At 39.3% G+C, this 72,089-nt stretch overlaps 1 protein-coding gene across 1 annotated transcript; it reads left to right on the forward strand.

Annotated features, from left to right (window-relative positions):
- The first annotated feature begins 5,769 nt into the window (after positions 1–5,769).
- On the forward strand, positions 5,770–53,294 carry RFK (riboflavin kinase). The gene is made up of 4 exons (XM_053702489.1): positions 5,770–6,276; positions 31,158–31,309; positions 42,594–42,696; positions 52,652–53,294. The coding sequence occupies exons 1-4, from the start codon at positions 5,982–5,984 to the stop codon at positions 52,774–52,776; spliced, it is 675 nt and encodes a 224-aa protein (XP_053558464.1). The 5' UTR covers positions 5,770–5,981; the 3' UTR covers positions 52,777–53,294.
- The last annotated feature ends 18,795 nt before the right edge of the window (positions 53,295–72,089 follow it).

Consider the following 72,089-nt stretch of genomic DNA (forward strand, 5'->3'; position numbering starts at 1 on the left):
ACTAAAACATAAGGTGAACTCTAAACCATTGACCTCCATGTTCAATAGGAATGCCCTGTTAAAATATGACAGTTTCCATCATCCTGCCCTTAAGAAGTCCCTACCCAGTAGTCAACTTATTAGAGTTGACAGAATTGTCAATGAGGACCCTTTGAAACAAGTAAGATTTCATGATATGGGTAATACATTCCTGGAAAGGGGATATCCCAAGCAACTTATTTCTAATGAAATTAAAGGGACATGAAACTCAATTTTTTTCTTTCATGATTCAGATAGAGAATACAATTTTAAACAACTTTCCAATTTACTTCTATTATTTAATTTGTTTTCTTCTATTGTTATCCTTTGCTGAAAGGTGTATCTAGGAAAGCTCAGGAGCAGCAAAGAACCTAGGTTATAGCTGCTGATTGGTGTCTACATATATATATACTGATGTCATTGGCTCACCAATGTGTTCAGTCAGCAACCAGTAGTGCATTGCTGCTCATTCAATAAAGCATACCAAGAGAATAAGGAAAACATGATAATAGGAATAAATTAGAAAATTAATTAAAATTGCATGCTCTATCTGAATCATCAAATAAAATAATTGGGTTTCATATCCCTTTAATAAAGTATTCCGAAAAGAGAATAGTGACACTAAACCTATAAAGGATAAAAAAAGAGAAATTAGTGTTTATGTCACACTGCAGCTTATATAGCAATAGAGTATCAAATATTATTAAAAAATATTGGCATATTTGAAAACAATGTAATAAGGAATTTGATATTTTCCAGGAAATTCCAATGGTGGCCTATAAGAGAGTAAGGAACTTAAAGGACATGATAGTTAGGACTAACTTAGGTTCTAATCTGAGGGATAGAACTAGATATATCACTAAGAAAAATATAGGCAGTTTCCCTTGTTTATGATGCACAAACTGTAATTCAGCCATTAAAGGGGATTATTTTGTGTTGTTTATTTGATTAAATGTCCATGTGCCAAAATGTATATAGGTGAAACGACATGTAAAATGAGGGAACGCCTCATTCAGCATAAGTCTAACATCAGAAAAGGTGACAGACAAGCGCCTGTAGCTTATCATTTCCTTGAATTTGGTCATCATATTAGCTAGTTGAGGTGGCAAATAATTGATCATGTAAATGTCTCTAGAGCAGGAGGTGACAGAGAAATTAGTGCTACGGAATCTGTTAGCGCTCTACAAATAACCGATAATAATAATATCTTAAGCAAAAGGAGGCGTTCTGGATACATCGATTAGATGCACCCTAGAGGCCTCAATAGAGAATTTGACTTATCTGTATTTTTCTGAAAAGGTTCAAGTCTAGTGGTTCCCATTTTTATCTCTTTGGCCAGAGTAGTTTATTATTATTACATATATATTTTTATATACATATGTACAACATTTCTATAGGCTGCCTTACATGCATATAATGAACAAAGAAAAGAAAAGATTTTAACTTATTTTATGAGTAATTCAATGTATGTCCACTAGGTTGTGGTATATTATGTTAAAGGGACAGTCTAGTCAAAATTAAACTTTCATGATTCAGATAGGGCATGCAATTGTAAACAACTTTTAAATTTACTTTTATCATCAAAATTGCTTTGTTCCCTTGGTGGTATTTTTGAAAAGCTAAACCTAGGTAGGCTCAAACTAATTTCTAAACTGTTGAAAACCGCCTCCTAGCTCAGACCATTTTGAAAGTTTTTCACAGTTAGGCAGTACTAGTTCATGTGTGTCATATAGATAAACATTGTGCTCACTCCCATGGAGTTATATAGGAGTCTGCACTAGTTGGCTAAACTGCATGTCTGGCAAAAGCACTGAGATAAGGGGCAGTCTGTAAAGGCTTAGATACAAGGTAATCACAGAGGTAAAAAGTATATTAATATAAACGTGTTGGTTCTGCAAAACTGGGGAATGGGTAATAAAGGGATTATCTATCTTTTTAAACAATAAACATTGTGGTGTAGAATGTCCCTTTAATTAAATATATGTTTTGTAAATGGTTAATTATTAGTGTATACTGATTGGTTATTGTATCCTTTAAAGGTAACACAGGTGTATCATTAAGTCTTGCATGATTAAGGGCGTGAGTGCCTGAAACGTTGCACATGTATCTGTCTGTATGCTTGAATAAATATTTGCACATGCTATAGTGCTGTGGACTTAAACCGTGGCTCCTGTCCAACGTGCACTACCCAGGAGGGAGTACCAGGTGGTGAGCTTTATTTGCATCACTTTGTAAAATGGTAGCAGCCAAGAAACCACTTTTTCTGAAGGGGAACAGGGTGAAAAGGCTAAGATATGCTAAAGCTCACAAAGAATGGAATGAAGATCAGTGGAAAAGAGTATTATGCACATATCTACACAAAATTAATAAAGGGAATGGACAGTTGAGGTTATGAGGAGAGGTTATCCAAGCCAGGTCTGTTTTCTCTTGAAAAAAGGTGCTTAAGAGGTGATTTAATTACTTTAAACAAATATATTCAAGGCCCATATACAGAGCTTCAGGGCCGTCTTTAACGCAGGGCAAAAGGTACAGTTGCCCCGGACCTAGTCACTATTGTTGGGCCCAAAGCAGCTGCCCCTTGAGCCCACATAAAACAGCCGATTGCGGAAGGGTCCCTGGTGATTGCCAGCATGCCTAATCCCTTGTCTATCCCCAGAAACCTGATTGCAAGCGCGGCGACGGAGCTGGCAGCTGAGGGGGCGCGGTTATCCCAGCTTCCCTCACTGGCTGTCAGTTTGGGAAGCGTGGATAACGCCGCGCCCTCAGCAGCCAGCTCCGCCGACTCGCGTCTGCAATCAGGTTTCTGGGGCAGTGGGAAAGCAGGGGAGTGCCTTTTTGTGTAAAAACTGCATATACATTTTTAAGTAAATAGCTTTCAAACTTACATAGTTCTTCAGCCTCTGACCAAAACCTTCCACAAATCCTCATATTGATTGATTTATTTATTTTTAAGCAGAAGACTGTACCCACCCAAGTCATTATATCAAAATATAGCAAATGTTCCCTAAAACTTCATAGTAGCTCACTTTTTCATTATAACTTTTTCCCTAATGTAAATGCTCACATTTTCTTTAATTTGACTTGTTACTTTAGCCAAAAATTCCTCAAGGCTCGCTAGTAAATGAGGCTCATCATGACCAAGTTTAGTCCAGAGTTTCCAAATTTCAGTATCACTGGAAAAGTAAAGATAAGAAATGACAGAAGATTTTACAAAGTTTATTGCTAACAGGGTTATTAACTAGCTTTGAAGATTGCACATTAAGTATTTCATTAACTATTTCACGCTAGGTATATTCCTCTACACTGGGGCTGTCCAGTTGGTGGCCCAACAGGATGTTTCTGTAAACCTCTAGTCACAGTAAAATAAATCCTTTATAATTAATTAATTATACATGTTGCAGAAAAAAAACATATAGAGATTAGCTGAATAGCTTATTAATGTGTTGTGAATACAGGGTATAGCTTTCTATAATGACCATTAAACTATTAATATATGTAATTATATCTCTAGACAAAACAGACCTAATGAATTCTCCTTCCCTTAGAATGTCATAATTATGTGTTATAATTTCTAAGAATATAACTGTACTTCAAATTTAAGATGAGGACCTACAAGATACACACACACACACATTATAACTGCATAATGATGGACACATCTATCCCATTGAATGGTAAGGGGGAAGATGGGGATCTGACATGGGGAGGGGATGGGGGACACTGGGGATCTGACATGGGGAGGCAATGGGGGAAGCCCCTGGAATAAGGTGACTGAGGAAAAAATAAGAAGAAACAACACAAAGCTTGCAAACTGCTTAGGTCCTATAATATCTATTTTTTGTTAGACCGTTTTAAGACAAGTCTACGATCAGGATCTGTATAGGTTGAACTTGATGGACTTTTGTCTTCTTTCAACCTCATCTACTATGTTACTATAATAACCATGGGGTCTAATCTAAATCTGGTCAGGACCCCACCTACAGCTTTTTTTTTGGTTATCCAGTGGCAGGCTACTCTTCTGTATGCCTTTATTGCACTTTATTGTGCACTAGTGCTTAGTACAGCAGCGAATGAATAGCAATCATCCAGTATGTGCTGCAGAACCACTGTGCATAGTGGCAGTGCTCCAAGTGAGGACTTTTTTTTTTTTTAACCTGATTAATATGGCATTGCACTTATTTTTTTGGAGTGGGGTGACACAGACTGGATTTTGATTTGCCACAGGACATATTTTGGTATTAACTCCTCCACCTGGTGGGTGTTGGTGATGTCCCGTTTGCCTTCTGGCCATCCTTATAGCCTATGAGGTGCTAGTGGCAACTGCCCCTCATAGTGATTAAAAGCCTGGAGGATGGTTTTTAGCATCTCCAGGGCACAGATTCTGATTATTCATCCAGTGCTTCAATAAAAGATGAGGGAAAGACTTCTGCACCTGAAGAAATTTTTACAGGGGGACCAGACAAGCAATGGGATCCTCAGACTATCGAGGCTAAGGGGACCTGAAGTTTGACATGCTCTTCCCATAGCACAGACGTGATGGAGCACAGGCCATGTTTATATATATATATATATATATATATATATATATATATATATATATATATTGAATATATATATATATATATATATGCACACACACACCGATAGCACATTTTTAAGGTTCAGAACAATGTAGTAAATATAGAATACATTTATATATATATATATATATATATATATATATAATGACCCGTTATGGTAAAACGTCTATGTGTGTTGGAATCTTATTTTAAATGGTAATTTATAATCAGTCTTACCCAATACTGAGAGACGCTGTATAATTATTCATTCAAATTAAAGAAAAATCTGAGTCCAATCAATAATTGATAAAAAAAAAAAAAACTATTAACATTTCTATTTTTGAAAGTATTCTGAAAGCATGAGATTAAAATCCTCCAAATCAATCAATAGAAATTATTGGCACATCTAGGCAAGTATCTCCATCATAATTTTAATTAATTTTTATTTTGTCCTGGAATGAGCTTTGTCTAGCAGCAATCAAAAATCTACTACTTCTAATAAGAACGAAACGGCTGTATAGTAGTGATTTATGTATTTGTTGCATTTACCCCATTAGGGGACTACTGTGTATTTGAAGCAAAAAGCTGAGCCGTTGCATATCTAATTTGCATATATTACCCAGAATCCTCTGGTGCATTGGTAACAATGTATATGGAGGTTTTTTTTTGGGTGAAGGCAAGCAACGATACCTAGATCTGCTAATTGCCTGTACAGTGTGACATCACTGACCCCCTAGTTAGATAACACAAATACAGTATAACCTTTTCGCATTTTTCTCAGTCTGGGTCATCAAACATAAAGAGAGCTTGTCATTTTATGGTGACTTCGCTAATTCCTAGAGTGGACATGAAACAGTGTGTCACATCATCTGGCAGTGTGACTTGTTAGCTCTGCTGTCTTCCCTGCATAATAAGGGAATCCCCCCATTACTGTTTGACAGAGAGTAATTATTATATAGAGATTGGTGGGCTGGTGCATGCCCCTGAGATATAAATTATAACACTTTTAAAAGGTAAAAGCTTTTAATGTTCATACATTGAAGCCTTGCGGTTTTATTTCCTAAGGTTCACTACACCTTTAAGAGGCGGGGTCACAAGTAGGAAATTTGCTATTTCGTAACTGTTCTATTGGCAAAAAGCCCCATGACGTTAATAGATCACGTGATTAAACATAGTAAGGACTCTGGTCCGAAGTCAGTGTCACACACAATATTCATGATCGTGTAGTGACGTTAGGCTCCTCCCTATCTCTTTGCTGAGTCGCGCTTGTCATAAGTCTAGGACGGGATCACATCACTGTTACTAAGGAGCAGAGGGGGATCGAGAAACTTCTTACGTTCTAGCATCTCTTGGTTGTAGAATCCTTACTTCGTATTCACCCCTACGGCTTCCACAGCTGTTGAGATGTCCCAGCCTCTTGCTTGCAGCAGCCGGGTAGGCTCTGGGTCAGTTGCAGGTGGTGTAGCGGCCACAGCTGTAATAGTTCCAGCAGTTGGTGACTGTTTGCGTGCGCTCCAGTTGTCTTCTAGCCCTAAGATTTGTGAGTCGGTGGCTGGGGAGCTGCCTCGTTCCGCAGTTGCGGAACCGGCGATCAAGATACGGGGAGACTCCAGTACCATGAAGAGTTTACCGTTCTTTTGCAAGGGCGAGGTGGTCAAGGGCTTCGGTAGGGGTTCCAAAGATTTAGGCATCCCCACAGGTGAGTGGCTGAAGAGCAGGTCAATAAACTCTGCTTGTTGTATTGTGTAACCGTTTTATGAGAAAAAATGTGTTGCTTCATTGGGTGGAAATCTTGAGCATCCAAGTGGTTTAGATTTATAAAAAATAATCAGAGGGCATTCCTGTGAGACAAATGTGTAATCTCTATATCATGAGAATTGGCCTAATCACTATGTTGGTGCTCTACGGAAAGTGTATCTGTACCATTGAATCATTTATGAATTTTTTTTGTCCTCACCACAGGGTATTTTAACACTTCCGGGGGCAAATGAGGTGGATAAAGTTGTGTCCTGAGTGTATATACTTATGTGTCAAACAAAGCATGGTATCATTTTAGCGTCATTAAAGCTAATTTAATAATATTCTTAGAATTTGCCACAGATAAATCCGAAGTACTATAATTACAGTATATTGTATATGCTACTTGTGTTAATATTTCATCATTACTTATATAAAAGCCATTCTAAGTAGTGTAATATATATATATATATATATATATATATATATATATATTTATCATTTCAGGCAGCAGTGATTTCTAATATTACCAAAGTAGTAACATACTAAAGATACAGGCGTAGTTATGCAATATAAATGTTGAAGCTGTTGAGAAACGCAGGTGTTAACAGCTTATCAATGCAAATGAGATGGAGGAAATGACGTTTACTTCCAGAGAAGCTAGTGTTCCTGGCTATTGCATATGTAAGGAGTATTAATTAGCAAGGTAGAAAAACTGGGTTAAGATATATATATTCCCCCCCCCCTACACCAATAATGTATTATTTAAACAGCATAGATCAGTAGGAATTCTACTATAATTTACATTTCTAACTGAATCAGATCATGCAATTTTAAACAACTTTTTTATTTACTTCTATTATATTTTCCTTCATTTTCTATGTATCTTTTGTTTAAAAGCAGTGGCGTAAGCTCAGAAATGTGCATGTCGGGAGCACTAAGCGCTTGATATTTGCCCCTGTCCACCCCAGCTTGCTTCTGGCGGGCAGCAATCCGCTGGCAGAATTGAAGATTGTATGCGAGCGCTATTTTGCGCTTGCGTGCAATCCCGCTAACAACCAATCACGCGCAGGCAGTACCTGTCAATCTCCCTGTTCGGACAGGACTGGGGAGATAGAAATTCTTCACTTGAGAAGAGTCTAGGAAGAAGCTGTCTGATGACCGCTGCTTGATAAATACTGCAGTGGTGGGCAGGCGAAGGGCTTGATTAATCAAGCCCTAAGTGGCAGCAGTTTTGGAAGAAGAAATCGATTTGCAAGATAACTAGATGGCAGCATATTCCCTGCCATGTAGTGCTCCAGTCACTTTAATTTATGCCAATATTATCTTTAGGTAGGATTTTGCAAAGAGACACCAAGAGGTCTTATGATTGTCCTCTTTGCATATGCATGACATTGTTTTTGTTAATTTGTGACTATATATATATATATATATATATATATATATATATATATATATATATATATATATATATATATATATATATATATATATATATATATTCCAGAGCTCTGCACTCACTATTCCAGTAAAGAGTTGGTGTGCCCTGGGTGCATCAGAGATGAGCATACATAGTAAGGAAGGACGCACTCACCGGGACTTAAAGGGTCATAATACTCATGTGCTAAATCACTTGAAACTGATGCAGTATAACTGTAAAAAGCTGACAGGAAAATATCACCTGAGCATCTCTATGTAAAAAAGGAAGATATTTTACCTCACAATTTCCTCAGCTCAGCAGAGTAAGTTCTGTGTAAAAAGTTATACTCAACTGCTCCCAGCTGCAGGTAAACAAATTTAAAAAAATGAAGAAATGAACAGCAGCCAATCAGCATCAGCAGTGCTGAGGTCATGAACTCTTACTGTGATCTCATGAGATTTGACTTAACTCTCATGAGATTTCATAGTAAGCTTCCTTTACCTGATTGGTGAAATAATATGAGAGTGCACGATGCTAGTCCCTTCAGATGTCCCAGGACAAACACACTAATATGCTGCTTATAAATCCTTTACAATGGGAGGTGGCTACTGAGGAAATTTTGAGGTAAAATATCTTTCTTTTTTACATAGAGATGTTCAGGTGATATTTTCTAGTCAGCTTTTTACAGCTATGCTGCATCACTTTCAAGTGTTTAAACATTTGGGTATTATGGCCCTTTAACAAAATATTGTAATTTAATACAAATCTATACAGTAATGTACTGTATAGATTTGTATTCAATTACAATATTTTGTTAAGTCCCGGTGAGTGCGTCCTTCCTTACTAGTCTCAAAGAACATTTATGTTCCCATCTTTATACCATGGATAGTGTATGCTGGTCTCACAAGAAGCTGATGTTCCGCAATGCTTCATTTTATGGCTCATGTCACATGAACTAATGCTAATTAGTCTTGTAACAAAGTTGGATGCTCACTCATTTTATGAATCTCACAGATTAAATAAAAAAAATGTTTTTACTTTCCAGTGACATTTATTAGTTTCTAGGGCTGCAACTAACTATTATTTTCATAATCGATTAATCGGCCGATTATTTTTTCGATTAATCGGATAAAAAGAGAATCAATAATAGTTAATGTTTTAAATAAAATCCACATAATGAGTGTTACAAATATAAACTTCAGACTAAAACTTTACATTAACACAACTGTTTCTTCAATTTTTAAGCAGCAGAGCACAGTTTTATAATTAAACAAAACAAAACCACAAACTGTTTGAAAAGAGGTAGAACTAGAAAGAGTTAGAATATCACTGTTAATAACATTCTGTTATTCACTCTTTCAGAAACTTTGCATTGAAATGCAAAAATCTCAACATGTCCACATGCTTCTGGCTAAGGCTGGTTCTCTGTTTGCAGCTATATTTCCTGCAGCAGAGAAAAGGCTGTTGAGATGTATAAGTAGGGTTTTGCCAATTTCACCAAAGTGGGATATTTATCTTTGTTAGCTCTTCACCAATGCTAAGTGTTTTCTACCTTGGCAAGGGGCCTCTCAATAAAGTAACCCTTGACTTCATTCTAACATAAAAATATCTTGAATATCTATATGCAATGGTAAATAACCAGCTATAAGGTTAGGGGAAATATCTAGTCCGCTCTAAAAATAACGGATATATACTTATAAAGGTTGAATCTGGTACATATCACAATTTATTAAAAAAAAAAAAAAAAAAAAAAAAAAACAAGATCAAAAGCGCTAAGGACTGTATATCAATAACAGGACAAAGCCTTACACATTTATTTATACAGTACATATAATGAGCAATAGCAAGCAATACGCTAATAATTGTGCAAACAGATAATAGTGCACATCAATTTAAATAACTCCCATCAATCTAGGGGCAAGGTGTAAATAACAAGCTTGGCACTATATCATGAAAAGCATAGTTCCAAATCACCAGATTTAATATAAACAATCCAAATGATGACTATTATATCTGGGTTGCACATAAGCCAGGGGTAGTTGTAAACGTATACTGTCCTGAAAAAGTGAAAAGTAGACGTCCTTTAGGCTAAGGACATTACCATAAAACACAATACCATATGCAGGAGTTCATTGGAGTGAAGTAGCTGGTGTTGTGCACAGACCAACTAATTGCAAACCAACTAATCGATTAATCGATTATGAGATTCGTTGACAACTATTTTCATAATCGATTATGCCGATTAGTTGTTGCAGCTCTATTAGTTTCCCTTCAGTCCCCCCCCCCCCCCAGTCTTATTAATATTATGCTCTTATCTTGAGAGTGGGAAAAGACTTATTTTAGATGCATACGGGTTATAAACTGTTACATGATTCAAGAATGTAAGCATTTTGGTTCCGACTCACATTCTACCATTTTCTCTTTTTGTAAACTAGTCTGGTTCTAGGGTACGTGGATTGGTAAAATATATTGGACAACTATGCATTCTAAGAAGAATCGCCTCTTCTATATCACTCAGAAAGAAAGGTTTACTATTTGCAGACAAACTACTTTAGCCAGATCCACCTCTTGTAAGTAAAATAAGCGCTTACCCCCTTATGACCCTTTCAGCAATGTAGGGCATACCTCATTCTTTATAGCTCCGTGACCGGACCACTATGCGGTGGGAAACCAGACTCCAGCAGCTTTTTTTTAGTGGCTGCGATTCTTTTGCTCCATTCCCGGTGCATACCACAAGGCTTTCCAACTGTCCTGGGGTTTGCTGCACTGTCTCCAGCCTCCTGGCACAGCATCACATAATCAAGTGACCTAGTTACTTCCAGTCTCATGGAGGGAGTCCTGGTTCAATCCAGAGTAATCTCAAGAGGGGAGGTTTGATTACTGCTATTCTGGTCTATATAAATAGAATCAAAGCATAGATTGCAGCAACCAAATAATAAAGCAAATTATTTTTATTGTAAATCCTTTAAAAATGTCCAAAGAATACAGTTTACAGATCAATATGCCAGACCCATCAGCACAATGTCAGCTTACATGTTTCAGCTCATGCTGTGATAACCACTATATCACCACCTAAAGATGGAGGATATTTGTGTGCATTACCATCTTCTGATTGAAGCAAGAATGATGTGACCAAATTTTGCTAATGCTTGTTTAACCAATTAGTTTGTCCATATTATTGTCAGCTGAAAATTAGAGCAGAGCCTGGCTATGGCCATACATATGCCTTTCTTTCTTGATCTCTGGTGTTTCCCCAAGGTACTTAAACCAGTGGCAGATGTTCTTAGAGCCTGGGGGAATCTCTCATTAATTTGCATGCCTTCAATCAATCACTATACTTTTAATTTTTGTGTTTTAAACATCATCTTTTACTTCAGCAAACATTGACTTAACAGCCACTCAACTTTTATTCTTGCTTTTTGATCCAGACTAAATAAATCATGTGGTACATCTCTAAGCAAATGCAATTGCTGGACTTTGAAAAAGATTCTATCTCAATCAGATCTTGATTTTATGATTAATGCTTCAGAGTTTCACAAATACAGTAACATATATTAAGGTACAGTTTTTCAGGACTTGGCAAATCAAGAAACCAGGGACCCAAGGGTCCTACATTTTTAATAAGTTTGCAACGGGCATTTAGAGCTGATAGGTTGGCAACTTAGGTTGCATTAGGACTCTTCAGTGCTTGGACCAATCTGGCTCCCTGTTTGGCTAGTATTTACATAATACTGAACCAGCTTATGTTACTCTAGAAGTTTTGACATTAGGCTATATATCCCTTCCTGTAGAGACCAGAGTTTCCTTGTAGGGCTGTGACAGGAAGTAATAGACACTGCACAAATGCAGTTAAAAATAAAAGGTAAATTATAATACTTAATGCAATGTTTTCTGGTCAGTATAAGCCACAGCTTAGTGAAATAGACTGTTTTATATTCATTTAAGACTAGAGGAAAGGAGCTTTTAAATGACTAGTAAATACAATAGATATGCATGATAAAAAGACAATGCAATAGCAGTTAGCCTGAACTTCAAATGAGTAGTAGACTTTTTATTTTTTCTGACAAACTTCATTTTGTCTATGCAAATGCATATACGTGAATTCTGTGAATTCTTGCACAGGCGTAGTAGGAACTGTTGACTTAAAAAGTGTAAATATCAAGATTTTGTGTGCCCCCCTCCCCCCACAGTAAGAGCAATCAAATTGTGAAACTCCTTGCCTAATAAGGTCATTATTGCCAAAACTTGAGATACATTTTAAAAATGGCCTAGATACATTTCTGGCTAAAATCAGAATTCGGTGATATTTATTGCTTGTTTTTTAAATGGGATTGCTTCTAATTGTTTAATGCAAATCAAATTGGCAGCTTCTTTAATGTAAATCTGGTAGTGTCTGTATAGATTGAACTTAATGGACTTCTGTCTTCTTTCAACCTCATTCACTATTTTAATAGATCTGGTTGCGTTAAAGGGACAGTCAACACCAGAATTTTTGTTGTTTAAAAAGATAGATAATCCCTTTATTACCCATTCCCCAGTTTTGCAAAACCAACACTGTTATATTAATACACTTTTTACTTCTGTGACTAACTTGTATCTAAGCATCTTCTGACCGCCCCTAATCACATGACTTTTAGTTATTATCTATTGACTTGCATTTTAGCCAATTAGTGCAGTGTCTGCCACTAGCCACGTGCATGATCACAATGCTATCTATATGGCCTACATGAGCTTGCTCTCCCCTGCTGTGGAAAGTAAATAAAATAGAGGCGGCCTTCAAGGGCTTAGAAATTATCATATGCACCTTCCTAGGTTTGCTTTCAACTAAGAATACCAAAAGAACAAAGCAAAATTGTTGATAAAAGTAAATTGGAAAGTTGTTTAAAATTACATGCCCTATTTGAAAAATGAGTTTTTTTGTTTGTTATTTTTTGGACTTGACTGTCCCTTTTAATAATGGTTATAATGTGGATTTTTTTTTTTCTTTAGGGAAAGTGGCAAATATTAACTTAAATTTACCACTCAGGCAGCAAGTAGAAGGTAAAGGTCAGTTCAAACACTTGGTATATGATTAAATTGAAGAGGCTCGGCTTTTGCTTATTTTGAAGAGAATTGCACTTGGAAAAACTGTAATTTCTATATTTTATATGTTTAAATACAGTATCACTGCTTTAAACATATAAAATACAATATATATGTAAAGGGACAACCAGACACAGATTCCTTGCTCAGTGTGCGTAGAGGAAAATGGCTGCACCTCACTGACGAGGCCCAATGAAGCCTGACATGTCTGGGGTTGCTTTGTTCAGAGAGGAATTGCCTGGTATTTTGGTGCTGGACTGACCTTAAAGGGACATGAAACTTCCCCCCCCCCCCCCCAATTCAGATAGAGCATGCAATTTTAAACAACTTTCCAATTTGCTTCTATTATCAAATTTGTCAAAGCCTAATAAGGACATGGGTGCCAGTCAGGGATATTTAAAGGCATACTAAACCCAGTTTTTTTTTTTTTCTTTAATGATTCAGATAGAACCGTATTTTTCACTCTATAAGACGCAATTTCCCCCCCCCCCCTCAAAAGTAAGGGGAAATGTCTGTGCCTCTTATGGAGCGAATGTGTGGACTGCCGGTTACCTTTGGCCCCGCCCACTGACTCTGACTTCGGAGGTTCCCTTAGCCCCACCCACAGTGATTCATTTTATTTCTATGTACAGTGGTTACATTTTTTTTTTTTTTATACACAGCATATTTTTTTAGAAGTGCAGCTGCTCATTTTATTCTGAAGAGCGCACAGCTTGGTGAGTGAAAGCACTGCTGGAGCTAAAAGACCATTTATAGTAAAAAGTGGCACATGCAGCAGCAGCTTGCTCATCAGTGGGTATTTGAATTTGCCTATGAGAAGTTGTAGAGGAAGTGTCTCCCCGACCCCTTTACTTTCCTTTGACGTTATTTTGGTCGTGTGATCCATCATGTGCTGCTTGTGAAAACGGCTCCTTTTCTCTTTGCTTTTCAAATATGTGAGCGGGAACGACGTTGTGCAGGGTGAGTATAATGTTGTTCTCTGGTTGTGGATATTACAGACTTTAAATGACAATAAAGGCTGCTTACTTAAAGGGACACCACTGTACCCAAAATTTTTCTTTTGTGATTCAGATAGAGCATGAATTTTTTTTTTTTTTTTTTAACAATTCTTTTTTAACCAACAAAAAAAGTGATATTATACAATAGTCTGATCTTGACTTATTTCAAAAGAGAAGGTAAAAAAACAACAAAAAACAATAAGAACAAATGAAGAAACATAATCATCCTCATCTAAAAATTTAGACAGTTTCACCCCGAAAAAAAAAACAAAAAAAAAAAAGAGGGGAGAGAGAAAGAAGAGAAAAAAAGAGAAAAAACAAAAAAAGCAAATGACCTCTGACCCTCCCTCTACTCCGGGGAGAATTTGCTTATCATCAAGAAGAAAAAAAGGGTAAACATTATTACCTTATATCACCTTATTGTTGGGATTTTCTAATTTTATGTAAAACAGCAAAACACAAGAAGAAACAAAACAACAAAAAAAAAAATAATAATAAAAAAAAAATAACCACCTCTCTCTCATCCCCCTCTGTCCCCAACTACCAGATGCCTAGTAAGATTAATTCAGAGTTTTGGAAAGGAAAAATCATATTCTTTTTCATTTTCAGAGAGTGATTTAATATATACTGCCCATTTGTTAAAGAAATTCCTTATGTCCTCTTCGTTATCTATGTCTGTATCTTTTTGTTCTAGTAGGCATTTTTTTTTTTAGACAGTTCTGGATTTCGGATACACTAGGCACTGAGCGCATTTTCCATTTTTTTACATATTTGGTATCTAGTAGCTAATATCGAGATAGAGATCAGGTTGTCATTAGGGTGACATTCACTTAGATTATCCTTACATAGTATAATTTGATATAGAGTAAAAGTTACGGGGGGAATTTTCAGCACCTTATTCAGCCAATATTCTAACTTACACCAAGTATTTCTTTTGGGCAAAACCAAAACATGTGTTCTAAATTGGCTGCTGGGAGTGAGCACTTGGGGCATTTATCAAAGCCTGAATTATGAACCCTGCGACCCGTTTCCGGAGTAAAATATGCCCTGTGGAGAATTTTGATATGTGCTTCCCGCCAAGTAGCTGAAAGAGTTATTTTTTTCACTTTGCTTATAGAGTGTTGCACTGTTTTTGGATCTACCCTATTTTGTTCTGACAATGAAGTCCATGTTAAAGAAAGTCTTGCTAAATTCTGGTTACCCCTGCTAATACCCAGAAGATGATAACACACAGAAATAGACATCCGATCCACAGTCATGAGTGTGAGCCAATTTTCAAGTTAACCTAATTTCCAAGACCATCCTACGTCTCTAGTTGTTTCTAAGAAGAAATGCCTTATCTGCAAGTACGCAAAGAAATCTTTGTTGAGTAACTTATATTCCCCTTTTAATTTTTCAAATGTTTTAATGGTTTTTCCATCACCATCTATCAATAAAATCAGTTTATTTAGTCCATTATTGTGCCATCTATTGAAAACCTCAGATTGCAGGCCAGGTTGAAACTTTGGGTTCCCTATCAAGGTGAGAAATTTTAGGATTATGAGATAAAAGCTTGGATATTTTCCACCAAGCCTTGATAGGGTTGGATATAGATTTAAGTCTTTTAATTTCTGGAGGTAGCTCTTTAGGAGAGGAGTGTAGAAGTGCTAAGGGAAGGTAAGGATCACAGATATTACTTTCAAGATGGTTATTTAAGATATAATCCTTAGATAAGATCCAACTACTCGCTATTCGTGCCAAGGAGCTGAGGTTGTACGCTCTAATATCTGGCAGTGCCATACCTCCGGAGTCGCATGGGTGAGAGAGTTTCTTGAGGGAAATTCGTGCTTTTTTCCCTTGCCAAAGAAATTGGCTGACTAAGCTATTGATTAATCTTACATCCTTTTCGTAAAGAATTACTGGGACATTAAGAAGTGTATATATAGCAGTTTCGGGAGAAGAACCATCTTAAACACTGCCACTCGACCCGAAACTGAGAGAGGAAGTGTATGCCAGATTCTCAGTTTCTCTTTGATTTGCCTAATAATAGGAGGTATGTTAAGTTCATATAATTTATCGGCAATCACCGGAATGTTTATTCCCAAATATTTAAATGAATCTGTTATTCTCTTGAAAGGGTTTTCTATACAAGAATCTTTATCCCTACGGATCCAAAGAATTTCTGACTTAGATGTGTTTATTTTGTATCCTGAAAAGGTACAAAAATGGTCTATTATCTGCAAAAGTTTTGGAATATTAATTTTAGTGTTAGATATGTACAATAATACATTGTCTGCATATAGACCAATTTTCATTTCATGGTTTGAGATCTTAATACCTTGCAGGTTTTGTCGTACCATGATTGCCAAAGGCTCAATAGCCACATCGAACAAGAGAGGGGAGAGCGGGCACCCCTGGCGAGTTCCCCTTTCCAGGGTTATTGATGGGGATACCATACCATTAATAATCAGGCGTGTAGCTGAGCATTTATAAAGATTCTCCACAAATTCAGAGAATTTGCCCTTGATTCCAAATTTTATCAGGGATGTATTAAGATGCTTGAAAGTAACAGAGTCAAATGCTTTTTCTGCGTCGATGGACAGGATAGCCATGTCCTGTGCTCCGAACATTTCCTCTCTTCCCCCCCCCCTGTCCGACGGGCCTTTTCAAAATATTCCAGTGTAATTAATAGTTCCCTTATTTTTGCCGAGGAGTTCCGTCCATTCATGGTCCGGATGGATTACCTGTGGTAGTATTTGCTGTAGTCTAGCTGCTAAGATGGAGGTGAGAATCTTATAATCTGAATTGAGTAAGGCTATTGGCCTATAAGATTCTTTAAGCCTTGGGTCCTTGCCTTCCTTAAGGATCAAAGTCGTGTGACATGCCGAGAATGAGGCAGTAACTGGTTTACCATTCATGTAAAAATCATTATATAAGTTTATTAAATATGGAGAAATTTCTAGAGAGAGTATTTTGTAAAATTCACTAGGTAAGCCATCCGGACCTGCTGCCTTATTAGTGGGAAGACCAGAGATTGCCTCAGTTAGTTCTTGCACTGATATAGGGGAGTTAAGGCTACTGATGTCGTCATCCGTTAGTGAGGGGCTTTCGATCATATTCCAGAACTCCATAGCCTTATCATAATCATAACCTTTGCAAGAATATAGATCTTGATAATATTTCACCAGTGTGTATGTGATTTTATCAGAGTTTAGGATTTGCTCACCCTTCTCTAGGAGTTCTTTGATAAGAGATTGCTTTTTTTCATTGTTGACCATTCTAGCGAGCATCTTTCCGGATTCGTTCCCAAATCTATATTGTTTAGCCTGGGTTTTTAATTCCTTTTGTGTTTGTCGAGTCAAAATAAATGTGTCCCGGGCTTCCTTAGCCTGTACATACTTAGACCAATTTAAAGCATTCTTGTGTAACATGAATTTATTAAATGCGTTAGTTAGTGCTTTTTGTATCTCTCTCTCCCTTACCTTCAATTTCTTGGTCAAGGCTATGTTGTAAGCTAAGATTTCACCTCTGAGGACCGCTTTAGCGGCTTCCCAGAACAGTTCTGGACGTTCAATATATTCTGAGTTAAACCGGAGATATTCCTCAAATTTAGATCTAATGTGGGTTTTAAATTTCATATCCGTCGCTAGATAATATGGAAAAAAGAAGCGCGAAGATTTGAATCTTGATTGTTCAAGCTTAATGTCTAGAGTGATAGGAGCATGATCTGATAGCAATATAGGGGCGATTCCTGCTTGCGCCCTCAAGGAGCCCAAGCGCTCATCTACAAGAAATAGATCTATTCGAGACAGTTTTGTGCGCCTTTTGAAAGGCACGTGAATTCCTGAATATCTGGATTCTGACTTCTCCAGATATCCTATAATGCTAGGTTTTGTTTTATTTTCTTAAACATTTTAGATTCTAAATTGTCCTTTTTCTGTTTTTTCTGCTTCATGGGTTCTCTAAGTCTATCTAGCGGGCAATGCGGTGCCATATTGAAATCACCACCTATAATTGAAAGCCCCTGATTGTACAAGAGGAGTTTGGTTTGAATTCTATTCCAGAATTCTGGATCAAAGGTGTTGGGGCCATAGAGATTACAAATTGTATAGATTTCCTGGGCGATTTTTACTTTTAACAGGACATATCTTCCCTCCGGATCGGATTCGCAGTGGATCACCTCAAGCTGGGCTCTTTTACCAATTAGAATTGCCACCCCCCTTTTTTTGCCTATACTTGGCGAGAAGTATACGTCTCTAACCCATGAGGACTTAAGTTTGTTAGATTCTTCTGAATTAAGATGGGTTTCTTGGATTAGCCCTATATCAGTCTGGTATTTCCTCAGTTGTGTTAATATGGTTTTCTGTTTGATAGGGGTGGAGGATCCCTCCCACATTCCACGAGACTATTCTAAATTTTTCTGTGTCTTTAATGCTTCCTATAGCGTGAGGGAGAGAGGTGGGGGGAAAAGAAAAAGGAAAGGAAAAAAAACAAACAACCAAACACGTATTCAGCTTGCCCCATCTGCCCCTACGTGGGGGGTCTTCCCAATTATTAGCCTACGCTGACTAAGTGGGAGCTGTATCCTCTGTTGCTAGTAAGTCTAAAGATGAGAAGAATTTCTCGGCTGCGTGTGGCTCCAGAAAAAAATGTACTGTTCCATTTACAGTCACTTTTAATTTAGCTGGATAAAGTATAGTCGCATTTAATCCAGAATTTATGAATTTAGTGCATGTGGGTGCCAAATCTCTCCTCTTGGAAGCTGTCTCAGCCGAGAAATCCTGGAACATGAGGATCTTAGCTCCATTAATAAGAGGTTGCATTTTACGGTAATACTGAAAAAGAGAAATTTTATCCTGGTAGTTAAGTAGTTTTACAATGACAGGTCTAGGCCTATTGGGTTTTTGAGCTGGCTGTGATGGGCCCAGTCTGTGGGCCCTCTCTAACAAGATGTTATTATGCGAGGGCGGGAGTTTGAGAGCTGTTTTTAGTGTGTCAGAGACAAAGAGGGCTAGGTCCTCATATTGTTTCTCCTCTGGGAGACCTATTATTCTGATGTTGTTTCTTCTACTGCGGTTTTCAAGGTCTTCTAGTCTCAAGAATTTTTTGATTACTACTACTAATGCTGTCCAATTTAGTGCCTTGTACTACTACCGTGTCTTCCAAATCAGATACTCTCTGCTCGACCTCCTGCATTCTTGAGGAGAATTGTCTAATTTCCTGTGATAAGGAGGAAATATCCTGCTTAATTTCCATCCTCAGAGCGTCAAATTTGGGAGAGAGGGCATCGGAGATGCTGGCAACTAAGTTTTGGACATTTAGTACTTCGGGTGTGGCTGCACTTAATAAAGTTGATTGGATATCAGCTACTGAGTCCTGTATGTTTTTAGATTTCTTATCTCTTTGTCTACCTGCCATTCCTGGTGAGGATGCTTTAGAAGAGATACCAAGAAATTTATCCATATACTACTCTATAGAGGAGAAGGGGAAAAAAAAAAAAAATAGGAAAGGACGGGAATGGGAAATACAGGGAGAGGGGGGTAGGGTGGGGGAAGAGTGGGTGGTCCGAGGAAAGCGATTAAGCCGTGAGAGAACTTGTGGTTACACTGATTCTAAGGTGGTGTCTTTTGTGTGGGTTTGTCCAGGTGTGGAACTTGTGGTTTCAAGAAGAGAGGGGGTGAGTTAGAAAGAGAGGTAGATCAGGACCCCGGAGGGGGAGACAGTGAAATAGGCGGTAGAATATACGCCAATTCTGTGTGCGGACTGTGAGTGGTGGTGCCCTATTTAACTTGCGTACAGGTTGAGTGGACTATGTTAGTGTGTAAGGGAAGTGAGAGAGAAAAAAAAAAAATGAAGGGGGGGGGGGGGGGGCAAGGTGGGGAAAGGATAGGTTGCCCGTGGGAGGTGATCGAGCCGTGAAGAAGCTTGTGTTTGCACCAATTCTAAGGTGATGCCTTTGTGCAAAGTTGTCCAGTGATATTACTTGTGATTTCAATAAAGAAGAGGGTGGATTTAGAGAGGAGAGATAACTCAGGATCCCAAAAAGGGGGTCAGTGGGGTGGCCGCTAGGAAATGCGCCAAATCGGTGTCGGGCTGTGACCCTAATTAACTTGCGTGCAAGAATAAGTGATTTAAACGAGTGTGTGGAAAAAGGGGAGAGAAAAAAAAAAAAAAAGAGCGTTTAAGGTAACGTTATAAATTCAAGTCAGCCCTATATATTACTTATTTGCTCGCTTTTCTAAGGTATGAAGGCCTTAGTGTTTTTGATCACTGGGTTTAAGATACTTGAAAAGGTAATAACAACTATACGTTGGTAAAACACCTCTTGAGCAATAAGAGGTCAATTATCAATGCTCTTATTGTAATTTTAGTTCAAAACAATTGAGACAGAGTATCTTTCCAGGATTTTAAGTCTAACAGAAATTGCACAATGCTGAGCATATATTTATTTTCTTATGACCCAGTACCTTTCAGTATACTGAAAATTAAGAGCTTTCAAGCTCTAATTGGTAATAAATGGTATGTGTAAGCAGGTAATACTGACTCAAGCACTTCTTTAATATCAGAGAGCTTAGTTAGAGGTATTTTATTCTAATAAGAAAAAAAAAAGGAAAATAGGGGAGGTTGACCCTGTTTACTGTTGTAGTATTGAAATATTGATTACTACAGGTAGACCAAAAGGTTGCTACCTATATCCCTATTGTTCCCTTTTACTAGACACAGGGCAGAGTTATAGTGAAGGGGAAAAAAAGAGACAAAACAAAAAAACAGCAAAAATAATAAAAAAAATAAAATTAAAAAAAAAAAAAAAACTCAGATAATACAGATAAATTTTGCTTTTTTTCAGCTGTACTAGCTATAACATAGACCTTTCAAAGAGTCAAGAGCAGTATTAGTTAGTGAGGTTAGGTTTAAACCTTAATAGCCCAGCCTTAGAAAAATATAGCTAACACTCTAAAGCCTTTAAAGAAGCATCAAACAGAAGCAATTTCTATTTGCATAGGAAATATAAGTATGCACATAATCTGACAGGGCTAGACAGAGTTGTATCAGAAAAAAAACACAAAAAGAAAAAAAAAGTGCAACATAATCAGCTGATGATATCAGATTTTGAAACTTTTGTGTCAGAGAAGGAGAGAGTAAGACAACATAATCAAATTGTTAATGACTAAACATGTATTTTTGCTCTCAATCTCTTCTTCGGTTCAAATTGGCCCTTTGCATATTTTTAATCCATAGTTGAAGTGCCAGGATAATGGACAGGAAAGTTTGCTGAGTGTCTTTGTGTAGTAGTGATAAATACTCTGATCAATTTAGTGTCTCAGAATGTCCCACTTGATAGACCTCCAGCCTATTCATCAACAGCCTTTTCATTTCTCTTTTTCTCCCCCCCTCCTCCTCCTGCCCACCTCTGCCTAAGGTCAGTTAATCTTTATCAAATCTGGCCTTATTCCTTAGGAGCCTCTTTAAGTTTTCAGAAGTAATGCTTGGCCCACAGTACATTGGTGAAAGAGTTCAGATATGCTCACCCCTTACCTCCGCCTGGCCACCCGCCGTGTTCGCCGACGATATCCCGGTCCCTGCAGGCTGACACAGGTCCACCTCCAGCAGCTGCTTCTCCTCAGCCCCAGTCAAAAGATTGCACTCAGCTCCCCTCGCGCAGCATCGGTGGGAGGGGAGCAGGAGGGCTGCACCAAACACCGACGCCAGCCGGAGGAAGACGGCTCCAGCACCAGATCCCCAGTCCGAGACCCAGCCCAGCTCCCTCCCGCGCAGCACCGGTGGGGGAGGGAGAGAGGCGGGCGCCAAGCCGCAGGGCTGCAGCGGGAGCACTCCCAACGAGGCAACAGGTAAGGTTTAGGTGAATGTAGTGCAGTCGAGGATGCTTTAGTTTTCCTGGCGGGGGCTGCAGGCGGAGTGAGGGGGAAAAGATTTAAACTTGAGCGGAGAGGCAGGGTTCAGTTCGAGGGGAAAGGGAGATATAGTCAGAAGCAGGGAGCACAGATAGCGTGGTAAAAGAGTGTTTTTAGGCTGGGTAGGTCAAATGATGTGAGAGAGTTAAGTCCAAGTAGAAAAATAATTAGCATGAACCAGTGGGATGGCGGGCCACTGGTAAAGGGTTCCAGAGCTGCTTTTTCCAAGCTGTCCTTACAAACAGCCACAGGGCTTGGGGCAGGCGCACAAAACAAACCACCGCCAGTATGTGTGTGGCTGGAGCTGTGAGCTCAGCAACACCTGTTGAGCTCCTCCTCCACCGGAACCCTAGAGCATGAAATTTTAAGCAACTTTCTAATTTATTCCTATTAAATTTTCTTCATTCTCTTGGTATCTTTATTTGAAATGCAAGAATCTAAGTTTAGATGCCGGCCCATTTTTGGTGAACAACCTGGGTTGTCCTTGCTGATTGGTGGATAAATGTATCCACCAATAAAAAAAGTGCTGTCCAGAGTACTAAAACCAAAAAAAAGCTTAGATGCCTTCTTTTTCAAATAATGATAGCAAGAGAACGAAGAAAAAATTGATAATAGGAGTAAATAAGAAAGTTGCTTAAAATTGCATGCTCTTTCTGAATTACAAAAGAAAAAAATTGGGTACAGTGTCCCTTTAAGGAATACACAGGTCATCATTAATCAAGCTGTATGTGCGTAATATATGTACCAAAGAAAAAAAACGAAGGAACATATATTTATTTTCTGCATACTTGTTACTTTCCACCTCTGCCATTTATGTTATCTGTCTTTGCTGAGCTGTAAACCATAACCTCTGTGACCTGAGTGCTTCCTTTGTCTTTTATTTATGGCTGTGTTAGTAGCTCAGTTTGTTCAAACGTTTTGAAAGTGCTTCTCAAAATATTCAGTACACATTAGTAGGATATACTGGCTATGTCTGAATATATTGTGGTACTGATTTAGTGTTTCCTATGTGTATCAATTTGACAAGAAATACCATCTATATAAATGTTTAAAAAAAGAGAAACCAGGCTTTGGTATTTTTCTTCTGTGTGTTTTTTTTAATATATAATGTAATCAACTGGACCCCAAGTTGGAAAGGATGAGGGTGCCATAAATGTTAGTTTTTACATGGGGCATATCACACAAACGCTCTCTCTCTCACACTCAACTCACACTCAACTCACACTCAACACACACTCTCAATCACACACAAGATCTCTTCAGAATATTTTCTTCTGTTAAGTGTGATCAGTCCACGGGTCATCATTACTTCTGGGATATTAACTCCTCCCCAACAGGAAGTGCAAGAGGATTCACCCAGCAGAGCTGCATATAGCTCCTCCCCTCTACGTCACTCCCAGTCATTCTCTTGCACCCAACGACTAGATAGGAGGTGTGAGAGGGCTATGGTGATTATACTTAGTTTTATATCTTCAATCAAAAGTTTGTTATTTTAAAATAGCACCGGAGTGTGTTATTACCTCTCTGGCAGAGTTTGAAGAAGAATCTACCAGAGTTTTTGCTATGATTTTAGCCGGAGTAGTTGAGATCATATTGCTGTTTCTCGGCCATCTGAGGAGAGGTAATCTTCAGATCAGGGGACAGCGGGCAGATGAATCTGCATAGAGGTATGTAGCAGCTTTTATTTTCTGACAATGGAATTGATGAGAAAATCCTGCCATACCGATATAATGTCATGTATGTATACTTTACACTTCAGAGAATTACACTGTAAGAAGTACATAAAGCTGTTTAATAACTAGAAATTATGTTTAACGTTTTTGCTGGAATGTAAAATCGTTTTCATTTGCTGAGGTACTGAGTGAATAAATGTTTGGGCACCATTTTTCCACTTGGCAGTTGCTTAAATCTGTTTTTTTCTGTCAGTTTCTGTTCTCCCTCACTGCTGTGTGTGAGGGGGAGGGGCGGTTTTGGCGCCTTTTTCTATGCATCAGTTATTTCAGTCAGCAGCTCATTGTATTTCCTGCATGATCCGGTTCATCTCTACAGAACTCAGGGGTCTTCAAACTTATTTTGAGGGAGGTAATTTCTCTCAGCAGAGCTGTGAGAATTATAGTTTGACTGAAATAAAAACTTTTATTCTGTAATTTGTTTCCTGCTTTCAGAAATTGTTATCTTTGTTAATGGGATTAAACCTTTGCTAAAGTTGTGTTGTTTACAAGGATTGAGGCTATAACTGTTTCAATTTATTAATTTTCAACTGTCATAGATTTTCTGTGCTTCTTAAAGGCACAGTACGTTTTTAATTGAATTGTATCCAAGTTGCAAGTTTATTTGCTAGTGTGTTAAACATGTCTGATTCAGAGGATGATATCTGTGTCATTTGTTGCAATGCCAAAGTGGAGCCCAATAGAAATTTATGTACTAACTGTATTGATGCTATTTTAAATAAAAGTCAATCTGTACAAATTGAACAAATTTCACCAAACAACGAGGGGAGAGTTATGCCGACTAACTCGCCTCACGTGCCAGTACCTGCATCTCCCGCTCGGGAGGTGCGTGATATTGTAGCGCCGAGTACATCTGGCCGGCCATTACAAATCACATTACAGGATATGGCTTCTGTTATGACTGAAGTTTTGGCTAAATTACCAGAACTAAGGGGTAAGCGTGATCACTCTGGGGTGAGAACAGAGTGCGCTGATAATATTAGGGCCATGTCAGATACTGCGTCACAGGTTGCAGAACATGAGGACGGAGAACTTCATTCTGTGGGTGACGGTTCTGATCCAAACAGACTGGATTCAGATATTTCAAATTTTAAATTTAAACTGGAAAACCTCCGTGTATTACTAGGGGAGGTGTTAGCGGCTCTGAATGATTGTAACACAGTTGCAATACCAGAGAAAATGTGTAGGTTGGATAAATATTTTGCGGTACCGGCGAGTACTGAGGTTTTTCCTATACCTAAAGAGAATTACCGAAATTGTTTCTAAGGAGTGGGATAGACCCGGTGTGCCGTTCTCACCCCCTCCGATATTTAGAAAAATGTTTCCAATAGACGCCACCACACGGGACTTATGGCAAACGGTCCCTAAGGTAGAGGGAGCAGTTTCTACTTTAGCTAAGCGTACCACTATCCCGGTGGAGGATAGCTGTGCCTTTTCAGATCCAATGGATAAAAAATTAGAGGGTTACCTTAAGAAAATGTTTGTTCAACAAGGTTTTATATTGCAACCCCTTGCATGCATTGCGCCGATCACGGCTGCAGCGGCGTTCTGGATTGAGTCTCTGGAAGAGAACATTAGTTCAGCTACTCTGGACGACATTACGGACAGGCTTAGAGTCCTTAAACTAGCTAATTCATTCATTTCGGAGGCCGTAGTACATCTAACTAAACTTACGGCGAAGAATTCAGGATTCGCCATTCAGGCACGCAGGGCGCTGTGGCTAAAATCCTGGTCAGCTGATGTTACTTCTAAGTCTAAATTGCTTAATATACCTTTCAAAGGGCAGACCTTATTCGGGCCCGGGTTGAAAGAGATTATCGCTGACATTACAGGAGGTAAAGGCCATGCCCTGCCTCAGGACAAAGCCAAAACTAAGACTAGACAGTCTAATTTTCGTTCCTTTCGTAATTTCAAAGCAGGAGCAGCATCAACTTCCTCTGCACCAAAACAGGAAGGAGCTGTTGCTCGCTACAGACAAGGCTGGAAACCTAACCAGTCCTGGAACAAGGGCAAGCAGACCAGGAAACCTACTGCTGCCCCTAAAACGTCATGAATTGAGGGCCCCCGATCCGGGATCGGATCTAGTGGGGGGCAGGCTTTCTCTCTTCGCCCAGGCTTGGGCAAGAGATGTCCAGGATCCCTGGGCGCTAGAAATAATATCTCAGGGATACCTTCTGGACTTCAAATCCTCTCTTCCAAGAGAGAGATTTCATCTGTCAAGGTTGTCAACAATCCAGACAAAGAAAGAGGCGTTTCTACGCTGCGTACAAGAGCTCTTGTTAATGGGAGTAATCCACCCAGTTCCACGATCGGAACAGGGACAGGGGTTTTACTCAAATCTGTTTGTGGTTCCCAAAAAAGAGGGAACTTTCAGACCAATCCTGGACTTAAAGATCCTAAACAAATTTCTAAGAGTTCCATCGTTCAAGATGGAAACTATTCGAACAATTTTGCCCATGATCCAAGAGGGTCAGTACATGACCACAGTGGATTTAAAGGATGCTTACCTTCACATACCGATTCACAGAAATCATTACCGGTATCTAAGGTTTGCCTTTCTAGACAGGCATTACCAATTTGTAGCTCTTCCATTCGGATTGGCTACGGCTCCAAGAATCTTCACAAAGGTTCTGGGCACTCTTCTGGCGGTACTAAGACCGCGAGGAATTTCAGTAGCTCCGTACCTAGACGACATACTGATACAAGCTTCAAGTTTTCAAACTGCCAAATCTCATACAGAGTTAGTACTGGCATTTCTAAGGTCACATGGATGGAAGGTGAACGAAAAGAAAAGTTCACTCGTTCCACTCACAAGAGTTCCCTTCTTGGGGACTCTTATAGATTCTGTAAAAATGAAGATTTACCTGACAGAGGACAGGTTAACAAGACTTCAAAGTGCTTGCCGCACCCTTCATTCCATTCAACACCCGTCAGTGGCTCAATGCATGGAGGTAATTGGCTTAATGGTAGCGGCAATGGACATAGTACCCTTTGCTCGCCTACACCTCAGACCACTGCAACTGTGCATGCTAAGTCAGTGGAATGGGGATTACTCAGACTTATCCCCTTCTCTGAATCTGGATCAAGAGACCAGAAATTCTCTTCTTTGGTGGCTTTCTCGGCCACATCTGTCCAGGGGGATGCCATTCAGCAGACCAGACTGGACAATTGTAACAACAGACGCCAGCCTTCTAGGTTGGGGTGCCGTCTGGAATTCTCTGAAAGCTCAGGGACAATGGAGTCAGGAGGAGAGTCTCCTGCCAATAAACATTCTGGAATTGAGAGCAGTTCTCAATGCCCTCCTGGCTTGGCCCCAGTTGACAACGCGGGGTTTCATCAGGTTTCAGTCGGACAACATCACGACTGTAGCTTACATCAACCATCAGGGAGGGACACGAAGCTCCCTAGCTATGATGGAAGTATCAAAGATAATTCGCTGGGCAGAGTCTCACTCTTGCCACCTGTCAGCAATCCACATCCCGGGAGTGGAGAACTGGGAGGCGGATTTCTTAAGTCGTCAGACTTTTCATCCAGGGGAGTGGGAACTTCATCCGGAGGTCTTTGCCCAAATACTTCGACGTTGGGGCAAACCGGAGATAGATCTCATGGCGTCTCGACAGAACGCCAAGCTTCCTCGTTACGGGTCCAGATCCAGGGATCCAGAAGCAGTCCTGATAGATGCCCTGACAGCACCTTGGGACTTCAGGATGGCTTACGTGTTTCCACCCTTCCCGATGCTTCCTCGATTGATTGCCAGAATCAAACAAGAGAGAGCATCAGTGATTCTAATAGCACCCGCGTGGCCACGCAGGACTTGGTATGCAGATCTGGTGGACATGTCATCCTGTCCACCTTGGTCTCTACCTCTGAAACAGGACCTTCTGATTCAGGGTCCCTTCAAACATCAAGGTCTAACTTCTCTGAAGCTGACTGCTTGGAAATTGAACGCTTGATTTTATCAAGACGTGGGTTTTCTGAGTCAGTTATTGATACCTTAATACAGGCTAGGAAACCTGTTACCAGAAAGATTTACCATAAGATATGGCATAAATACCTATATTGGTGTGAATCCAAAGGTTACTCTTGGAGTAAGGTTAGGATTCCTAGGATATTGTCTTTTCTACAAGAAGGTTTAGAAAAGGGTTTATCCGCTAGTTCATTAAAGGGACAGATCTCAGCTCTGTCCATTCTGTTACACAAACGTCTGTCAGAAATTCCTGACGTCCAGGCTTTTTGTCAGGCTTTGGCCAGGATTAAGCCTGTGTTTAAAACGGTTGCTCCACCATGGAGTCTAAACCTTGTTCTTAATGTTTTACAGGGCGTTCCATTTGAACCCCTTCATTCCATTGATATAAAGTTGTTATCTTGGAAAGTTCTATTTTTAATGGCTATTTCCTCGGCTCGAAGAGTCTCTGAGTTATCAGCCTTACATTGTGATTCTCCTTATTTGATTTTTCATTCGGATAAGGTAGTTCTGCGTACTAAACCTGGGTTCTTACCTAAGGTAGTTACTAACAGGAATATCAATCAAGAGATTGTTGTTCCTTCTTTATGCCCAAATCCTTCTTCGAAGAAGGAACGTCTACTGCACAACCTGGATGTAGTCCGTGCTCTAAAATTTTACTTACAGGCAACTAAGGAATTTCGACAAACGTCTTCTCTGTTTGTCGTTTACTCTGGGCAGAGGAGAGGTCAAAAAGCTTCTGCTACCTCTCTTTCTTTTTGGCTTCGTAGCATAATTCGTTTAGCTTATGAAACTGCTGGACAGCAGCCTCCTGAAAGGATTACAGCTCATTCCACTAGAGCTGTGGCTTCTACTTGGGCCTTTAAGAATGAGGCCTCTGTTGAACAGATTTGCAAGGCTGCAACTTGGTCTTCGCTTCATACTTTTTCCAAATTTTACAAATTTGACACTTTTGCTTCATCGGAGGCTATTTTTGGGAGAAAGGTTCTTCAGGCAGTGGTTCCTTCTGTATAAAGAGCCTGCCTATCCCTCCCGTCATCCGTGTACTTTTGCTTTGGTATAGGTATCCCAGAAGTAATGATGACCCGTGGACTGATCACACTTAACAGAAGAAAACATAATTTATGCTTACCTGATAAATTCCTTTCTTCTGTAGTGTGATCAGTCCACGGCCCGCCCTGTTTTAAGGCAGGTAATATTTTTTAATTTATACTCCAGTCACCACTTCACCCTTGGCTTTTCCTTTCTCGTTGGTCCTTGGTCGAATGACTGGGAGTGACGTAGAGGGGAGGAGCTATATGCAGCTCTGCTGGGTGAATCCTCTTGCACTTCCTGTTGGGGAGGAGTTAATATCCCAGAAGTAATGATGACCCGTGGACTGATCACACTACAGAAGAAAGGAATTTATCAGGTAAGCATAAATTATGTTTTTTTCTTTTCTTGTTTTCCTCCTCTAAAAACTAGGTGCGTCTTATGGAGCGAATAATACAGCAAAACTTAATTTGCATTATGACTTTAAACGCCCCCCCCCCCCCTCAAATCTTCAGCACATTTTTCCTTTTTAGGTAGGAAAAAAGTTTTTAGAGTGGACACATTAAAAAAAAAAGTGGCTCGACAATATAAAAACTTTCTAATATTTTAACTACCAATAACACATAATATTCCCTATCTTAGAACAATTAAAAACTGCCATTTCAAATTGATGGCAATATTAGTTTATTTTTTAACAAATAGTTTATGAAACCATTGACTACTTTGCAGCTCTGCTTATACTATTACGCGGCCGTTGTCAGTTGTGTGTGCAGCCAAAAGAAATATTAGAAACACCCAACGCAGAATGTACCACTAAACCGCCAAACCCCACATCGCAAAATTAAAAAAAAAACTTATCAGCAAATTTTAAAATATTAACCCCATAACCGCAAAACCTCCACAACGCCAACTACATAATTCCAATATTAACCCCTAAACCACCAAACCCCCACAATGCTAAAAAATCTATCTAATCACTAAGCCCCCTAACCTAAAACCCCATAAATTAACCCCAATTATTTTACAAGATTAGAGATTTAAATTTAAAAAAAAAACTAATTACAAAAATATAACATTACAAAATAACACTAAAATAAAAAAAAAAAAATAACAGAAAAAATAAAACTTAATTATCCCAACATTTTTTAAACCAAAACAAAGACCCCTATAACCCCCCCCCCCCAAAAAAAAAACTAAGCTACCCATTGCCACTAAAGGCGCATTTGTGTGGGCATTCAGCTCTTTTGCTACCCATAAACAACATAAGTCTAACCCTGAAATAGGTACTTACAGTTCCTGAAGTCAGATGGAGGTCTTCCTCTAAGCGGTGACATCTTCCAACGTGGGGACCTCTTCTATCTTCATCCAGGGTGAAGTCAAAGCAGAGGTAACCGTGGAGCAAGAATGCCGGCCGCGAAGCCATCCAGCGTGGAGGATCCTCTTAATGCGGTCGCCGCTACACACTGAAGATTGAATGCAATGTACCCCATTTTATATTGGGGTACCTTGCATTCCTATTGGCTGATTTGAACAGCCAATAGGATTTCAATAGCTCTCATTCTTTTGGCTGATTTAAAAATTTCATCCGATAGGAATGGAAGGTACCTAAATGTGGTACCTTGCATTCAATATCCAGTATGCGGCGGCGACATCATGAATCCTCCACACCGGTCCTGCTCCGCGGTCACCTCCGCGCCACCTGGAAGACCTTCACCGCTGGACTTCAGGAACTGTGAGTACCTATTTCAGGGTTAGACTGTTTATTTTTTTGTTTTGTTTAGTTTTAGTTTTTTAATGGGCAGCAAAAGAGCTGATTGCCCTTTTATGGGCAATACCCATACAAATGCCTCTTTAGGGGCAATGGGTAGCTTAGGTTTTTTTATTTTGGGGGGGGTTTATTTTTTATTTATTTTTTATTTTTTTTCTACTTACTTTGGGCAATGCCTTGCAAGAGGCCCTTTTAATGGCTATTGGTAGTTTATTGTTAGATTAGGGGTTGGTTTTATTTGGGGGGGTATTAGATTAGGTTTAATTTATTTTTTATTTTTGATATGCTTATCGCCTAGTAGATAAAGGAACCGTGACAAGCTTTCTCTGTGGTTACCTCAGCCGGTGAAATTGTGCTGGGACTTGTAGTGCCACGCAGCTCTCGCAATACTTAAGCATGCTTTCTTAAACTACCCGTCCCAAGATTCCATATTCACTTAACAAATTGTAAGGCCGTAACAGTTACAGAACACGTTTTATCAAAATCTTTCACAAACTGCACGCTAACCTTGGTAGCCAAATGTATTAACCATCTACCCCTTCCCTCTTGAGCAAACCCCAAGCTCACATTTTGCTCAGCTTGGTCTTGCCCAAACACCGGTGTTAAGCTCTAAACGTCCGCCATGTTGCCAACAACCAGAAAGAGACCTCTTCTGGGAAATGTCAGTATGTGGGAGGGATTTGCTGGATTGCTGTTAATTTTTTTTTTTTTATTATTATATTAAAACATTTTTAAACACTGGAGTGAATGACTATTACAGAAAAAAAGTGTGCAAACAAATTTAAAACAATGTTTCCCTAAATGGGCTGGGATAACTTGAGTTCGAAAACCACAATTACTTTGTAGTTGATTGTATCACATTTTTAGCCATCCTGTAAATCTGGCCCGTTAGTGAGTTCTGAGGACTGGTACTGGGAATATCCTGATCTAAATAAATTTTATTTTTTGCTTTTCCAGCTAACTTTCCTGAACATGTCGTGGATAATATTCCCTCTGATTTATCCACTGGAATTTACTATGGTTGGGGCTGTGTTGGAGATGGAGAAGTTCACAAAATGGTTATGAGTATAGGCTGGAACCCTTTCTATGGAAACACTAAAAAATCTGTGGTAAGTTGTGAGATTATTATTATGTATTTTATTTTGTATATAAACAAAGTAATGCATTTTAATAATGTGTGACATTGAGCAAGTATTTGTAAACCACTTGTGGGGAAGGGAACAGCTGGATAGAAAAAGTAAGTTTGTTGAACTGAGAGATTGCAGAGAGTGCTGACAGTCATGGAAGGTCATAGCAGACCTGGAGATTTTTTTATATATATATATATCTATCTCTATCTATCCATCCCTTCTTGCTTTTAAAGGACCCGTAAATACAGTATATTTGCATAATCAACAAATGCATGATAAAAATACAATGCGATAGCATTTAGTCTGAACTCCAAATGAGTATTAGATTTTTTTTTTTTTTCTGACAAATTTTAAAGTTATGTCTATTTCCACTCCCTCCCTGTATCATGTGACAGCCATCAGCTAATCGCATATGCGTATATTCTGTTACTACTTGCACATGCTCAGTAAGAGCTGTTCACTCAAAAAGTGTAAATATAAAAAGACTGCACATTTTTGTTTTTTAATGAAAGCAAATTAAATAGTAGTTTAAAATTGCTGCTATATATGAATAATGAAAGTTTAATTAAATAAGTGTTAGCACATAGCCCAAAATGTGTGTTTCTCAGTGCTGCAATACGAATGTACATTTTGCAAAAACAATGTCCCAACTTTGCTACTTACAACATGCCACCAGACTTAAGATTTAAAATTCACTAACTAACTTTCACTCGCTGTGGGCTAGTGGAAATTTATAAATATTAGGGTTGCACCGATACCGGTATCAGTACCAATACCAAGTACTTGCACCAGTACTTGTACTCATGCAAATGCTCCAATACTTAATCCGATACCTCCCAGATCTTAGATCTTACCCATACTCCATCTTGTGGCGTTTTTTCAAATTTAATGTTCCCATTTAATTTTAAGCTAAAGTGGAGACTTAACTACAAATTGTTCATTTCTGTTCTGCAAATAAAAATTGCTGTTATTTGTATTATTGTACCTCAGAGTAGTGCTACAAAAGCTGCTACTGTACAGCTGGAAGCCTACCTGGGAGAGATCACTGTACTTCATATAGGCAAGCCCCTGAAGTACTGGGCAGTTAATAAACTGCATGCAGTAGTGTGGAAAGTGAAAGACTGTTCAGCTTAGCGTCAAACTTCCTTACTGATAAAAGAAACAGACTTATAGTTGAACATGCAGAGATGCTTCTGTTCCTTAGAATGCATTCTTCAAAAGTTAGTGGCAAGTTCTTTTTAATTGCTAGATTGCCTGTTATACTGCTAGTTCTCATCTTGCACAATTATGCTCAAAACATACTGTACTCTAAGGAACATCCTTAGCTTATATAATTGCAGGAAGAGTGTTCATAGGATAAATTAATTCATATGGGCACTCATCGCGCCACATTTACCTAATTTCGTTAAAAATGTATAGGAAGGATAGACACGGGGGAATAAATGGTTTTGCAAGGGATCTGGGAGGGGGGTAGGGTATTGAGGGAGGGCAGCTACACTACAGAAAATAGTTTTTTTATATGAAAATATAAATAAAACACATTTTCTTCTGTTATGTGTGATCAGTCCACGGGTCATCATTACTTCTGGGATATAACTCCTCCCCAACAGGAAATGCAAGAGGATTCACCCAGCAGAGCTGCATGTAGCTCCTCCCCTCTACGTCACTCCCAGTCATTCTCTTGCACCCAACGACTAGATAGGATGTGTGAGAGGACTATGGTGATTATACTTAGTTTTTATAACTTCAATCAAAAGTTTGTTATTTTACAATAGCACCGGAGCGTGTTATTGCCTCTCTGGCAGAGTTTGAAGAAGAATCTACCAGAGTTTTTACTATGATTTTAACCGGAGTAGTTAAGATCATATTGCTGTTTCTCGGCCATCTGAGGGAGGTAAAAGCTTCAGATCAGGGGACAGCGGGCAGATGAATCTGCATTGAGGTATGTAGCAGTTTTTATTTTCTGAATGGAATTGATGAGAAAATCCTGCCATACCGTTATAATGACATGTATGTATACTCTACACTTCAGTATTCTGGGGATGGTATTTCACTGGAATTACTCTGTTAAAAGTACATTAAACCTTTTAATAGGTATTTATTATGTTAAACGTTTTTGCTGGAATGTAGAATCGTTTGCATTTTCTGAGGTACTGAGTGAATAAATGTTTGGGCATTATTTTTCCACTTGGCAGTTGCTTGTTTTAATTGTGACAGTTTCGTTTCTCTCTCACTGCTGTGTGTGAGGGGGAGTGGCCGTTTTTGGCGCTCTTTGCTACGCATCAAAAATTTCCAGTCAGTTACTCTTGTATTTCCTGCATGATCCGGTTCATCTCTAACAGAACTCAGGGGTCTTCAAACTTCTTTGGAGGGAGGTAGATTCTCTCAGCAGAGCTGTGAGACTTATATATTGACTGTGATTAAAAACGTTGCTCTGTAATTTTTATGTTTCAAATTTAATTATTGTTACTTTACTAATGGGAACAAACCTTTGCTAAAAGTTGTGTTGTTTTTAAGGATTGATGCTATAACTGTTTTTCAGTTCATTATTTCAACTGTCATTTAATCGTTTAGTGCTTCTTTTTTTTTTTTTTTTTTTTTTTTTAAACAATTTTTTATTGAGGATTGCAGAGTGTACAAGAAATAAACTAAAGGCTTGACATACTTACAAAAACAAGACATATTACTGTCGTATAGCAGGAAGAGAGAAGAAAAATAATCCATCTGTCTTTAACTAGCATAGACCTTCATAGACATTATAGTAACCTGAAATTGTATATGTAATAGTCTGGACTATTGGTGCGCCTTTGTCATAGTATCCTCATTTTTTTTTTTATAGTGAAGGGGGTATAGGAGGAGTACAGCGGGCAAAAGCCGCTCTGATTTGAAATATCTGATATCTGGGGCAAAGAGATATATGACAGGAGCTGGATATATTACTGTACAATTATGAGTATTATATGTAGTATAAATCTACTTTTTGTCTAATAGCCTGAAATATGGGATGGTCTATGACTGCTGAAGGGTAAGGTGAGTCTATGGGAAAAGTTAGCACTCATTTATGACCCAGTTTTAACCAAAATAACATTATAAACATGTACATAAAGTTTGTATAATACATATACAGTTTTGGGACTTACTGATCATAGATGAAGGAAGCTCTATAGGAGTCTCTAAGGTGTGATCAAATGCCTATTTACTAATATATCTCCCTACACTCTTCAAAGATTTATTGCTACCTCGGCCGCCGGCAGCATCTGTATATGTACAGGCTATATAGGTGTGAGAGTGAGGCTTGGTGTTATGCCCTGTCACATATAAGCTAAATGGCTCTTTAAATTTAATAGTGACTAAGCAAAGGTTAGGCTTCAATCTATAAGAGAAATTAAGGGTCCCAAAAACTTCAGTATCTCATATGAGAGTAAGATAGATGTGTGAGTTTACTAAAACTTAAAGAGCTCTGTGGGTCATACTTGTAACATATATGCATCAACCTCCAATACAGACAAGAGATAAATACAATAAACTGTGGAACCTTATCTCATCCCAAATTCAAACTGCATACTATAATGAGCAGAGAAATAAAGAATTTCACACTATTCTTAACTAAATTTCTGCTCAAGGAGCAAGAATAACAGAGAGAGTAACAAGCAATACAATCAAACTTGGGGGAGAGGGGAACATATATGAAAAAAAAGGAAGAGAAAGGAAGAGAAAAAAAAGAAAAAAATTAGGGGGGGCTACTGGAGTGCAGAGTAGGATTTACAGGCATATGTAAGTATATAGGGTGTTCAACCAACTCCAGACTGTTCACCTTTAGAGCAAAATGGGGTGAGAATGAACAGATGTCCAGAGAGTTTGCGTAAGCCCCACATTTGTGTTGGTATAAGAACCGCTAGAGTCCAGGTGTTGTGACTATGCAGGGTCAAGTCCCGCAATGGCAGTTCCTCTCCCTTGTGGCTAGGTACTGTCCAGATGAGAAGGCAGGGAGAATAGGGGGCTGGAGTGGTTACATATTTATGGGGAGTGTGAAACCAGCGATGAGGGAGAGTCACGGCTAGAGAAATGTCATGTGTCGCCATTGTGTCATTTTGATTCATATGTGTTTCACCATCTCTCATACCGCTAGCTCCATCTGTCACAGAAGGGGTCTCCACGCAGCTGCAATATGCTGTTACTTGATCTTCCTGTGGTAGCTGCATGGCGAGTTCCCATACTGCCAACAAGCTCCGTTTCAGGTCTATGAAATGCTCCTCCGTGTGTTTAAATAGTAAGTCCTCCTCTCCATCGACGAACTCCATATTCTTGGGAGCTTAAGATAAAAAAAACTTATACACTGCTAGGAAAGTGTATAACGGGTCCCAGTCTCTGGTATTATCTGGCGGAAGGTCTTTGGCCCAGATATCAGAGGGGGGGAGAAGGGGGGGGGGGGATCGGCCGCCCTGAATATGAAATAAGCAATATAATTTTTGTTTGTTGAGCCAGATCTTTCAAGTATGGAATACAGCAGAAAGGTGTTGGATCTGATTCTTTTCTTCTCTTCCCGGCTTGCCTGCGGCTAGCGATGAGGAGTTGTGCATAAGTATTTCAAATCAGTCTGCAGGACAAGTGCACAGATAATGGCGGCTCAGATTGTCAGGCATTCAGGGCAGCTTCATACAGGAGCTTTATGTCAGAGCTTCCATCGATCAGTCTCAATCAAAGGTGCTGGAACTAATACCATAAAGTAAGGTAGAAAACAGTGATTATCCTTCCAGTAAATATAGATAATTGAGTAAAGAAGGTATGTTTAAGCAGGAGCTTCCATTAAACGTGTCTGCTCTCTCTAACAGCTGGCTCCGCCCCCTCCGTTTAGTGCTTCTTTGAGGCACAGTACGTTTTTGTTAAATAAGATTGTAACCAAGTTGCAAGTTTATTGCTAGTGTGTTAAACATGTCTGATTCAGAGGAAGATACCTGTGTCATTTGTTCCAATGCCAAGGTGGAGCCCAATAGAAATTTATGTACTAACTGTATTGATGCTACTTTAAATAAAAGCCAATCTGTACAAATTGAACAAATTTCACCAAACAGCGAGGGGAGAGTTATGCCGACTAACTCGCCTCACGTGTCAGTACCTGCATCTCCCGCCCGGGAGGTGCGTGATATTGTGGCGCCTAGTACATCTGGGCGGCCATTACAGATAACATTACAAGATATGGCTACTGTTATGACTGAAGTTTTGGCTAAATTACCAGAACTAAGAGGCAAGCGTGATCACTCTGGGGTGAGAACAGAGTGCGCTGATACTGCGTCACAGCTTGCAGAGCATGAGGACGGAGAGCTTCATTCTGTGGGTGACGGTTCTGATCCAAACAGATTGGATTCAGATATTTCAAATTTTAAATTTAAATTGGAGAACCTCCGTGTATTACTAGGGGAGGTTTTAGCGGCTCTTAATGATTGTAACACTGTTGCAATACCAGAGAAATTGTGTAGGTTGGATAAATACTTTGCGGTACCGGCGAGTACTGACGTTTTTCCTATACCTAAGAGACTAACTGAAATTGTTACTAAGGAGTGGGATAGACCCGGTGTGCCGTTCTCACCCCCTCCAATATTTAGAAAGATGTTTCCAATAGACGCCACCACACGGGACTTATGGCAAACGGTCCCTAAGGTGGAGGGAGCAGTTTCTACTTTAGCTAAGCGTACCACTATCCCGGTGGAGGATAGCTGTGCTTTTTCAGATCCAATGGATAAAAAATTAGAGGGTTACCTTAAGAAAATGTTTGTTCAACAAGGTTTTATATTGCAACCCCTTGCATGCATCGCGCCGATTACGGCTGCGGCAGCATTTTGGATTGAGTCTCTGGAAGAGAACCTTAGTTCAGCTACGCTGGACGACATTACGGACAGGCTTAGAGTCCTTAAACTAGCTAATTCATTCATTTCGGAGGCCGTAGTACATTTAACCAAACTTACGGCTAAGAACTCAGGATTCGCCATTCAGGCACGTAGGGCGCTGTGGCTAAAATCCTGGTCAGCTGATGTAACTTCTAAGTCCAAATTACTTAATATACCTTTCAAGGGGCAAACTTTATTTGGGCCCGGTTTGAAAGAAATTATCGCTGACATTACAGGAGGTAAGGGCCACGCCCTGCCTCAAGACAAAGCCAAAGCTAAGGCTAGACAGTCTAATTTTCGTCCCTTTCGGAATTTCAAAGCAGGAGCAGCACCAACTTCCACTGCACCAAAACAGGAAGGAGCTGTTGCTCGTTACAGACAAGGCTGGAAACCTAACCAGTCCTGGAACAAGGGCAAGCAGGCCAGGAAACCTGCTGCTGCCCCAAAGACAGCATGAACCGAGGGCCCCCGATCCGGGACCGGATCTAGTGGGGGGCAGACTCTCTCTCTTCGCCCAGGCTTGGGCAAGAGATGTTCAGGATCCCTGGGCGCTAGAGATCATATCTCAGGGATACCTTCTAGACTTCAAATTCTCTCCCCCAAGAGGGATATTTCATCTGTCAAGGTTGTCAACAAACCAGATAAAGAAAGAAGCGTTTCTACGCTGTGTACAAGATCTGTTATTAATGGGAGTGATCCATCCGGTTCCGCGGTCGGAACAAGGACAAGGGTTTTACTCAAACCTGTTTGTGGTTCCCAAAAAAGAGGGAACTTTCAGGCCAATCTTGGATTTAAAGATCCTAAACAAATTCCTAAGAGTTCCATCGTTCAAAATGGAAACTATTCGGACAATCTTACCCATGATCCAAAAGGGTCAGTACATGACCACAGTGGATTTAAAGGATGCTTACCTTCACATACCGATTCACAAAGATCATTACCGGTATCTAAGGTTTGCCTTCTTAGACAGGCATTACCAGTTTGTAGCTCTTCCATTCGGATTGGCTACGGCTCCAAGAATCTTCACAAAGGTTCTGGGTGCCCTTCTGGCGGTACTAAGACCGCGAGGAATTTCGGTAGCTCCGTACCTAGACGACATTCTGATACAAGCTTCAAGCTTTCAAACTGCCAAGTCTCATACAGAGTTAGTTCTGGCATTTCTAAGGTTGCATGGATGGAAAGTGAACGAAAAGAAGAGTTCTCTCTTTCCTCTCACAAGAGTTCCATTCTTGGGGACTCTTATAGATTCTGTAGAAATGAAGATTTATCTGACAGAAGACAGATTAACAAAGCTTCTAAATGCATGCCGTGTCCTTCATTCCATTCAACTCCCGTCAGTAGCTCAATGCATGGAGGTGATCGGCTTAATGGTAGCAGCAATGGACATAGTACCCTTTGCACGTCTACATCTCAGACCGCTGCAATTGTGCATGCTGAGTCAGTGGAATGGGGATTACTCAGACTTGTCCCCTACTCTGAATCTGGATCAAGAGACCAGAAACTCTCTTCTATGGTGGCTTTCTCGGCCACATCTGTCCAGGGGGATGCCATTCAGCAGGCCGGACTGGACAATTGTAACAACAGACGCCAGCCTACTAGGTTGGGGCGCTGTCTGGAATTCTCTGAAGGCTCAGGGACAATGGAATCAGGAGGAAAGTCTCCTGCCAATAAACATTCTGGAATTGAGAGCAGTTCTCAATGCCCTTCTGGCTTGGCCCCAGTTAAAAACTCGGGGGTTCATCAGGTTTCAGTCGGACAACATCACGACTGTAGCTTACATCAACCATCAAGGAGGGACAAGAAGCTCCCTAGCAATGATGGAAGTATCAAAGATAATTCGCTGGGCAGAGTCTCACTCTTGCCACCTGTCAGCAATCCACATCCCGGGAGTGGAGAACTGGGAGGCGGATTTCTTGAGTCGCCAGACTTTTCATCCGGGGGAGTGGGAACTTCATCCGGAGGTCTTTGCCCAAATACTTCGACGTTGGGGCAAACCAGAGATAGATCTCATGGCGTCTCGCCAGAACGCCAAACTTCCTCGCTACGGGTCCAGATCCAGGGATCCGGGAGCGGTTCTGATAGATGCTTTGACAGCACCTTGGAACTTCGGGATGGCTTATGTGTTTCCACCCTTCCCGCTGCTTCCTCGATTGATTGCCAAAATCAAACAGGAGAGAGCATCAGTGATTCTAATAGCGCCTGCATGGCCACGCAGGACTTGGTATGCAGATCTAGTGGACATGTCATCCTGTCCGCCTTGGTCTCTACCTCTAAGACAGGACCTTCTGATACAGGGTCCATTCAAACATCAAAATCTAACTTCTCTGAAGCTGACTGCTTGGAAATTGAACGCTTGATTTTATCAAAACGTGGTTTTTCTGAGTCGGTTATTGATACCCTGATACAGGCTAGGAAGCCTGTTACCAGAAGGATTTACCATAAGATATGGCGTAAATACCTATACTGGTGCGAATCCAAAGGTTACTCCTGGAGTAAGGTTAGGATTCCTAGGATATTGTCCTTTCTACAAGAAGGTTTAGAAAAGGGTTTATCGGCTAGCTCATTAAAGGGACAGATCTCAGCTCTGTCCATCTTGTTACACAGGCGTCTGTCAGAAAATCCAGACGTCCAGGCCTTTTGTCAGGCTTTAGCTAGGATCAAGCCTGTGTTTAAAACTGTTGCTCCGCCATGGAGTTTAAGCCTTGTTCTTAACGTTCTACAAGGAGTTCCGTTTGAACCCCTTCATTCCATTGATATAAAGTTGTTATCTTGGAAAGTGTTATTTTTAATGGCTATTTCTTCGGCTCGGAGAGTCTCTGAGTTATCAGCTTTACATTGTGATTCTCCTTATTTGATTTTTCATTCAGATAAGGTAGTTCTGCGTACAAAACCTGGGTTCTTACCTAAGGTAGTCACTAACAGGAACATCAATCAAGAGATCGTGGTGCCTTCCCTGTGCCCGAATCCTTCTTCAAAGAAGGAACGTCTTCTACACAATCTGGATGTAGTTCGTGCCCTCAAGTTCTACTTGCAGGCAACTAAGGATTTTCGACAAACGTCTTCCCTGTTTGTCGTGTACTCTGGTCAGAGGAGAGGTCATAAGGCTTCGGCTACCTCTCTCTCCTTCTGGCTTCGTAGCATAATTCGTTTAGCCTATGAGACTGCTGGACAGCAGCCTCCTGAAAGAATTACAGCTCATTCTACTAGAGCTGTGGCTTCCACTTGGGCCTTTAAGAATGAGGCCTCTGTTGAACAGATTTGCAAGGCTGCAACTTGGTCTTCGCTTCATACTTTTTCCAAATTTTACAAATTTGACACTTTTGCTTCTTCGGAGGCTATTTTTGGGAGAAAGGTTCTTCAGGCAGTGGTTCCTTCTGTATAATGAGCCTGCCTATCCCTCCCGTCATGCGTGTACTTTTGCTTTGGTATTGGTATCCCAGAAGTAATGATGACCCGTGGACTGATCACACATAACAGAAGAAAACATAATTTATGCTTACCTGATAAATTCCTTTCTTCTGTTGTGTGATCAGTCCATGGCCCGCCCTGTTTTTTAAGGCAGGTAAATATCTTTTAAATTATACTCCAGTCACCACTTCACCCTTGGTTTCTCCTTTCTCGTTGATTCTTGGTCGAATGACTGGGAGTGATGTAGAGGGGAGGAGCTATATGCAGCTCTGCTGGGTGAATCCTCTTGCATTTCCTGTTGGGGAGGAGTTATATCCCAGAAGTAATGATGACCCGTGGACTGATCACACAACAGAAGAAAGGAATTTATCAGGTAAGCATAAATTATGTTTTTTTTTATTGCCAGTACCCAAAATGGCGGCACATAAGTATAGGGGGGAGGGTTAGAGAGATGTATGGGGGTATCAGGGGGGTTGGGGGCTAAGTGAGGGATCCATCACTGCAGACAGAATATAAATAGTACTAAAATAAAAGGATTTTTTTTTTTGACAGACTTTCTGACAGTACTTAAGATGGCGGTGACAATTGTGAGGTTGGGAAGGAAGAGAGCTGTTTGAGGGGGGTCAGGGAGGGATCAGGGGGGGTAGGATGTGTCATGTGGGAGGCTGAGCTCTATACTAAAGCTAAAATTAACCCTACAAGCTCCCTAATTAACCCCTTCACTGCTGGGCATATTACATGTGCAGTGCACAGCAACATTTAGGGCCTTCTAATTGCCAAAAAAGCAATGCCAAAGCCATATATGTCTGCTATTTCTGAACAAAGGCGATCACAGAGAAGCATTTACAACCATTTCTGCTATAATTGCACAAGCTGTTTGTAAACCATTTCAGTGAGAAACCTAAAGTTTGTGAAAAAGTGAAAAAATTTTTTTTTTTTTTTTTTTTTTTTTTTTATTTGATTGCATTTGGCGGTGAAATGGTGGCATTAAATATACCAAAATGGGCCTAGATCAATACTTTGGGTTGTCTAATAAAAAAAATAAAAATGTATGTATGTACAGGGATATTCAGGGATTCCTGACCAATATCAGTGTTCCAATGTAACCATCGTTAATTTTGAAGAAAAAAAAATGGTTTGGAAATAGCAAAGTGCTACTTGTATTTATTGCCCTATAACTTGCAAAGAACATGTAAACATTGGGTATTTCTAAACTCAGGACAAAATGTAGAAACTATTTAGCAGTACAGTAAATGAGTAAGAGGAAAATTGCAGCTAAACACAAACACTGCAGGAATGTAAAAATAGCCCTGGTCCCAAACAGTCAGAAAATGGAAAAGTAGTCTGGTCACTAAAGGGTTAAACCACAACCTATTAAAATTGGTTGAGCTTCCAGGTAATATCAGATATCATTGTTATCACTGTGTGTACACAAACTTGCTTTCTTATATTTGTCTGTAAAGCTAAGCTCAATAGAGAACCAATGGAAAATAAACATTTTATTACTTACACTCTCAGTGGGGTGCAGGATAGTAATTTATTTAGCTTGATGTGTTTACTTAGACTAGTCAATAGCCTAGACTCAAGTATAGAAACTTTCAGTATAGATAGGGATACCACAGGCTAAATCAGCTATTTCAAATGTGGAAATATGGTGTAAATGAGCTACTAGTAAGCAATTTAATACACTCCAGCAGATAAAATGGATCATTGGGAACAATTTAAAGGGGAGAATAATTATGGGTAAGTTGTCCCTTTTAAGTGTTAAGGCTTCAGAAAAATATTATCACTCGAAGAGCAGGACCACTAGGAACAGGTATCATGTTGTCAATGTTGTAGTTTTACAAATCACCACAATATTGTATTCGCCCTGGATTTCGAATAATTCCTCTGCAGCAGACTTCATATAACAATTCCATAGCAAAAAAACTTCTGATAATCTGCTTTTTATTGTTTTTGTTTTTTTTTAGGAAACCCATATCATTCATCAATTTAAAGAAGACTTCTATGGAGAAATTCTTTCTATAGTTATTGTTGGTTACATTAGACCAGAAAGGAGTTTTGACTCTTTAAGTAAGTTTGGATTTAAAAAAAAAAAAAATCGCAGCATAATAAACTGCATGTTTATTTAACACTGAGAGTATTTGTAGGCTATTATTCCAAACAAATATGTAATTTATGATCTGGAGCATACTGTAAAAAGACAGTCTACCCAAAAAATGTTTATTAGGGGCCACGACTTCCTATCCACACAGGAACAGCTTAAATACATTGTGCTGCCTAGGTCCAAGTATGAAAGGACACCTCTAAACTCCTAATCCAATATATTCTAAACCTAACCATAGTCAGTACTTTCAAACATTGAAGCTCAGCAGATTTAAATTTCATACAAGAGCATGTAGATACCCGGTTGATTAACCCATATGAGATTAATTTCTTTTTAAAGGGCTATGAAACCCAAAAGCTTTCTTTAGTGAATCAGACAAAGGATATAATCTTAACAGAATTAAATTGGAAACTTTTTTTTTTTTTTTATCAAATTTGCTTTGTTCCCATGGTATTCTTCGCTGAAGAGATACCTAAGTAGGTGTCTTGAGCACTACATGGAAGGAAATAGTGCTGTTATCTAGTTCTCTTGCAAAGCTACTACCATTTAGTGTACCAGACACATTCACACTCCTGAGCTTATGTGCCTGGTTTTCAACAAGATTCCAAGAGAATGAAGAAAATTTGATGCAAGTAAATTTAGAAATGTTATGTATGTGTGACACTCGCCATCTGGTGCACTGCTGACCAGATGAATATTCAGTTGTAGTAGACCCAAACCTGGCCGGAGTGTATAGGGCATGGGTGCCCACACTTTTTTTTGTGTGTGTGTGTTAGAATCTACTTTTCAAATGACCAGCTCAACGAGATCTACCCACAAAAAAATGGGCTGGCTCCTAAGCTTACATTCCTGCTTTTCCAAATAAAGATACCAAGGGAATAAAGAAAAATTGATAATAGGAGTAAATTAGAAAGTTGTTTAAAATTGCATGTTCTATATCTGAATCATGAAAAAAAAATGTGTTTTCATATTCCCTTTAAGGTTGTATCTTTATGCTTTTGTACAAATTGCTAAATTAAGCAACAGATTAATCCTGACAACAAAAGTAGCACTGACTTTAATTTGGGTTAATGGGAGCAACCCCTTGTGCCATGTTACAAAACACTGCATTGAATTTACTGCCACTGACCCCCCTTTACTTTGCACTGCGGGCTTGGCCTGATATGACCCATTGGGACTTACACAAATAAATTTTTAATAGCGCGCCATGCAGACCATTTCTTACTAGATCAAAACGTTCATTTGCTAGCCGTCGATCAGACTTGTTCCTTAAGCATAGCACTATACCGCCATATCCACTGAACCATGCTTTTGATATGCCAATTGTGTTGTCGTTCAAAAATCATCTACATTGATTGGTTGAAATCGATTTTGCTCAAGATCCAATCCTGTAGCACTTTTCGTGTCAGACTATCAGATTGTTTAATGACCTGCCCCTTCACATACTGCGATAAAGCGGTATCCCTAGCAACCATACTCTACTCATGCCCCAGTGTTGAGATTGCGTAACTTGACCACATCATTTTGATCACATCGGCCCTAATCTACCAGCAGTGCCTTCGAGATCTACTGTTAGATCCCGATTTACCTATTGGGCACCCCTGGTATAGGGTATACAATAACGTAGGCAACACAGGATTAAAATGGAAAAAGCCTTTATCTGCGTCAGCAAACAAACAGGGCCTTAATCCATAATAGCTATATCGGACCATTACTGATTTGGTTGTATATCATTAGATATGCATAGATAGATCATTGAAATGAATTAAATTCCAGGTGAACGATCTCTAGTGTAATTGGTTAATCATTCATATTTGATCAACTTTTGTCTTTTTTTGGAAGGAGAAAAATTAATGATTACATTAAAAATAACAATTAAAATAGGTTTAGTTAAAGGGCCATAAAACCCAAATGTTTAAACACTTGAAAGTGATGCAGCATAGCTGTAAAAAGCGGACTAGAAAATATCACCTGAACATCTCTATGTAAAAAAGAAAGATATTTTACCTCAAAAAATCCTCAGTAGCCACCTCCCATTGTAAAGGATTTCTAAGCAATGTGTGTCTGTTCCGGGACAACTGAAGGGATGAGCGTCGTGAACTCTCATATTATTTCACCAATCAGGTAAAGGAAGCTTACTATGAAATCTCATGAGAGTTAAGTCAAATCTCATGAGATCACAGTAAGAGTTCATGACCTCAGCACTGCTGATGCTGATTGGCTGCTGTTCATTTCTTCTTTTTTTTTTTTTTTTTTTTTTTACCTGCAGCTGGGAGCAGTTGAGTATAACTTTTTACACAGAACTAACTCTACTGAGCTGAGGAGATTGTGAGGTAAAATATCTTCCTTTTTTACATAGAGATGCTCAGGTGATATTTTCCTGTCAGCTTTTTACAGTTATCCTGCATCAGTTTCAAGTGATTTAGCATATGAGTATTATGTCCCTTTAACTAAACTAGTAACACTTTTCATTTGTAATGCTTGCTCCTCACACTTAAGTCCTTGTGCAGATCTATTTCACTTCAGACAATCTTCTATTTAATGAGCGTCTTGAAACGTAGTGGGTTGATTCTGGGTACATAGATTTGTAGGGGAGCAATGACATTAAAGGACATGATTCAGAAAGAACATGCAACTTTTTTTTTAATTGACTTCTCTTATCTAATTTTAGCTTTATCTTGGTTTCCATTGGTGAAAAGTATACATAGTTAGGCTCTGAAGCAATGCACTACTGTGTGCTAGCTGCTTGTCACTGTCTTCACCTAGGCCCCAGTAGAGCATTGCTCTCCTTCAATGGATTCCAAGAGAATTAAGAAAATCTGATAATAGAAGTAAATCTGAACTTTGAAAATTGTGTTCCCTATCTAAAACGTTATAAAATTAACATAATCATGATAGATAACATTTTTTCTTCTGTTAAGTGTGATCAGTCCACGGGTCATCATTACTTCTGGGATATTACTCCTCCCCAACAGGAAGTGCAAGAGGATTCACCCAGCAGAGTTGCATATAGCCCCTCCCCTCTACGTCACCCCCAGTCATTCTCTTGCACCCAACGACTAGATAGGATGTGTGAGAGGACTATGGTGATTTTATTTAGTTTATTTCTTCAATCAAAAGTTTGTTATTTTTTAATAGCACCGGAGTGTGTTATTCTTTCTCTGGTAGAGTTTGAAGAAGAATCTACCAGAGTTTTTACTATGATTTTAGCCGGAGTTGTTAAGATCATATTGCTGTTTCTCGGCCATCTGAGGAGAGGTAAACTTCAGATCAGGGGACAGCGGGCAGTTTATTCTGCAAAAAGGTATGTAGCAGTTTTTATTTTCTAACAATGGAATTGCTGAGAAAATCCTGCCATACCGACATTATATCATGTATGTATAATTTACATTTTAGTATTCTGGGGAATGGTACTTCACTGGAATTACACTGTGTATATAAGATTTTAGCCTAATAGAAATACAACAGGCTTTTTAATAATTCTTAATTATGTTAAACGTTTTTGCTGGAATGTAAAATCGTTTTCATTTTCTGAGGTACTGGGTGAATAAAATGTTTGGGCACTATTTTTCCACTTGGCAGTTGCTGGATCTAATTATGACAGTTTTTAATCTCTCTCACTGTTGTGTGTGAGGGGGTGGGACCTTTTTTTGGCGCTTTTGCTACACATCAAAAATTTCAGTCAAAAGCTCATTGTTTTTTCCTGCATGTTCCGGTTTATCTCTACAGAACCCAGGGATCTTCAAAGCTAATTTGAGGGAAGTAATCTAACAGAGCTGTAAGATTGTAGTTGACTGTGATAAAAGACGTTTATTCTTTAACTTTTTTATGCCTCAGGGTTAGTTATTTCTTGCTACTGGGTACAAGCCTTTGCTAAGTTGCATTTTGTTTTACAAAGCTGATTGATTTCATCTGTTATATATATTCAGTGCTTTTCAAGCACAGTTCGTTTTTTTCATTGTATTTTACTTGTATAGTATTTCCAAATTGCAAGTTTATTTGCTAGTTTGTTAAACATGTCTGATTCAGAAGATGAGACCTGTACTATTTGTACTAAAGCCAAGGTGGAGCCCAATAGAAATTTATGTACTAACTGTATTGATGCTACATTAAATAAAAGTCAATCTGTACAAATTGAACAAATTTCACCAAACAACGAGGGGAGAGTTATGCCGACTAACTCGCCTCACGTGACAGTACCTGCATCTCCCGCTCGGGACGTGCGCGATATGGCGACGCCAAGTACATCTGGGCGGCCATTACAAATAACATTACAAGATATGGCTACTGTTATGACTGAGGTTTTGGCTAAATTACCAGAACTAAGGGGCAAGCGTGATCACTCTGGAGTGAGAACAGAGTGCGCTGATAATATTAGGGCCATGTCAGATACTGCGTCACAACTTGCAGAACATGAGGACGGAGAGCTTCATTCTGCGGCTGACGGTTCTGATCCAAACAGATTGGATTCAGATATTTCAAATTTTAAATTTAAGCTGGAAAACCTCCGTGTTTTACTAGGGGAGGTGTTAGCGGCCCTGAATGATTGTAACACAGTTGCAATACCCGAGAAAATGTGTAGGTTGGATAAATATTTTGCTGTACTGACGTTTTTCCTATACCTAAAAGACTAACTGAAATTATTACTAAGGAGTGGGATAGACCCGGTGTGCCGTTCTCACCCCCTCCAATATTTAGAAAGATGTTTCCAATAGACACCACCACACGGGATTTATGGCAAACGGTCCCTAAGGTGGAGGGAGCAGTTTCTACTTTAGCTAAACGTACCACTATCCCGGTAGAGGATAGCTGTGCCTTTTCAGATCCAATGGATACAAAATTAGAGGGTTACCTTAAGAGAATGTTTGTTCAACAAGGTTTTATATTGCAACCCCTTGCATGCATTGCGCCGATCACGGCTGCAGCGGCATTCTGGATTGAGTCTCTAGAAGAGAATCTTGGTTCAGCTACGCTGGACGACATTTCAGACAGGCTTAGAGTACTTAAGCTATCTAATTCATTCATTTCGGAAGCCGTAGTACATTTAATTAAACTTACGGCTAAGAATTCCGGATTCGCCATTCAAGCGCGCAGAGCACTGTGGCTAAAATCCTGGTCAGCTGATGTAACTTCTAAGTCCAAATTACTTAATATACCTTTCAAGGGACAGACCTTATTTGGGCCTGGTTTGAAAGAAATTATCGCTGACATTACAGGAGGTAAGGGCCACGCCCTACCTCAAGACAAAGCCAAACCTAAGGCTAGACAGTCTAATTTTCGTTCCTTTCGGAATTTCAAAGCAGGAGCAGCATCATCTTCCACTACTCCAAAACAAGAAGGATCTGGTGCTCGCTACAGACAAGGCTGGAGACCTAACCAGTCCTGGAACAAGGGCAAGCAGGCCAGGAAGCCTGCAGCTGCCACTAAAACAGCATGAATTGAGGGCCCCCGATCCGGGATCGGATCTAGTGGGGGGCAGACTTTCTCTCTTCGCCCAGGCTTGGGCAAGAGATGTCCAGGATCCCTGGACGCTAGAGATAATATCTCAGGGATACCTTCTGGACTTCAAACACTCTCCTCCAAGAGAGAGATTTCATCTGTCAAGGTTGTCGACAAACCAAACAAAGAAAGAAGCGTTTCTACGCTGCATACAAGATCTATTGTTAATGGGAGTAATCCATCCAGTTCCACGGTCGGAACAGGGACAAGGGTTTTACTCAAATCTGTTTGTGGTTCCCAAAAAAGAGGGAACTTTCAGACCAATCCTGGATTTAAAGATCCTAAACAAATTCCTAAGAGTTCCATCATTCAAAATGGAGACTATCCGGACAATTTTACCCATGATCCAAGAAGGTCAGTACATGACCACAGTGGACTTAAAGGACGCTTACCTTCACATACCGATTCACAAAGATCATTACCGGTATCTAAGGTTTGCCTTTCTAGACAGGCATTACCAGTTTGTGGCTCTTCCATTCGGATTGGCTACAGCTCCAAGAATCTTCACAAAGGTTCTAGGTGCTCTTCTGGCGGTACTAAGACCGCGGGGAATTTCGGTAGCTCCTTACCTAGACGACATTCTGATACAAGCTTCAAGCTTTCAAACTGCCAAGTCTCATACAGAGTTAGTACTGGCATTTCTAAGGTCACATGGATGGAAGGTGAACGAAAAGAAAAGTTCACTCGTTCCACTTACAAGAGTTCCCTTCCTGGGGACTCTTATAGATTCTGTAGAAATGAAGATTTACCTGACAGAAGACAGGTTAACAAGACTTCAAAGTGCTTGCCGCACCCTTCATTCCATTCAACACCCATCGGTGGCTCAATGCATGGAGGTAATCGGCCTAATGGTAGCAGCAATGGACATAGTGCCATTTGCTCGCTTACACCTCAGACCACTGCAATTGTGCATGCTAAGTCAGTGGAATGGGGATTACTCAGACTTGTCCCCTTCTCTGAATCTGGATCAAGAGACCAGAAATTCTCTTCTATGGTGGCTTTCTCGGCCACATCTGTCCAGGGGGATGCCATTCAGCAGACCAGACTGGACAATTGTAACAACAGACGCCAGCCTTCTAGGTTGGGGTGCCGTCTGGAATTCTCTGAAGGTTCAGGGACAATGGAGTCAGGAGGAGAGTCTCCTGCCAATAAACATTCTGGAATTGAGAGCAGTTCTCAATGCCCTCCTGACTTGGCCCCAGTTGACAACTCGGGGGTTCATCAGGTTTCAGTCGGACAACATCACGACTGTAGCTTACATCAACCATCAGGGAGGGACAAGGAGCTCCCTAGCAATGATGGAAGTATCAAAGATAATTCGCTGGGCAGAGTCTCACTCTTGCCACCTGTCAGCAATCCACATCCCGGGAGTGGAGAATTGGGAGGCGGATTTCTTAAGTCGTCAGACTTTTCATCCGGGGGAATGGGAACTTCATCCGGAGGTCTTTGCCCAAATACTTCGACGTTGGGGCAAGCCAGAGATAGATCTCATGGCGTCTCGACAGAACGCCAAGCTTCCTCGGTACGGGTCGGGATCCAGGAGCAGTCCTAATAGATGCCCTGACGGCACCTTGGGACTTCAGGATGGCTTATGTGTTTCCACCCTTCCCGATGCTTCCTCGATTGATTGCCAGAATCAAACAGGAGAGAGCATCAGTGATTCTGATAGCACCTGCATGGCCACGCAGGACTTGGTATGCAGACCTGGTGGACATGTCATCCTGTCCACCTTGGTCTCTACCTCTGAAACAGGACCTCCTGATACAGGGTCCTTTCAAACATCAAAATCTAACTTCTCTGAAGCTGACTGCTTGGAAATTGAACGTTTGATTTTATCAAGACGTGGGTTTTCTGAGTCAGTTATTGACACCTTAATACAGGCCAGGAAGCCTGTTACCAGAAAGATTTACCATAAGATATGGCGTAAATACCTATATTGGTGTGAATCCAAAGGTTACTCTTGGAGTAAGGTTAGGATTCCTAGGATATTGTCTTTTCTACAAGAAGGTTTAGAAAAGGGTTTATCTGCTAGTTCATTAAAGGGACAGATCTCAGCTCTGTCTATTCTGTTACACAAACGTCTGTCAGAAGTGCCAGACGTTCAGGCTTTTTGTCAGGCTTTAGCGAGGATTAAGCCTGTGTTTAAGACTGTTGCTCCACCATGGAGTTTAAATCTTGTTCTTAGCGTTTTACAGGGCGTTCCGTTTGAACCCCTCCATTCCATTGATATAAAGTTGTTATCTTGGAAAATTCTATTTTTAATGGCTATTTCATCGGCTCGAAGAGTCTCTGAATTATCAGCCTTACATTGTGATTCTCCTTATTTGATTTTTCATTCGGATAAGGTAGTTCTGCGTACTAAACCTGGGTTCTTACCCAAGGTAGTCACTAACAGGAATATCAATCAAGAGATTGTTGTTCCATCTTTGTGTCCAAATCCTTCTTCAAAGAAGGAACGTCTTCTGCACAATCTGGATGTAGTTCGTGCCCTAAAATTTTCCTTACAGGCAACTAAAGAATTTCGACAGACGTCTTCCCTGTTTGTCGTTTACTCTGGTCAGAGGAGAGGTCAAAAAGCTTCTGCTACCTCTCTCTCTTTTTGGCTTTGTAGCATAATACGTTTAGCCTATGAGACTGCTGGACAGCAACCTCCTGAAAGAATTACAGCTCATTCCACTAGAGCTGTGGCTTCCACTTGGGCCTTTAAGAATGAGGCCTCTGTTGAACAGATTTGCAAGGCTGCAACTTGGTCTTCGCTTCATACTTTTTCCAAATTTTACAAATTTGACACATTTGCTTCCTCGGAGGCTATTTTTGGGAGAGAGGTTCTTCAGGCAGTGGTTCCTTCTGTATAAAAGAGCCTGCCTATCCCTCCCGTCATCCGTGTACTTTTGCTTTGGTATTGGTATCCCAGAAGTAATGATGACCCGTGGACTGATCACACTTAACAGAAGAAAACATAATTTATGCTTACCTGATAAATTCCTTTCTTCTGTAGTGTGATCAGTCCACGGCCCGCCCTGTTTTTTAAGGCAGGTAATTATTTTTAAATTATACTCCAGTCACCACTACACCCTTGGTTCCTCCTTTCTCGTTGGTCCTTGGTCGAATGACTGGGGGTGACGTAGAGGGGAGGGGCTATATGCAACTCTGCTGGGTGAATCCTCTTGCACTTCCTGTTGGGGAGGAGTAATATCCCAGAAGTAATGATGACCCGTGGACTGATCACACTACAGAAGAAATGAATTTATCAGGTAAGCATAAATTATGTTGCTGTGCAGAAGGGGCATTTTATTTCTGCAGACACAAATTCACAGTTTTAAGAACAACAAATAAATGTGATAATGTCTTCAAGATATAAAAAATTGTCCAAAATAATCTGACAGAAACGCATGACATTGTGAATAGATTAATGGAATTACCCAAAATACCAATATAAAAAAAAATTCCAGCCATGAATATACAGCATCTTACTATTTAATTAAAAACTAATCTATATTTCTGGATGAATAGCATTTGGATTATAATAAATCTTAAAGGGCAGTATACTGTAAAATAGTTTTTCCCTTAATGTGTTTACAATTGCTTTTTTTACCAACTGCAGAGTAAAAAATGTATGAAAATTAGCTTTTTAAGGTTTATTTCTGTATATTAAAGCTCTGATTTTGTGTTTTGAAGCCACAGCCTAATAAAATAGGTTGAGCTTGTAGGTATAATCAGATCTCATTACTGTATCACATTGTGCACATATACCTGCTTCTTTATCTTATATCTGTCCTTAAAACAATCACCAATACTTTGAGAGAACAATGGAAAATCAACATTTTATTACCTTCTCTCTGCTTTATCACACTGGGAGTGTATTTTCTTCTGCTGGCTGTGTTTACAAAGCTTATCTATAGTTGGTACGCGCGGCCACAAACTTTCAGAATAGGTGGGGATACCACATGCTAAATTATCAATTTCAAATGCCAATTTAAGGGTAAAGGAGCTACTTGTAAACAATTTAATACACTCCAGCAGGTAAAGTGGATCATTGGGAACAAATTAAAGGGGAGAATTTTTTTGAGTAAACTGTCCCTTTAAATTGAAACTCTTTAGATAGATTTTTTTTTCTCTCTCCTCCATTTTTATTAAAAAAAGAAAATCCTATTTAAATTGATTTTTATCTGCCCTGCTTGCTCCTGTATATTAGTTTTCTTCCACTAGGAATATCTGTTGCTGCTAATAAATAGCATATAGCTGTTCTGGTATGGGTGATAGGGTACTTACTACCTAGGCTTCTCATAAATCTGACATGCTTTTAGTTTCAGAACCCTAACAAATTTGTTTTTTGAATCATAAATGGCATCTTTTTTTATGTAAAAAAAATAAATAAATATTGTTTTTGTTTTGTTTGTTTTTTTCCTCCCCAAAATGCAGATGCTCTAATTGCTGAAATCCATAATGATATTGAAGTGGCCAAAAAACAACTGGACCTACCAGAGCTGCGAGAGATACAAGACTGTTACTTCAACACATCAAACAAAATAATGAATGGACATTAGTTTAAGCCATTTATGAAACTACTTTTTTTTTGTAGAATATTCTGCCTTGCATTACTCTGCTGATTAGTTGCAGCTAAGGCCAACTTCTCTTGTATGAAGGTTTTTTTATTATTATTATTATTCTGAGCTCCATAAGAAATATGGAGTTGTGTGTATGTATATATAGAAAATACTTGGTTTTCACACTAAGGGGCCGATTTATCAAGCCCCGTATGCAGCTGTTTCCGCATGAGCCTTTAGGCTCTTGCCAGAAACAGGAGTTAAGAAGCAGCGGACTTAAGACTGCTGCTCCTTAACTTGTCAACCGCCTCTGAGGCAGCGGACAGCAATCCGCCCGATCGGGTTGACACACCCTGCTAGGACAGCATTGCACAAGCATTTCACTAGATAAATGCCGACAGTGCCCGCACTATGGTAAATTGGCCCCCAAGCCTACATGTTGTGCTCTTTTTACTTTTTTTTTTTTTATTATTATATAGGATATTCTACAATTATTGGTAACCCTAAGATATACTTAAAGGCAGTTTTTTTTTTTTTTTTTTTTTTTTTTTTTTTTAGTATATCTTAGGGTTACCAATAATTGTAGAATATCCTATATAATAAAAAAAAAAAAAAATCTGCCTTTATAAGTGGTGGAGATGAGGAGGTTGCCTAAACTTAAATATCCTTTTTATATAAAAAATAATAAATATATATATATATATATATATATATATATATATATATATATATATATATATATATATATATATATATATATATATGTTGTGTCTATAGATTGTACAAGGTTATAGATACTGTATATATCTAAAGAGAATGAGTTGTATAAATGTCATACTGCTTGTTGTTGTCTTTTGAAAATAATGAATGATAGTATGTGTAGCAGGTATATATCATTAACTGCAAATCTGGAATTCAGGTGTAATTGACTTATACCAGAACATTTAAAACGGTATTGCTGATACTTTTACTCATTTTGGAATATTTAAATGACAAATATTAAAAATAAAAACCTGACCTCCTTGACTATCCATCATGTCATGTGATAATCTGGAGCATGCCACTATTTAAATTACAAAATATACATGTATTCTAATAATATGCAATGTACAGATTGTGAAAGGATAAGATGTTAATATATTGTTTATAAAAAAAACTTTTATGAACCAAGTTTTTCTGTAGTTGTCTCTCTTTGTTTTTTCCTCTCCAGATGAATATGCCTGAATTCACCTTGGAGGACACATAATTACTCTTCTCACATTGTGCTTGGCAATTACAGAAACCTTTGTAAACATAAGGACAATAAGGGGTACACATAATATAACATAAATGCAGAAGATCACAATACAAAACCCATAATTGACAGTTCTAAATTCAGTTTTACATTAAACCAGTTACTAATGGCCATCCAGGGGAAACTTTCTCGTCATACTCCAACATACTTTGTAGTCAATTCAAGAGATCAAAACAGACGGCAACTCATAGCTTTTTATTATTATCATCAGTAATATTATTATCATCAGGAAGCAAATATGGGAGACAAATCGATAGAAGGCCCTGCTATGAGTGGCACTGCCTTCTAATGAAGGAGATCTACAAAAGAGCTGGGTTCTTAGTTTACATGCTAAGGAGGGTCAGAGAATGCAAAAAGGAGAGGAACTAAGGTAAGAAAATGTTAGTGAATATTGTGTGCACCATGGAACAGTATTGGCTTTAAGGAGTGCTTGGAACTTAAAAAACTAGTGGAGAGTCTTGTGGAGTGAGGCAGAGAGTTCCACAAGATATGGGCCAATCTGGAGAAGTCCTGTAGATGGGAATGTGAAGAGGTAACACGAAAGGAGGTCATGAGCAGAGCCAAGAGAACAGGGGTGATGAGACTAGGTCAGATATATAGGGAAGCAGTGTTATATAGGTTAGAGGAAGCCAGTAAAGGGTTTGGCAGAGAGGTGCAGTAGATAAGCAACTTGTAAGGATGATCATCCTGGAAGAGGCATTCATTATGGTCATAAAGTAGATAGCAGCTAGGAAAACCAGAGAGAATGGAGTTGCAATAGTCAAGACATGAGATAATGAGAGAGACTCTTGTGTGAGTAAGTGGTGAATTTTGTAGATGGTTTTTTTTAAGGTGAAAAAGGCAAGAATTTGTGGTGTGTGAAAAAAGGATCTGAGTCAAGTGTGACCCCAAGACATTGGGCATGCAAAGTTGTGGTAATGATTTTATCAACTGTTTATAGAAAGTTGGGGAATAGCAATTTTGGAAGAACAGGGAAAATAAGGAGCTCAGTTTTGAAAAAGATTTTGTGTAAGGTAGTGGGAGGACATCCAGGATGAAATAGACAGGTAGTTACATGTGTTGGCAAGGATGGGAATAGGGCTGGTGCAGAGAGGTAGATTTGGGTATCATCCGCATTCATTTTATAAATCTGCCCCAAAAAACTGTGTAGTGTATTTTATTATAAAAAAATAAAGATGGCAGCATCTTTATTTTTTAATAAAATGACTTCACTAGGCAGTATTTTGTGGTGGGAGTGGAGTGTTAAGAAGAAAAAAAAAAAAGTTACTGAAAAGTGCCTTTACATTGCAGCCTATGGGAACTGTGTGTTTCCAGTGAATATATATGTGTATGCTTATATAAATATTTGTGTATATACACATATTAACACATAAATAGATGTACATAATTTTATATATATATATATATATATATATATATATATAGCTGCTTGTGCTGCACTATCCTCACCTCCTTAAGAAGTCAGATAAACTGCTCATGCACACTGATTCAGGGCTAGATTACAAGTGGCACACTATATAGCGCTCCCACTCAAGCATAAATATCGATAGACGTAATCTTTTTGGGGGGGAACACACATATTACAAGTTGAACGTAAAACTTTTGCGTGAGCAAAACCCAACACACACTTCAGGACCTCAGATATTGTGATCTGGTTACCATTTTCTCCCTTAAACTTCAATGGAAAGTGTAGAATAAAAAAAAATCTAACACTTATTGTTTATGCATGCTTACCGATAGGAGTTATTACTATTTTGCATTCCAATATTCTTCACATATAGGAAAAAGTTATTTTATTTTAAATAAATCTATATATATATAGGGGTTAGAAAGATTTGTACTCTAACTCATCAAACCGGTGCCAAGGTGCTAGCAATACATAATTTAAAGATAAACACAGGCTTGCACTCTCTGGTCATTTCAATCTTTTACTTTGACAAATGTGACGTTTCGGGGAAGGGGGTATATACAATCTGTCGTTTTAATCATAGAAAACAGTGCCAGTCTAGATTAATGTTCAAGCCTATGTATTACAATTAAAATTATTTTGTTCTGTATGTGAAATATGAATAACTCCTGTGTGGTTAGCACGCAAGTGTAAGGTTTTTTTTCTTCGGCAATCTCCATTGACTTCTATGGTGAGAATATGTTAACACAGTCGCAATATTTGATTAACAAGCATTGGGTTTCGTTTGCTCGCAAACAATTTACTTTTATCTTTTAATATGCACGATCTGCAATGTACTAGATATTCTCACTCCACTAATATTTTAAATACTGCAGCTGTTCAAAGCGCCAGTGGGGCTTGTATCATGTCAGCAATTGACAAACTAAGTCATTACCATATGGTACAAGCACCTTAGGCTCTCTGACCAAGTGCTGTGCTTAAAATATATATATATATATATATATATATATATATATATATATATACACTTTTAAAACAGCTACAGCTTTTCTTAGAAGCACGTCTGCTAATACATACATATTACAAAAAATGCTTCTACTCAAAACTGAAATGCATCTACGTGGATTCCAATTTTGTCTGAAATGTCCCTTTTATTTCTAATTTGTCAACCAATTGTACTTGGGTCCATTCTAGGTATAATGCATAGGTTAGCTACCTATTGAGGGGAGTGTAATTTTCATAAAATGATGCCTGATACATGAAGACGCGTTGATTAGTGGCTGAGGGCTCATATGAAGGTGTTCAGGATAGCTGTATATTTCTTGTTAAAATATATTTTAAAGAAAAGACTACATAACTGTTCTACATGCCTGTTTCTTTACACAGATAGAGGGCTCTTAAGGGATGATCAGGCTACCGCCCCCCCCCCACCACCCCCTTTGAACGTCAACATTCTTTTCTTCCTTCTGTACTTTTACAGAAAGGCTCCACCAGAAGAACTTGAATTACACTCAAAGGGAAATGGTGGCCACAGAAAGTGGTGACACTGAGGAAAGGGGTTAGAGGTTTGATCTGGGGTGTGGTGACATGTAGCTGATGGAAGAGTTGCAATGCCCTTGGGGTCTATTGTGATGTTCTAGTGCAAGTGGTTTAAAGAGGGATTGTGGGGTTCAGGGTCTTGTATGAGGCCGATTGGTTTACTATTTATGTGTCCTTACTCATGTGCATATCAGTGTTCTCACTAGCATGATTCATGCATTTATCTATATACTGTATGTATACTTTTTCCTGCCACAGCATTAGCTGGAGCACCTGTTAACCAAATTTAGTAGTACAAATTAATTGGATTTTTTTCCAATCAAAATTGTACCCTCTATCTGAATTATAAAAGTTTAATACCAAATACAAGAGAGCCTCTGACCAAAGGCTAAAGATTCCCTTCTACCCAAGCCTATGAGCTAGTTCCAATGCAAAGCACAAAAATGTTGCCCAAATCACACTATCGCTATTTAGTGACCACTCACTATTTGTGTTTACTAAATAATGTAGGCCCAGTCTGCAGGTCATGGGGGAGTTAGTGGAAGCAGCACTTAAAGCAACATGAAACCCAAAATTTTTCTTTCACGATTCAGATAGAGAATACAATTTTAAACAATTTTCCAATTTACTTCTATTATTTAATTTGTTTCCTTCTTTTGTTATCCTTTGCTTAAGGGTTTATCTAGGAAAGCTCAGGGGCAGCAAAGAACATATGTTCTAGCTGCTGATTGGTGGCTGCATATATATATATATATATATATATATATACCAATTTTCATTGGCTCACCCATGTGTTCAGTCAGCAACCAGAAGTGCATTGCTGCTCATTCAACAAAGCATACCAAGAGAATGAAGAAAAAATGATAATAGGAGTAAATTAGTTGCTTAAAATTGCTTGTTCTATATCTGTATTATCCCTTTAAGCAATGTTCCCTCTAATTTTTTTAACAGCTGTGCGGACCTGCTACTGCTCTGGGCAAAAAATGTTTACACAACAGTGGTGACACTTATAATACTCAGATTTAAATTTCTTGTGTACCTAAATATTACTTTCCCTGTTACCATTCTTCCATTAATTTTAACCCCCTGTGACATTAAAACTACATTACATTTAAATGTTAAAGGGACATTAAACACTGAGATGGTAATATAAAATGATAAATCTTATATATAAAAAAAAACCTTGTTTGATAGTATCGCTAGAGCAGAGAACTTATAGAATATTGAGCCCACTGATGAGTAATCAGTAGTGCAATTTGCAATACTGTGCCAGACAGACCCTAAACCTTTACGATGCTGAAGATCCTTCCACCTCCGGTTTAGTCCACACAGACTCCACATGCACAACCATATGTGATGATGCTTGAAAGCTGCTAATGTCGTCACCGGCGCTAACACAACTGCGCACTGAGACTTTAGGAGCACTGAGGACTCCAGCATGATCAACACCCCTTTTGATGCGTGGTCTTAACTAAAAGTGTGCAGGACCATAGAAATCAATGCGCAGCCGCGCTGCTGTCGGAGGGAACATTGCTTACAACAGACATTTGCAGACATAGAAAAATATAGATTAGCTCAGTCCGATTGAAGGACAATAAACTCAAAATTAATTTTTAATAGTTTAGCTATAACATTTAGTTTCCATCAAGTTTCCATTTAATTTCTGCAAATTTACTTTGTACACCTGGTGTCCTTGGTTTAAAAGCATATCTAGGTTGGATCAGAAGCAGCAAAGCGCTACTTGGAGCTAGCTAAAGACTAGCAGCTGCACTTATTTGGCTTTTGTTATTGGCTCACCCAATGTGTTCAGATATCTCCCAGTAGTTTATTGCTGCTCCCAAGGTTTACTTTTCAACAAAGCATGGCTAGAGATTGAAGCAAATTTGATAATAAGCTAACTCGTCCCCCACCTCTGAGGCGGCGGACAGCAATCAGCCCAATCAGATACGATCAGATTGATTAACACCCCCTGCTAGCGGCCGATTTGCCTCAAATGTGCAGTGGACGGCATTGCACAAGCATTTCACTAGAAATGCCTTTGCAATGATAAATGCCGACAGTGTCTGCTGTCAGCATTTATTGATGTGCGCTGGACATGATCCGCTACAGCGGATCATGTCTGCCCGCACATTGATAAATCTACCCCCATGCTTCAAGCCCTTCCCATACTCGGGCTCTTAGCCACTTGTCTAAAACTCATTGGCATTTTTTTGTGTGCAAGTTGCCTCAATAAAATTATTTGAGGGTCCTGGCAGTGCTGATTACAGGGAGTGCAGAATTATTAGGCAAGTTGTATTTTTGAGGATTAATTTTATTATTGAACAACAACCATGTTCTCAATGAACCCACAAAAATCATTAATATCAAAGCTGAATATTTTTGGAAGTAGTTTTTAGTTTTAGCTATTTTAGGGGGATATCTGTGTGTGCAGGTGACTATTACTGTGCATAATTATTAGGCAACTTAACAAAAAACAAATATATACCCATTTCAATTATTTATTTTTACCAGTGAAACCAATATAACATCTCAACATTCACAAATATACATTTCTGACATTCAAAAACAAAACAAAAACAAATCAGTGACCAATATAGCCACCTTTCTTTGCAAGGACACTCAAAAGCCTGCCATCCATGGATTCTGTCAGTGTTTTGATCTGTTCACCATCAACATTGCGTGCAGCAGCAACCACAGCCTCCCAGACACTGTTCAGAGAGGTGTACTGTTTTCCCTCCTTGTAAATCTCACATTTGATGATGGACCACAGGTTCTCAATGGGGTTCAGATCAGGTGAACAAGGAGGCCATGTCATTAGATTTTCTTCTTTTATACCCTTTCTTGCCAGCCACGCTGTGGAGTACTTGGACGCGTGTGATGGAGCATTGTCCTGCATGAAAATCATGTTTTTCTTGAAGGATGCAGACTTCTTCCTGTACCACTGCTTGAAGAAGGTGTCTTCCAGAAACTGGCAGTAGGACTGGGAGTTGAGCTTGACTCCATCCTCAACCCGAAAAGGCCCCACAAGCTCATCTTTGATGATACCAGCCCAAACCAGTACTCCACCTCCACCTTGCTGGCGTCTGAGTCGGACTGGAGCTCTCTGCCCTTTACCAATCCAGCCACGGGCCCATCCATCTGGCCCATCAAGACTCACTCTCATTTCATCAATCCATAAAACCTTAGAAAAATCAGTCTTGAGATATTTCTTGGCCCAGTCTTGACGTTTCAGCTTGTGTGTCTTGTTCAGTGGTGGTCGTCTTTCCGCCTTTCTTACCTTGGCCATGTCTCTGAGTATTGCACACCTTGTGCTTTTGGGCACTCCAGTGATGTTGCAGCTCTGAAATATGGCCAAACTGGTGGCAAGTGGCATCTTGGCAGCTGCACGCTTGACCTTTCTCAGTTCATGGGCAGTTATTTTGCGCCTTGGTTTTTCCACACGCTTCTTGCGACCCTGTTGACTATTTTGAATGAAACGCTTGATTGTTCGATGATCACGCTTCAGAAGCTTTGCAATTTTAAGAGTGCTGCATCCCTCTGCAAGATATCTCACTATTTTTGACTTTTCTGAGCCTGTCAAGTCCTTCTTTTGACCCATTTTGCCAAAGGAAAGGAAGTTGCCTAATAATTATGCACACCTGATATAGGGTGTTGATGTCATTAGACCACACCCCTTCTCATTACAGAGATGCACATCACCTAATATGCTTAATTGGTAGTAGGCTTTCGAGCCTATACAGCTTGGAGTAAGACAACATGCATAAAGAGGATGATGTGGTCAAAATACTCATTTGCCTAATAATTCTGCACTCCCTGTATACTTCTTAGATAAACTTGCCAGACTAGAGAGTTTAAGGGAATGGCGTTACTAAGAGCCTAGGAAGAGAATTAAATGTTTTCTGTGCTTGAATTTTCTATGCAGTAAATTAATTTAAAAAAAATAATTGTGGGGGAGGGTGGAGCGAGCGCTTGAGAGAGATGGCTGCACTTTGAGTTTTCGCCGATTTCCTTTTGAGCTAATCACTCATAATAGGGCACCTTCTCAGCCTATTTTAGCTGCTAACTGGAACAGACAGCACAGGTGAAGGTTACCAACAGTCAGACTCTCACAGAACGCAGAAACGGAGCCGTTACCAGAAATAGAAATACCCGACCGGAGGATGACGCCACGTGAGTAGGCCGCAAGCAAGCCATCTTTACACTCACGGTCACCAAATGCACATGCTACACAGCAGCGCAAGGTAAAAGCGCTGATGAAAATTGAAAGCCCCTAGTTTTATATCAGCTGAAGTAGGCTCCAAAAGCCCAATGATATATCCTGTGAGTCAGGACAAAGCACATTCATATTAATATACGGAATATTTTTTTAGAGCACAGGACACTAAACAACCCTTAAACCTTCAGAGTTTTATGGAGGCTCATTTAATCCCATAAAAAAAAAAAGATTTTTTTTACACTCTATAAAACATCAACGTAAGATTAAATAGCTAATTAAGGCTGAATATAAAAAGGCCATAAAAATTTTAAAGGCCTCAAGTCTTGATCTCTCTCCTTTCTAAATTGGAACTTTAAGGCCCTTTGTTTAATTAAAGGGCTGCACCGTTGCACAAATAGCAAACTAATTCAGCACTTCGTGTGTGAAAACATTAGAAGGCCTTCTGTATATTCTGAAGGGAATCAACAAGCAACAGTATAAGCGCTGCAGTATTTTTTCTTTTTCCCTTCAAAAAAAGTAGGCAAGGCTGAAAAATCAGCGAGAAAAAAAGACGCCGTCTGTGAACAATTTTTCTCTTGTACGGTGTATCCAGTCCACGGATTCATCCATTACTTGTGGGATATTCTCCTTCCCAACAAGAAGCTGCAAGAGGACACCCACAGCAGAGCTGTCTATGTAGCTCCTCCCCTAACTGCCACTCCCAGTCATTCTCTTGCAGCTCTCGACAAGAAAGGAAGTATCAAGAGATATGTGGTGATTTAGTGTAGTTTATCTTTAATCAAAAGTTTGTTATTTTTAAATGGTACCGGCGTTGTACTGTTTTTACCTCAGGCAGAAATTAGAAGAAGGTGTTCTTTATTCTACTTCTCGCCCTTCAGTGGCTCAGTGTATGGAAGTAATCGGCTTAATGGTAGCAGCAATGGACATAGTGCCATTTGCCCGCCTACATCTCAGACCGCTGCAATTTTGCATGCTCAGTCAGTGGAATGGGGATTACACAGATTTGTCCCTTCTACTAAATCTGGATCAAGAGACCAGGGATTCTCTTCTCTGGTGGCTATCTCGGGTGCATCTGTCCAAGGGTATGACCTTCCGCAGGCCAGATTGGACAATAGTAACAACAGATGCCATCCTTCTGGGCTGGGGTGCAGTCTGGAACTCCCTGAGGGCTCAGGGCTCGTGGACTCAGGAGGAGGAACTCCTTCCGATAAACATTCTGGAACTAAGAGCGATATTCAATGCTCTTCAGGCTTGGACTCAGCTTGCTGCGGTCAGGTTCATCAGATTTCAGTCGGACAATATCACGACTGTAGCCTACATCAACCATCAAGGGGGAACAAGGAGTTCCCTAGCAATGTTGGAGGTTTCAAAAATAATTCTATGGGCAGAGGTTCACTCTTGCCATCTATCAGCTATCCATATCCGAGGAGTAGAGAACTGGGAGGCGGATTTTCTAAGTCAGCAGACTTTTCATCCGGGGGAGTGGGAACTCCATCTGGAGGTATTTGCACAGTTGATTCAACTTTGGGGCAAACCAGAACTGGATCTCATGGCATCTCGTCAGAACGCCAAGCTTCCTTATTACGGATCCAGGTCCAGGGATCCCAAGGCAGCACTGATAGATGCTCTAGCAGCGCCTTGGTCCTTCAACCTGGCTTATGTGTTTCCACCGTTTCCTCTGCTCCCTCGTCTGATTGCCAAGATCAAGCAGGAGAGAGCTTCAGTGATTTTGATAGCACCTGCGTGGCCACGCAGGACTTGGTATGCAGATCTGGTGGACATGTCATCCCTTCCACCATGGACTCTGCCGCTGAGGCAGGACCTTCTACTTCAGGGTCCTTTCAACCATCCAAATCTAATTTCTCTGTGTCTGACTGCTTGGAGATTGAACGCTTGATTTTATCAAAGCGTGGTTTCTCTGAGTCAGTCATTGATACCTTAATTCAGGCTCGAAAGCCGGTCACCAGGAAAATCTATCATAAGATATGGTGTAGATATCTTCATTGGTGTGAATCCAAAGGTTACTCATGGAGTAAGGTCAGGATTCCTAGGATATTATCTTTTCTCCAAGAAGGATTGGAGAAGGGATTGTCAGCTAGTTCCTTAAAGGGACAGATTTCTGCTCTGTCTATTCTTTTGCACAAGCGTCTGGCTTATACTCCAGATGTTCATGCATTTTGTCAGGCTTTAGTTAGAATCAAGCCTGTGTTTAAACCTGTTGCTCCGCCATGGAGTTTAAATTTGGTTCTTAAGGTTCTGCAAGGGGTTCCGTTTGAACCTTTGCATTCCATATATTAAACTTTTATCTTGGAAAGTTCTGTTTTTAGTAGCGATCTCCTCGGCTCAAAGAGTTTCGGAGTTATCTGCTTTACAATGTGATTCCCCTTATCTCATTTTCCATGCAGATAAGGTAGTGTTACGTACCAAACCTGGTTTTCTTCCTAAGGTGGTATCTAATAAAAATATCAATCAGGAAATTGTTGTTCCTTCACTATGTCTTAATCCTTCTTCAAAGAAGGAACGTCTTTTACACAATCTTGATGTGGTTCGTGCTTTAAAATTTTATTTACAAGCTACAAAGGATTTTCGTCAAACATCTGCTTTGTTTGTGGTCTACTCTGGACAGAGGAGAGGCCAAAAGGCTTCGGCAACTTCTCTTTCTTTTTGGCTAAGAAGTATAATCCGCTTAGCTTATGAGACTGCTGGCCAGCAGCCTCCTGAAAGAATTACAGCTCATTCCACTAGAGCGGTAGCTTCCACATGGGCTTTTAAGAATGAGGCTTCTGTTGAACAGATTTGTAAGGCGGCGACTTGGTCTTCACTTCATACTTTTTCTAAATTCTACAAATTTGATACTTTTGCTTCTTCGGAGGCTATTTTTGGGAGAAAGGTCTTACAGGCAGTGGTGCCTTCTGTTTAAGCGCCTGCCTTGTCCCTCCCTTCATCCGTGTCCTATAGCTTTGGTATTGGTATCCCACAAGTAATGGATGAATCCGTGGAGTGGATACACCTTACAAGAGAAAACAAAATTTATGCTTACCTGATAAATTTATTTCTCTTGTGGTGTATCCAGTCCACGGCCCGCCCTGTCATTTTAAGGCAGGTGTTCTTTATTTTTAAACTACAGTCACTACTGCACCCTATAGTTTCTCCTTTCTCTTGCTTGTCTTCGGTCGAATGACTGGGAGTGGCACTTAGGGGAGGAGCTATATAGACAGCTCTGCTGTGGGTGTCCTCTTGCAGCTTCCTGTTGGGAAGGAGAATATCCCACATGTAATGGATGAATCCGTGGACTAGATACACCACAAGAGAAATAAATTTATCAGGTAAGCATAAATTTTGTTTTTTTATTGCTTGGAAACTCCATCATCTCACACTGTTACTAACTCAGAAATACAAATGAGACCCTCATCACCATCATCAGAATCAGACACAGAATCTATTCCTCAGGCAATAGCAATTCCTAAAGCCCTTTTAGACTCACTACCTTCTAAAAAAGATTTCTCAACGCTGATATTACAAGGCAAGCAATGCATTCGCGAGGAAATCTCAGACATACAAATAGAGCTTACAGAAGTAGGCCAAAGAGTGGAGAGTTAGCATTTATTAGCATTTATCTTTTATACAAGTGACTTTGTCTGCAACCGTGTCAATTATGTAGCACTTAAAATACTATTATTAAGGGCTAGTATCTTGTCAATAATGGCGTGAAGTCAGGCTTTGCATTTTTACCGATATGTATGTGTTTGTCATGTAACATTATTTTTCTTTGTTGTTATACACTATCATTTAATAAGTTCCCATTTCTTGTTTTTAAAGTATCTTTTCTATTTTAAGAATGTTTCTTAGAATTTTGGCTGTATATATTTTTTGACGAATCAGTATTATTTATCATCTTAGTCTTGCATAAGCAAGGGTTAAATTAGTATCCCTCTAGTGTGTGTAGTTAACACTGAAGACTTTTTCTGATTGGTCAGTTTTGAAATGTTGTAAGTGATTTAACAGCTGTGTAAAGTACTATCCGAATGCTCTGATGAACTGCCAGTGAGGCAGGAAACACGTCAGCAGAAGGATCTCTCTGTTTGCTGTGCCAGGTCTGTTTTATGAATTACCAATAAAGTATACGTTTTATTATACCCATATTCTTCTCTCTCTCCTTCCTACACTGGAACTGTGAATCTGTTTGGCATTTGAATTTGTGTTGTTATGGGTCCAGGGGAGCCGTAATAGTTCCGGAGTATAGGACAGCCAACAACAGACGCACCTACCTGTTGTGTGAGCCAGTGGCGTGAATGCCGTAACGGATCTGGAGGGTAAGTGAAACAATACTTACTCAGCCTTTTGCTACTGTTTGCAATCAATTAAGTTTTACAACTGTTACATTCACAAGTTGCCGCTACAGCTTAACAGCCTCTGTACAATAGATACATCTATCAATAAGGATATTTGACAGAAGTTCTCTAATAGCTAAGTGTAATCCCGCTAGAAGTGGGACTCCAATTCAGGAGTGAATGTTCACGAAAGCTAGTTACGGACTATAAATCACACGATTATATATATCTGCACTAAATCTAAAATTTCAAAGAGTGGAGAAGCTGGAGGAAGAGTCAGCCACACAAAACTGTGCTATGAATGATTTTTATTCACATATGACCCAACAAGAAAATACTATACAACAAAAAATAAAATAGATTACCTTGAAAACAGAAGCCATCGCCATAGTATAAGAATTTGTGGAATCCCAGAAACAATCAATCCACAAGATCTGGAACAATATGTGTAGGATGTTTTTGCATACCTTATGGAGGAATCAGAAGATAGCACGATAGACCTAGACAGAACACATCAAGCTAAGGGCTAAACCATCTGAGGGACAACTACCTGGAGATGTCTTCAAAAAAGTCACCAACTACCAGCTTAAAGAAAATATCAAGAAAATGGCAAGACAGAAATATCCAATATATTTCAAGTCAACAGACCTACAACTATTCCAAGATCTATCAGCCAGGACCCTACAAAAGAGAAGGGATCTTAGAAACCTAACGACAAAACTTTGACAACATAATATTCCATACAGATGGGGCCACTCCTTCAATTTACAGATTGGAAGAAATCACACAGATCTGCAAAGAATTGGGGATTGCCTCACCTTTACCACCACATAATAACTTACCAACCTCATCTAAGAACCACCCCAAGCTCTACCATTAACTCAAAGACTAGAATGGCAAAAGATGTCCTCTAAAAGACCTCGTACAACAGCTTCCAAGTTGAACTCTGATAACTCTGAAAGCCTGGAAATCACCTAGACTATTTGCAAGTATTATATTTACTGCCTGCCAAAATAGTTTTGGCTTGTGTTTTCTTTGTGATTCCTTTTGCAGTTAAACTCTAAAGATGCATGCACAATGTGCTCAGGTATAGGTTGCTTCAAGTATAGAATTATTTAGTTCAAGAGGGGAACGTAATCCCCCATTACTTAAAGTGAAGAATTTTGATGAATGAAAGCCTATTTTTTAAAAATGCTATTAAAAACAGGGGCACTTTCATTCATCAAAGTTTACAAAGTAGCCGTTTTGATTAAAAACTTACCTTTTTTTCTTTTCACGGCCAGAGCAGCTTCCCCCTCCTGGAAATCCTCTCTTCACATGTCAGCAATGACTAATTTCGTCTTCCTCCAATCACAGCATGGCCTCAGGCAATGACTTCCCTAGGGGGAAAGCCGTGATTGGAGGAAGCCGAATTAGTCATTGCTGATGTGTGAAGAGAGGATTTCCAGGAGGGGGAAGCTGCTCTGGCTGTGAAAAGAAAAAAAGGTAAGTTTTTAATCAAAACGACTGCTTTGTAAACTATGATGAATGAAAGTGCCCCTGTTTTTAATAGTATTTTTTTAAAAAACGGGCTTTCATTCACCAAGGTTTACCTTCACTTTAAAGCTATATGCTTTGGTTTTATTGTATATTTAAACTTGTTTTGTTAATTGTTAAGAGTTTAGTTGCTATAAGGTTCAATTGTACTGAAAGCTATACATCACTAGGCCAAATTAAGTATATTTCATATATTCAAAAAACATAATGACATGATACACAGCACTGAACAACAGTTACATATAATCACACAAAATGTGAAGGGTTTCAACTGTCCGAATAAGAGAGCAATGGCACTTCAGAATTTAAAGAGAAAAGGAGGGAAGATCTTATTATTACAAGAGACCCATTACAAAGCTAAAAAAAATACCAAAGTATTTCTCAACTCACTATCCACAACGCTACCATAGTACCAACCCTAAAAAATAAATAAACGAAGTAAGCATATTGATATTTACTTCAATTTACTTCAAATTTCTGAAAGTAGATAAAGATAAGGAAGAGAGATACTTGGGCATTTCAGGTCTCATGTTCGGTAAACCAATTACTAAAGTTAATCTCTATGCCCCGAACACACATCAAGACCAATTTATCAGCAAAATTACACCTAAAATACTAGACCTGGTAAAAGGTTCTTTAATAGTAGCAGGTGACCTGAATATCCCACTAGATCCAAATATAGACTGCACAAACCCTGACAACCGCAAATTTCATAAAGCCCTTCAATCCATTTAGAAATTTTTTAAAACATTAACTTTACATTATTCATGGAGATACTCCCATCTACAAACCAAAGATTACACATTCTTCTATCACCTACAAAAGAGTTATTCGAGGCTTGACTACATACTAGTAGATCACATAGCACTTTCCCTAGTTAGACAGATTAACATAAAACACACAACTTGGTCCGATCACTCTATGGTGGAAGGTATTATTCAATGGCCGCATTTTCCAATTAAACAATTTTGCTGGAGATTAGATGACACATTGTTGTCTGACCCAGCAGAGTTAGAGAGACTCACATCAAAAATGGAAAGATATTTTACAATAAACCAAACACCAGAATCGAAACCAGATATGGTATGGGAGGCTCATAAGGCCTACATAAGGGGAGAATTCATAAAACTCAGGGCACATAAACGCAAATTAGATACTAAAATATACTGTACTCTAGCTCAGGAAGTAAATGAGCTGGATGACTTAGCAAAAATAAATCCCACCTACATATCTTTACAGATACAATTACAAGACAAAAAAAATAATAAAGTGAACACCTACAATTAGACGCTCAAAGGAAACAATTGTTTCTGCAGCAAAAAATTTATGGAGAAGGGAATAAGACAGGTAAATTGTTGGTGAGGGCACTTAAAAAACAACAGTTAAAAACTTATATCCATTCAATAACATCAAGCCAAGGAACACAGGTAGAAGATACTAAGGGACATATTTATCAAGCTCGCCAGAAACACAAGTTATGAAGCAGCGGTCTAAAGACCGCTGTTCCATAACCTGTCCACTGAGGCAGCGGACAGACATTGCTGAAGATCAACCTGCTCCAATACAATCGGGTTGATTGACACCCCCAGCTAGCGTCCAATTGGCTGCGAATCTGCAGGGGGCGGTGTTGCACCAGCAGTTCACCAGAACTGCTGCTACAATGATAAATGCCAACAGCGTATGCTGTCGGCATTTATCAATGTGCGGCGGACATGATCCACAATATCGGATCATGTCCGCTCGCACAATAATACATAGGCCTCTAAATGTATAACAGAAATATTTAAACTATTACATCATAGACTATACAACTTATACCCAGAGAGACCTACTGAGATCCACAGAAAGGCCTGTGAGACATATAAATAGCATAACATTACCCCATCTAACCGCAGGTGCAATAAAAACTCTGGAGTCATCTATTACTAATATAGAAATATCAACAGCTATCTCAAGTATGAAACCCAATAAAGCGCCGGGCCCGGACAGTTTCACAAATCAGTATTATAAAACCTTCTCAACGCATTTAATACCACATCTTAACGCATCAACGAATCAAATTTATTTCCGGATAACATATTACAACCACACATAACTGTTTTACCAAAACCAGGTAAAAACCCAGAGACCCCTGCAAACTTTAGACCCATCTCCCTACTAAATAACCACCTCAAAATATATGCCAAAGTCCCAGTGAATAGATTAAATAACTTTTTACCAGCCCTCCTAGATTTAGACCAGGTAGGATTTGTACCTCAGAAAGAGGCTAAAGACAACATAGGCAAAGTGCTTAACTTATTAGACTACATTAAACAATCTAAAACCACATCAGTTTATCTGTCTACAGATGCCGAAAAGGCTTTTGACAGACTTGATTGGACAAATTTACATACCACGTTACTCAAATTCGGCTTCCCCACTAAGTTCATATCCCAAATTTTAGCTCTTTATTCAAACCCTACAGCATTAATAAAAAACAATAGTATCCTATCTGACATTTTTGAAATTCGAAATAGCACAAGGCAGGGTGCTCTTTATCTCCTCTCTTATTTATTCTGTCATTAGAGCCCCTAGCGACTAGGATCCATAATAATAGCAAAATTACAGGGATTCAGAATCAATATCAATCCTACAAACTTGCAATGTTTGCAGATGATATTCTGCTAACTCTTTCCTCCCCCTTGAAATCCTTAGCTGAGGTTCAAGCGGAATTTGACTCATATGGTTTGGTTAAACATAGTAGATGAGGTTCAAAAAAGACCAAAGTCCATCGAGTTCAACCTATACAAATCTAATATACTTACAAAAAGATTGAGCTTAAATTATTCCCCTTAAAAGGTGACCCATTTAATACAAACAATCGTATCCATGAATTTTGTTTCTAGCCAGAAATATATTCAAACTATTTTTAAATGTATCTAGGGTATTGGCATTTACTTTGAGATATAGGGGCCCATTTATCAAGCTCTGTAAGGAGTCTTCAGACTCGCCAGAAACACAAGTTATGGAGCAGCGGTCTAAAGATATATTCGAGGCCCATGTACAGAGATGGCAGAAGCTCTGTTTATTCCAAGAACAATTTTCTTGGAATAAACAGAGCTTCTCCCATCTCTGTATATGGGCCTTGAATATATTTATATAATGTAATCATGTCACCTCTCAAGCACCTTTTTTCTAAAGAAAACAGATCCAGTTTGGCTAGCCTCTCCTCATAGCTTAAATTCTCCATTCTCCTTATTAGTTTTGTGGTCCTTCTCTGAACTTTTTACAGTTCTGCAATATCCTTTTTTGCAATCGGTCCCCAGAACTGCACTCCATACTCAAGGTGAGGTCTTACCAGGGATTTATATAGTGACAGAATTATACTTTCCTCCCTTGAATCAATGCCTCTTTTAATACATGTTAGTATCTTATTAGCCTTTGAAGCCGCTGCCCTGCATTGTGCATCCATCTTTAGCTTGTTATCTATTACTACTCCCAAATCCCTTTCCACCTCTGTTTGGCTAAGTCTTGTCCCATTTAAAAATACATTGCCTGCTTATTTTTACTTCCAAAATGTAGAACCTTGCATTTCCCCGTATTAAATCTCATTTTCCATTTACCTGCCTATACTTCTAATTTTTGCAGATCCCTTTGTAATGAAAGTTGATCCTGCTCTGACCTAATGACCTTACTTAACTTAGTATCATCTGCAAAAATAGAGATGTCGCTATTTAATCCTTGCTCCAAATCATTAATAAAAATATTAAAAAGAACAGAGCCCAGTACTGATCCCTGGGGGACTCCACTGATTACCTTTGTCCAATCTGAGTATGATCCATTCACTACTACTCGTTGCTCCCTATTTTCTCTTGTTAAGTGTATCCAGTCCACGGATCATCCATTACTTATGGAATATATTCTCCTTCCCAACAGGAAGCTGCAAGAGTCCACCCACAGCAAAGCTGCTATATAGCTCCTCCCCTAACTGCCATATTCAGTCATTCTCTTGCAAGCCTCAACATAGATAGGAGGTTGTGAGAGTCTGTGGTGCTTTCTACTTAGTTTATTCTTCAATCAAAAGTTTGTTATTTTTAAATGGCACCGGAGTGTGCTGTTTATCTCAGGCAGTATTTGGAAGAAGAATCTGCCTGCGTTTTTCTATGATCTTAGCAGACGTAACTAAGATCCATTTGCTGTTCTCACACATTCTGAGGAGTGAGGTACTTCAGAGGGGGAATGGCGTGCAGGTTTTCCTGCAGATAAGGTATGTGCAGTAAAATATTTTTCTAGGAATGGAATTGACTAAGAAAATACTGCTGATACCGAAGTAATGTAAGTAAAGCCTTAAATGCAGCGATAGAGACTGGTATCAGGCTTATTAATAGAGATACATACTCTTGTAAAAATGTGTTTTAAAACGTTTGCTGGCATGTTTAATCGTTTTTTAACATATGTTTGGTGATAAAACTTATTGGGGCCTAAGTTTTTTTCCACATGGCTGGCTTAAATTTTGCATAGAAACAGTTTCCTGAGGCTTTCCACTGTTATAGTATAAAAGTTACAGTTGGTGCAGTTAAAATTACAAACAGTGGCATTCAGCTTCCCTCAGCAGTCCCCTGCATGCTATAGGACATCTCTGAAGGGCTCAAAAGGGCTTCAAAAGTAGGAGCTGTTATGACTGTTTAAAACATATTTTTTCGTTTTGTTAATCTGTTTTTTGTATTAAGGGGTTAATCATCCATTTGCAAGTGGGTGCAATGCTCTGCTAACTTGTTACATACACTGTAAAAATTTTGTTAGTTTAACTGCCTTTTTTCACTGTTATTTCAAATTTTGGCAAAATTTGTTTCTCTTAAAGGCACAGTAACGTTTTATATATTTGCTTGTTAACTTGATTTAAAATGTTTTCCAAGCTTACTAGTCTCATTATTAGTCTGTTCTAACATGTCTGACATAGAGGAAGCTCTGTGTTCATTATGTTTTAAAGCCATGGTGGAACCCCATCTT

This window comes from Bombina bombina, chromosome 2 (assembly GCF_027579735.1).
Source record: "Bombina bombina isolate aBomBom1 chromosome 2, aBomBom1.pri, whole genome shotgun sequence".
Lineage (NCBI taxonomy): Eukaryota > Metazoa > Chordata > Amphibia > Anura > Bombinatoridae > Bombina > Bombina bombina.

Bases quoted from the DNA above. Each gene is read 5' to 3' on its own strand.
- RFK (XM_053702489.1), top strand. From the start codon at position 5,982: ATGTCCCAGCCTCTTGCTTGCAGCAGCCGGGTAGGCTCTGGGTCAGTT. The intron at 6,277-31,157 runs GTGAGTGGCTGA...TTGCTTTTCCAG, and splicing joins AGATTTAGGCATCCCCACAG to CTAACTTTCCTGAACATGTC. The intron at 31,310-42,593 runs GTAAGTTGTGAG...GTTTTTTTTTAG, and splicing joins GAAACACTAAAAAATCTGTG to GAAACCCATATCATTCATCA.